The sequence below is a fragment of the Micromys minutus genome (genome assembly GCF_963924665.1).
Source record: "Micromys minutus genome assembly, chromosome: 11".
Classification (NCBI taxonomy): Eukaryota; Metazoa; Chordata; class Mammalia; order Rodentia; family Muridae; genus Micromys; species Micromys minutus.
The window spans coordinates 12,591,600-12,663,688 of record NC_137980.1 but is presented as its reverse complement, the minus strand read 5'-3'; the positions used below and the strand labels follow the sequence as shown (position 1 = coordinate 12,663,688).

The following is a 72,089-nucleotide window of genomic DNA, read 5'->3' as shown; positions in this document are numbered from 1 at the left end:
CATAATATGCAGTCACTGATAGTGGGATGCTAACCCCAGAGGCTCGGACTGCTCCAGAAACAACTCACAAACTGTGTGAAGTTCAAGAAAAAAAAAAACAAAAAAAATTATGCTCAATCCTTACACACCAAGGAAACATTGACTAATTCCGGGTTACATCCTGTTTTACATGTACTTTTTGCTCATTGTAACTAGTAAGACCTTAATGCAGAGTATCAAACCTTTAAAAAAAGAAAGGAAAAAAAAAAAAAAAAAAAACCAAGCACTGACAAAAATGTATTTGTATACATTTATGCAAAAATGTTTAATTTTTTTCTTTTATCTTTGTTTTTTAAAATAAAGTTAAAAAAAAAGTTTTGGGACCAAGCTAGGCATCCAACAATATGGAGATGAATAAAGAAATGTGACTTTTATATACAGCAGAGTTGGTTTCAAACATAAAGAATGACGTTATTCCACTAGTGGGAAAATAAATGCAAAATTGGAAATAAGTATATTCAGGAACCTAAGTCAATCTCAGAAAGACAAATATCACATTTTTCTAATTTGTTGGTTTTACAATTTATAGATATATAAAACAGTATGTGCATACAGATGTTCTAAATGCACAAGTAGATTTATCTAACAGAAGAAAAGGTACCAGTGGGAGCAAAGTAGACAGGGAGGTAGAGTATATAGAAGAATATGTTAAAATTCATTATACACATGTGCAAATGTGCCTCGTGTTACTGTAGAGTATTTTTTTAAATATAAAATAAAATAAAAATAGATTGCTGGGCTCTGGGTTAAAATGGGGGTATTTATGTAATACTACTTGGCAATAAAAATGAATTCATTATTGACATATTCAATGACTCAAACAAACTTCTAGGCAATTATTCTGGGAAACATCATTTTCCCCAAAGCTTGCATAGCATAGATTTCATTTGTGGCTCATTCTAAATATGGCAGGGTAACAGAGCTGAAGAAAAGATTAGTAGTTGACAAGGACTGGAAATTACATCAAGAAATAAGACTGTTGATAAACAGATAGGACAGGGGCTCCTTTGTGATGGAACAGTTTTTAAATGTGGCCATTTCTATACCAGTCTCCTGAATTTAGCATTAGATAATAGATCTGTAATGCATTATCATCAGAACTAACTGGACAAAGCATAAACTAGGTCTCCAGTAAAATTTTATTGCAAATAAATATACTACACACACACACACACACACACACACACACATTTATCTCATAGTCTTTACATTCTAAAGTGATGCTTAAACACTAAACTGCATCCACTATCTCAATAATATGATTAAAGAAATAACAAAACCTTAAAGATTATGAGGATGTTGAGTAGAACTTTGAAAATTCTGTAGATAATATTAAGAAAAAAACACAACCAAAAACTTTTGGAACTGGTAGCAGTTTTACACAGTGTACATGGTTGAGAAATGCATAACTATTTTGCTAGATGTGGTACCTGGCCTGAAAAAGGCCTCCAGCCTGCTTGTGGAAGAGAGCATAGCCAGTGTGGTAGCTTCAGGAGTGACTGCTTAGTAGAAGGTCTGTCTGAAATGGTTTGAAAAGGTTAAAAACTGGATATAGATTCTGTGTCTATTAACACAAGGAGATAGCTGTGGTCTCCGGGGTAGTTTGACAACAGAGATAGTCCCTGTAGTCCTCTTCTGTATGTTCTCCCATCTTATTGTTGGGATATATAGTTTTCTATGTATATATATTCTTTCTCATAAAACAATCACAAACATAAAATGCACATATTCTGAAATTCTTTCCAAGGACATTAATAGCCTTAAAGCTAATTTTGCCTCTCCCAAGACAGGCTGTAAAGCAAAACTGAACGCATGTTCATTATCCACAAATGGCAGAAGTCCGAGACAGTTAGAGAGGAAAAATTCCACTTACTGAGAGGTAACTGGCCATAAATGTTTCAGAGATTTTCAACTTTAGTGATCCTGCACAAATGTCTATATGAAAAACTATGGTAAAACTTTGACAATATTTGTTCTCCCCCTCCCCCAGAGGAAAATTATGTTGGAATTTAAAATAAACAAATATTTCTAGGCTTTGAAAAAATAGTCTGGTGACATAAGACATAGGTTAAAAGAAAATAAATGTATAGAATGATTGCAGTTTTAAGGGAGTAAAGAATGTCTGTATTTATTCTCTTCTGTTTTGTTGGTTCGCTTCCCTACATTTAATTTACATGTATGTTTTGTGTGCATGAGCACACATTTATATGTATGAGTGTAGATACGTGTGTGCCGTGGAGCTCAGAGAACAATCTCAGCTCTTGTTCTTCACCTTCCAATTCTTTGCAGACATGGTCTTGTATCATTGACAGCTGCAGATACATAGCTGGTGCAAGAACTTCTTTCTCCTGTCTCCTTCTTCCCTTTTCTCAAAAAGGCCACAGGGATCATTGATGTATGTGTGGCTGCATCTGGCTTTTATGTGGATTCTGGAGTTCTGAACCTGGGCCATACGTTTTTGTGGCAAATGCTTTAACCACTTAGATGCTTCCATAGCCCAACCTTCTCAGATGTTAATTTAGCAAACAAGGAAGGAATAAAAACTTTTTGGTGGAAAATAAAAATTGCACACACCAGTGCCTTTTCTGTGAGATGAGAGTGAATTGTGCATAGTAGTTTGTTGCTGGATGTATACTATTCCTGTTCTTTGTAAATGGAGATAAACAGATGATTAGAGGCACCATTGATGTCACAGTACATTTGTTCTGTGGCGAACTGATTCCTTAAGATAAAAATGCTGTGGTAATAAAATTAAGGTCCTGGGCTTAATTCCCATGGCCAAGTTCCTGTTCCTGTAGATGGCTTATCTAACCAGACCCCATCTTACAAAGCACAGTTGCCACCAAAGACCCTTATGGAATTCTGTATCATTTCAAATTTGTTGTCACGCAAAAGCTCTACTGATTAGGGATCAATCGTGCAATGGGATTTAATTAGACACTCAGCTGTCAGGCTGTTCAGCAGACCTTGCTCCAATCAGATCGACTTGAGCTCAGGCACTGAACTATCTATCATGTGACACATGCATTACACAGGCAAGAAGCACTAGAGGTTTTTCTTTTGCCCTACTGAAATTTATTCAGAGAATGGGGGGAGGTGTCCTTCTGATAAAAACCTTGGGCTTCATGCTCCAGACCTTAGAAAGGGTGCACTATTTTCTACAAGAGAGAGGATGCCAGTATCCGTAGGAAACAGAGAGGTGATCCAAACTCCAGGAGAAGGATGACACCATGGGTTACACTTACATTCTCCTGAAAAGCCAAGTCCAAATAACAAATCAAAAAAATTTTTTCATTTCCAATACAAGAAGGAAATGACCACAACCTCAAACCACAAATTATAGAGCAAACCTTCCAAAAACTGAAAAATTGGTCCCATTGCAAGTAAAAAAAAAAAAAAAAAAAAAAAAAAAAGCTGAACACTCAGTCTAGCCCATTAGATCCCAAGGAAAATAAAATTTCCTTAAAATCTAGCATTACAATCTTGAAAGGTTTAGCTAAATAATACTTTAATAAAGAGGCACATTCTTTAGGTTGTATACAAACCAAGAATAAGACGTGTAATAAGAGCAGAATGACCCAGGTGCTCATGACTTAGAACCTGGCCTCCTGACCTAGGTAAGGGCAGAAATGATGGACCACAGTAGCCTTTCCAAAGAGATGCCCGGATGGAGGCCAAGCTTAAACAGAAGCATACATTCATTAAATAAGGCGGAAAGGTGGTGAGCTACTCAAGATAGCGAACACAGTGGCAGCATGCTCTGCTTTATTCAAAAAATAAAACAACCTGCGTCCTACCAGACCAGTGTTCTTGAATGATTGATTAGTAGTGAAGAAGGAAAGGGGCTCCATTTCACAAAGCTTGTTTTTATGACACAGATGCATTTGTGTAAATATATGAAGACTCATCTTTATACTGTGAGTGTACATCAGGCAAAAGCATGGATTATACATGTCAACATCAAACCAAATAAAGTGGAAAATGAACTTAAGGAAAGAAAGAACATAATTTTGACTTTTATCAGAGAAATTACAAATATCATACTAATAAAATAAGATGGTACAAATTTTGGAGGAATATAAAAACCTTTTGTGACACTTGAGTTGCCCAAAGATTGTCAGCATCAGAAACACAAAATAAGAGTTTTTAAAATTGTGTGTGTTTGTGTGTGTGTGTGTGTGTGTGTGTGTGTATGTGTGTGTGTGTGTGTGTGTGGTTGTGCATATGTGTGGTTACGCATGCCACAGTGTACATTTGAAAGTCAGAGGATGACTTTTGAGAGCCAGTTCTGGCTCGACTTGATGAATTTTAACATCTACATGCGCTGTAAATCTACACCTTGATCTGGTAAGTAGGAATATGTACTAAGAATAATAGAAGATAAAAAATATATGCTTTTCTAAAAAGAGAGCTAATTTAACTCACGTTATAATGGAGATATAAATTATCCCTGAGAGTCTGTAATTTCAGGCTTACCTTCATATGAACTCAGACCTGTGAGTTTGGATTACCTGTGCAGTTCAAGAACCCGAGACAAAATATTAAATTAAATTAAATTAATGTAGTCCTAAATGGCTAATTCTCCACAGCCCATGAATGAAACAAATGTAAAATTTCCCTGGGGAAATATCTCTTCAGTTAAAGATCGGCATGAGAGCGACAGATTCAGACCCAAGTAGGAGTACCCGGTGAAGCAAGCTTGGGACAGGCATAAAAACAAGAACCTGAAGAATTGAGTTTCTGGGACATCCACACTCTCAATGTCATGCAAAAACTACAAATTGATTGCCTTCAAACGTATAAAATAAAAGTAAGATGAATCTTGGAGAAACTGGGAGAGAACCAGAGAGCGAGTATTAAAATCCACTGTGCACATAGTAAATTCTCAAGGAACAGATAAAAATATGCTGACAAAATGGTACTGAGACTTTAATGATGGAACTGGCAGGTCAGAAAAAGAACTTGTGGAGCTGAAAAAAAATCATAGATGAACTTGCAGATTAATATAATGAAACAAAAATCATATAAACTCATAGTTCTGAGAAAACTATGTGTATCTACAGAGGAAAAGCGAGAGAAAACATTAGCTTAAATGGGGAGAGAATGAGGAAGGATAAATATGCCAAAGGAGTTTCTAAAGAAGAACAAGAAAGAGAAAATACTGGGTGAGAGATAAGAGATTAGCATAGTTTTCCTTCACTACACTTATCTTCAGAGTAAAAACAGTCAACTAGTCCCTACAATGAATGAAACTTTGATAACATTTTTTATTTATTCTTTGATGTCTTCATATACGTATACAGTTCATCCTTGAGCAGTCACTCATGCGAATGCATTTCATGTCTAGCAATAAGACTTTCATTTAATAACCCATCCGCTGTGAGCAGTACTGCCCATCTCAGCAGATACTTTTCTTCAAATGAATTGTGTTAATAGATTATGTTTTTGACTAGCTTAGAAGCTAGTGGATTTCTGTGAGTCAGGAGGAATACATTTAAAAATAGGTACCTGGAGTCCTTGATTAAAATTCAGAACACTTAAGACTAATGAAAGTATTTCAATATTCAGAGAAGGGGCTATAAAGGACAGAAGGTTATAAGACAGTGAACTAAAATCTATAAACTGCTGAGAAAATTTTATTGCTAACATTCAATATTTTCCCTAAGACCAAATAAGACATTTCTAGACAAATAAAACTGCAAGCAAACTACTACTAAACAATATCTGCAGGAATGACTCATATATTAGAAAGAAAGAAAGAAAGAAAGAAAGAAAGAAAGAAAGAAAGAAAAGGAAACAAGGAAGAAATCGAGTCCCAGTTGGAACCAAATTTGTCAATCAAGCATGGGAAAAATTCGTCAATATGTTGCTAATCTTATGATGTGACACACTTAAACAATAAAAAAATATAATAAGGTCCACAAATAAAGACTCAAGTCAAACAAACAAGAGTATGAATGACTGTGGACTCACCAGACACAATAAAATGTATGTTTCAGTCTGATGAAAAAAGAAAAAAGAAAAAAGAAAAGAAAACAGGTGTACTAAGGCCTTTATGCAGAGCATAAAGAATGTGAAAGTAAATAATCTTTTCAGGAAATTCTTGGGCAAATGGATTCAACTAGAAAATATCCTGCTGAGTGAGGTAACCTAGTCACAAAAGAACACACACGGTATGCACGCACTGATAAGTGGATAGTAGCCTCAAACTCAGAATATGCAAAACATAATTTACAGACCATATGAAGCTCAAGAAGAAGGAAGACCAAAATGTGGTTGTTTCAGTCCTTATTAGAAGGGAGAAAAATACTCATGGAAGGAAGATGATGGGAGGGACTTGGGAGGAAGAGAGGAAGGGGAGGGAGAAGGGGGGCAGAGACAGGTATGTAAGGGAATGGGGATAATATACAGAGGGTCAATAATTTGAACAGATGTGAGTAGCAGTGGGGAATGAGAAACTGAGGGTAGCCACCAGCAAGTCCCAGATGCCAGGAGAGCAAGAGGCTTCCAGGACCCAGCAGGGATGAGACTAGCTGACATGTCCAACAAATGGGAGGAAACCTGTAGAGAATATATCCAGAAGTTAGGCAAGACCCCCAGTTGGGGGATGGGACCACCCACTCATCACCAAATTCTTAACTAAGAAGAACTCCTATTTAAAGGCAACATGGGGACAAAGAGTAGAGCAGAGACTAAAGGAAAGGCCATCGAGAGACTGCCCCACTTGTGGATCCATCCCATACACAAACAGCAAACCCAGACACTATTGTGGATGCCAAGAAGTGCTTCCTGAAACGAGTTTGATTTAACTGTCTCCTGAGAGGCTCTACCAGAGCCTGACAAATACTGAGTTGGAGGCTCTCAGCCAACCATTGAGCACTGGGACCCCAATGGAGGAGTTAAAGGACTAAAGGAGCTGAAGGGGTTGCAACCTTACAGGAAGGACAGCAACATCAACCAACCGGACCACCCAAAGCTCCCCAGGGACTAAACCACTAACCAAAGAAGGGACCCATGAAGAAAAGCTTGGTTCTAGCCACATATGTAGCAGAGTATGTCATTGTCTGACAACAATAGTAGAAGTCCTTGGTCATGTGAAGGCTCGATTTCCCCAGTGTAGGAAATGCCAAGGCGGTGACATGGGAGTGGGTGGGTTGGAAATGGAGCACTCTCATAGAAGCAGGGCGAGGAGGAGGGGAAAGGCGGCTTGCAGAGGAGAAACTGGGAAAGGGGATAACATTTGAAATGGAAATAAAATATCCAAAAAGGAAAAAAAAAGTAAGTGTAAAAGTTTTAGGGCATTATCAAATATTGTACATGAAAATAATAGCAATATTGCAAAAATCACAAAAAGTGGAGAGGTTATTGCAGAACAGGACAATTTGAGAGTATTAAACTTGATCATAGAAGTAACAATTAGATGAGTAATAAGATTAAGTTTAAACAGATTGACTGCTTTGGCTACAAGTTTATAGGTCCTATTTAAAACAATAATAATAAAAGTTCATGCTGCTTCACAGATAACACAGAAAGCCCCAAATAATACATGCATTAAGATACGTATCAAATTTGAAGCACACTTCAGTATATAAATAATGGTAGTGTATACTGGTTGGAAATGAAGAAAATTAATAAGAGTTTATAAGAGTTGCCTTGGTCATGGTGTCTCTTTATGACCCAAACTAAGACAGCCAGGTATAGGTAATAAGTCTGGGATATGTATATCCATGATTTTAGCAAAACCTCAAAATGCTATAAGACTTGATATTAGATGAGGGTCCAAAGACCTGAATGGATGCAAACAAAATATGACCTGAAATGACTTTGTCCATATTCCGAGGCATATGTTAGAGGGAGACAGGAGATAAATTAGGAATTACATTGTCTTAGTTAGGGCTTTATTGTTGTGAAGAGACCCCATGACCAAGGCAACTCTGACCAAGGACATAATTTAATTGGGGCTGGCTTACAATTTCAGAGGTTCAGTCCATTATCACCATGGTGGGAAGCATGGCAGCATGTTGGCAGACATGATCTTGGAGAAGCTGAGAGTTCTACATCTTGATCTCAAGGAAGTCAGGAGAAGGCTCTCTTCAAACATGGCCAGATCTTGAGCACAGAACCTCAAAGCTGGCCCCCACTGTGGAACACATTCTTCAACAAGGGTACACCTACTCGAACAAGGCCACATCTCCTAATAGTGTCACTGTCCTTGAGCTAAGCATATTCAAATCACCACATAGGTCAAATACACTTGAGAATACTGAATGCAATACTACAGCTGTGTATAACCCATGTTCTTGTAGGATGTTGGTCAAGAGATAGTGCAAACTGCTCCTGAACTGCCCATGCCTCTCAGGAGTGAGTGTGGGGTTTGTCTTGTTCTTAAGTTGAATATCAGATATTTACTCTATGCTTCAAAACAGTAGCAAAGCTACAGCTACGAAGTATCAACAAAATAACTTTATATTGGGAATGACCGCAACATGAGGAAATGTATTAAAGAGTCACAGCATTAGAGAGATTGATAACCTTTGGTCTATAGCGATACTCATTTCAGGCGTCCTCAGCAGGCTTGCACTTGTGTGGAAGTACATGGAAGAGAAAGGCAAGCAGAAGGTGCCCATAGTGAATATCTTTTACGTCCCTTAGAAGGAAAACAATATGCTAAACATAAGTAAAAGTTGTTTCAGCAACTCTGATTAAAATGTAGTCAGCAGACTGTTGCTCATGGGAACCTAGAACAGAAGAATATCCTGCTTCTATTATAAAGGACAGCTAAAATTATGGAGAAAACAGCATATTTGTGTTCAATATATACATGTGAACAGCCAATATTTTAGATACAGTTGTATATATGTCAATATATACTATGTATGTACAATTATGAAATATATACTATATAATAAAATGTATGCCATGTATGTATTAACATAAAATATACTGAGATTTACATATTTCCAAATACACATACTAACACACATATACATATATATACATATATGCACAAGAAGACTGAACGGCAAAGTGCCCTGCTTTTCTATGTTCATTATCTCTGGTGAGGTGCACGTTCCGTTGTCTCCAATGTGGCTCTCCACTCAAAGTTTTTCTTCCTCCTATTCATGTCCTAAGCTGTAACTATTTGTTGATCTCAGATTTTATTATCTTTCTTTGATGTCTTATATAATTTACTTAGCATTTTCCTTTTCAAAGACCACACATGTTCCAACTTCTGAAGAGAATATAAAAGTTACACAGTGTGTGTGTGTGTGTGTGTGTGTGTGTGTGTGTGTGTGTGTGTTGGCGGAGGGGTTTCTGTCATAAAATAGCTTTTGTCTCTTGTTTTTTGGAGGGGCTTGTGCGTGTGTGAGCCGAGCCGAGTGCCTGTGAATGTGCGTGTGCAGGCGTGTATATAGAATGTGGGAGTAAGTGCTCTGTGTGCTTGATCTTTCTCCCTTTACTGCATCTTTAGATGAAGTGCCAGTTCAGACCTAGCATCTTCGTGTGAACAGTGAGGAGCGTGAGCCTGGAATTCACATGACTCATGTTGTAATTTCCCTCTGTTGCTTTAAGATTATTCTTTAAAAAAAAATGCTACATTCTGTCATGGACTTTATGGTAATCATCAATAAACAAAAAGTCAATACTATTAATCATCAAGAAATGGCATCTGGAAATCTCTATTGAATTTGACTATATCTCCACTTAATTTAAGACATTAAAAAATAATGGACTGTATCAGGAGCAGAAGCCCAGTTGCTGTTAGAGGGTCACATGCTACTGGTGGGAAGTTTAAACTGCTATAAGCATCTAGAAAAGCAAACGTTAAATTAATATTTTACTTCATTCAAATCATGTTTCGGTGGCCAATAGGAGAGATGCTAACTCTAGTGATGTCGTTTGTGGGTGGCAGTTTCATGGGGATGGGGGGGTTCACAATAAATTGTTTGATGCTTGCATATATATGATTATTCAATATCATGTGTATTATAAACATATACAATTTAAAAACTAAATATCTACCCTGCTCGAATACTATCCTCTATAGAATTTGTATTTATCTTCTCTTTTTTTCTTAACATATCAGTGAAGATGACGTCAGAGCAGAACAATAAATAAGTGGCGCAGTTGTAGATTGATTCAGAAGAGTTATCGATCTGCCAAAGCCATTAGTATTTATCCCGGTGAGACAGCTATGGGATGCTGGGAAAAGATTTGGCCCAGCCATCTACCAGTGTCCAATTTGTGTCCTTTGACTTGCCAATTAACTTCCAGTTGATTATACCCTCTTCTAGCATTTTTTCTTTTTCAGAGGTTTGATGCGAATGAGGTCAGCAGACAGCTATGGAGAGATAGGATTATTCCTTTGGCCATAACAGCCCTTGGTCATGAAAATGGTGGGCCACAAAAGATGAAGGCATTGAGCAACATGGCTCTTTTGAATAGTCAGTTCTTAGTGCCTCATTAATGCCGTACAACAAACATTAGAAATGAGTATGTCTACACTCAAAAAAATGATCCACAAGGAATGGCCTGCACGGTAACCAGTCTCCTGTTCAGCTTTACGGGGCTACCTACAAGCCCAGTTGCCATGACAACACTGTTGTGAGAATGGGTACTCCGTGGAGTATTGTGGGATCAGGATAGATATGTGCTACAAGCATAGTTACAGCGAGGCCACAGGAGAAAAGGTTGGGTTTTGCCTGAAGGGTCTCGAAGGGTTTCAAGGAAGATTATCGTAAGTTGAATAAAGAGAGTTGGTATTGGTTTTATAGAAATCATTAAATTTAACCCAGAAATTTATAAGCATTTCAAAAGTATCCTTAGTATTTTTGATTCCTGAAGCAGATTAATAAGATGATGGACACTGTAAAATGAAGCTAGAAGCAAAACAGACATAGGCAATTTGATGAGTTAATCTTCAGTTTTGAACTTGTCTTTTCTGTGGCCTTCCAGGGCTGGGTATACACTGAAACCTGGTAGTGCTGTGGGACCATGCATACCCCGACTCTCCCCCCACTCTCTTTCAAAAGCATAAGCAGGCCCATCGTGCACACCTATGTGATCAAATTTCCAGGCTAAATATCTTATATAAAATCTTCTGAAAGCAATAGGATGCACCCACTTATAAGTTTAGGAATAGAAGCCAATTTTTAATTTGTTCCTTCTGTTTGCTGAAAATATAGTATTTCTCTTTTAAAGACTTTACTAGAAATCTGGTTTTCTTTCAGGAACACAGAGAAACAATTCACAGTGATGCATTAGCGTTGATGGTTGGAGTCAAGAGGTTGCATAGTTATTAGGAGTTGCTGTTTTGGTTTTTTTAAAAAAGATTTTAAAGTTACACAAGGATTTCAGATTTTAAAAGAGCTAATTCCAAAAAGAGAAGGAAAGAAAAAAAGAACTACCTAATAATGAAAACCATGACAGCCAAGATGTGGGTGGCCACTGTGGTACCTGGTGGTGAGCTGTGCCCACACATAGCAGTTTAGTGGCAGGTTTCTCCTTAACGATGAACGTAAGCAGATACCACAGTGTTATTAGAGTTGTGGCAGGAAGTCTATTATCAAGGTCTCAATTGCATTAAAAAAAACTTGCATTTAATTCATTTTTTAACCATAAAAAGCAAATTAAATATCGGCCTGGTGCCCAAGGAGATGGGTGCACTTTCAGAAGACACAAGAGCTCATCTACACAGCTGAGCACACACTGATTCTAAGAGGAGATTGTGAACAATGAACTCAATGGGAAAAAGGAAAGAGTCTTCTCGAAGTTGAGTGGGAAAGGAAGAAAAGGATGAGATGGTGGTAAGGGAAGGACTTGAGGGGAGTGTGAAGATGTTCAAAAGTATACTTTTGAAATTCTCAAAGAATCAATAAAAATATATAGAAAGCTAAAATCATAAAGCCATAATCAAGGGACAGAAATGACAATGACTACAAATGAGGAGAAATAAGCCAAATGCATGTAGGATGTGTCTAACAGAGGTCCCCACAGCTTTCAAGGAATCTACTTTGCAGTCTAAATAGGTTCAACCTCAAGACACACAAAGAACTTTCAAAGGAGGTAGCAGCAAAGAATCCTGGGAAGAGTTCTGACACAAGTTCAGACACAGGAACAGTTTAGTAGCTCTGTGGCTTTGCAAAGCGGCGTTGTAGATTCCATGAATTGAGGTTCTCAGGACAATTGTCTTCTCTTGACATTAAGCCACAGTTTCATTTTCTACCACATTAACATTAGGAAAAAGTGGGAAGTAACTAATAACCAGCGACAATCTGTCCTCTCAAGCCATTAGGGCGGATGTAAGTTGTAACTGTCTCCAGATATGTAAGAAAATACCACTTTCCGTGTATGTGCTTTCAGTATATGAACTTAGATTTGACCCAGATTTAAATTGTGTGTGTGTGTGTGTGTGTGTGTGTGTATGTGTGTGTATGTGTGTGTATGTGTGTGTGTGTGCATGTGTATGTGCCTGTATAGGTACATGTACCTGTATGGTCACACTGACGGAGGCCAGAGGAGTTGGATGTCGGGTTCTTAGTCCTGGTCTACTACTCAGTCTTATTCATTTGATACAGTATCTCTTACTAAATCTGGAGCTAGCTGGCAGCCAGCAAGCCCCAGTGATGTACTATGCTCTCCTCTTCCATGCATTTGGGTGATTAAGATTGGAGTCAGATCTTCACATTTGGGCAGCAAATACTCTTACTACTAAACTATCTCTTTGGTCTCCTTTTTTGTTTGCCACATAAAGTAGCAGATACACAAAGAGACTAATACACTGTAACCTAATGGGCAAAGGCTCTGAATATAAAGCATGCATTGACCAAGGCTTGTGGTTGTGAGTGATGGGTAGATATACTCACACTTTCTGTGCTAGACTCTAAAACCTTGAAAGTTCAAAACTGGGATGTGACAGCTCCAGGTATTTCTCTCTGACAAAAGTACATATGTCTCTCTTCCTGTACTCTGAATCTTATTAACAGCTAATCCTAACAGTTAAAACGGAAATGACTATGAACAGTGGTTTTGAAAGGAAGAGTACCATGTGCTACATGCTTTCTGTGTCTTGGCTCTAGATAAGGAGCATAGGACTTATCATAGCATCCATGCTTACAGCAGGGTTCCCCGAACTTGCTTAGAGTTTAAAGCTTATACCCCCAAACTAGCATCCGCTATCCTACTCTTTTATTGATCATCTACCACCTATTACTGTGAGATTAATATTTTTATGTAACATATATACAGGATATCATACAGTAATGATTTTTCTATGCCCAGATTTCTTGTCTAATTTTCTGCCTCCCGGCTTTATCCTCATAATGGCTGTGTAAGGCACAGCATAGATAAATACAATTTCACTGGGTATATGCAAACCACATTTTCATCTGCTACCCATCTGTTGATGGGCCCTTAGGTTGCTTCTGTTTTAGATGCAGTAAGCAATGCCAAAGGAAATGTAGGGGTGAGAAGGGATTCCACTTGTATCATGTATTTCTCACTAGTAGAGCTGGATCATGCATTGCTTCTACAGTGCATAGTGGTTGCACTGGTCGGCTTCCCTCCTGGCACTGTGCACGTGAACCAATACAAAGCGCAATGACATGAGAAGAGGGCATTATTCTCTTAACATTTGATAAAGGGCAGATATTAATTGTTTCACTTGTCTTGTTATATACACATGTGTATAAACATACAGAACCCATGGGTACTGAGAGAGAGAATGTGTGTGTGTGATTCTTTGACTATATATTTTGAACACATAATTTTACTTATCAATTCGATATTTTAAAAAATAATTTAATCACTTTAAATACTTGATAAATTGGACTTCATCAATACCAAAAATGTACTACAAAGGACAAAAAGGCAAGAGTACTCTGGGGTAAAATATGTATTGATAACCACTCTGTCATAGAAATTCTATTTAGAATATAAAAGGACTCCTAAATGGTTATTATGAAATGACAACCACCAATGTTTAATTGCACAAAGCATATGAGTAGATATTTCTTCCAATAAGATGTAACAGTTAATTAGCACATGAAAAGATGCTCAACAGCATCAGGTATTAGGAAATCACACGACAGCATTTCACACTCAGTTACATGCCTGTAAGTAGAAACAGCCAAGAATATGTGTTAAGGATGCTGAGAAATGAAATTGACATTTACTGCTGTGGAAAAAGTTGGCAGTGACTTACAGTGCTGTATAGAGTGTCCCAGAAACTGCAGTCTGAAACATCTCACCAAGAGAAATGAAGATATGTTATTCTAGCTTAAATAGAAATTGTCTCCCACGAGCTTACACTGTACTCATGGTCGTGCTTGGGAGGCACAGATCCTGGAAGAGTTAGGTGCTGGGTGATAGTGTGAGTCACTCGAGGTAGGTTTTCATTTATTTATTTTTAGTTAGATATTCTCTTTATTTACATTTCTTTGGAGTTTTATCTGTCTTTTGCTAGTGCCCTTTCTGTGCTTTTGGTTGGGCAGAACGTAAATCAGCCACCATGGCCACGAACTCTGTCATTTCTTCCCACCTGTCACTCGCTTCAACCATCTGATTCAGTAAGCCAAGATAAACCTTTTCTCCATTGCATGCTCCATCCTATGCTTCATTTGAGCAAGATGAAAAGCAATACAGCCTTCTATATGACAACCTGTATTTTACATATTTATAGCAGCATTATTTGTAATGGTTAAACAGTGGAACTAACCCAAAAGCCCATTTGGAAAGCGAATCAATAAAATAAATACAATCTCTGGACAATAAAATATGGTGTAGTAATTAAAATAAAATATAAGGCTGAGGATATCATGCAGTGATAGAGCTTTTGTCTAACATAATTCAGACTCCAGGTCCAATCCTCAGCAATACCAAAAGGAATAATCAAACAAACAATTGGATATATGGTAGCAAACATAAGAACTGCAAAACACTGTATATTGTGTAAGAAATCAGTCACATCTTGAACATGGACTGTACAATGTTCTTTCAGACATGTATAACAAAATTAACTATGTAATGTGTTCAGGGAGATGAAGGAAGGGGAGTGTATCTGTGTGTAGGGAAAGGAAAGAGTGACCAAGATTTCCTTTTCTTTCAGGTGATTCAAACATGCTCAAGTCAGATGATGGTGGTTGTTTCCCAATATTCTAGAAGCCATCACTTGTATACCTAAGGAAGGTGAATTGAAAGTCAATAGTGAACCATAAAACAGGTCCAGGACCACATATCAGTGGTAAGGTCCATCAAGTAAACTCTTCATTTGTAGGTGAGACTAGGTACCTCCTAGAGCCAAAAGTATCATAAGGCTGCTGAACTTGCAGTTTCTAGAACTTATTATAGAGTGTCTCATAACTTCCCACAGGCTGGTAGGACTGCTTTGGGAAACACGAGGTGAAATCATGGTGTGTTTGGCAGTTTCATAACTGGGAAAATATGCTGAACTGGTAAGTAAATACTGCTGACAGAGGAATCCTTCACTGTGAGCTAACACAGTAGACGTTAACTCTTGTAGAAACTGGCAGTTCTCAGTGATCTGACACATGACAAATCTGGGAAGATGATCACTTATAGACGACCAGAAACAAACTGTTAAGCATTGCCGACCAAAGTCCCCCAGCGTATTGATTCACTGCTATCCATCTGAATGCATACAATAAAAGAATCAAAATGGAGTAAAAGCCACAAGGTTTTCTTGGGATTAAAAGTTGGTAGCTCATCGGACATTCTTATGTTTCAAATAACTTTGAAAACAGCGAAAACTTAGGAGCGAAATTGACTCTTGAATATCTAGTTCTGCTGTTTCTCTAGAATTTTCCCAAACTGTAGCCCAGAAGTGTGTAACTGAAGCCACTGGAAGACACAGACACACAGAGGAACTTGTTAGTCTTGGCCTAGCACAGGCCCTGTGGTTTAGAGCTGATTATTGTATAGGACTAAATGGGACTTTGTTTCCAGGCAGAATTTACTCCTCAGCAAAGGAAGGCTAAGAATCTATGGAAATGGTCCCATCCTCAAAGAACCTGGCCAATCAGCCTGCTCTTCTTCCAGCCCTTTAAAAGCAGGGTTGGTGTTTCCAAGCTTCATGCACCCCTCTGTATTGTATGAAGGAAAGTATGTCTTGGTAACTTACAACCTAGTCTTTTTAAGAATTCGTTCAGTATTTTATTTATTGACATTTCAAGTGTTGTCCCCCTTCCTGGCCTCCCCTCCACAAATCCACAACCCCATTTCTTCTCCCCTTTGCCTCTAAGAGGGTGCTCCCTCACCCATCCACCCACTTCTGCCTCTGAATGAGCCATTATTTAGATTCTAAATCTTAGAGGTTTCTTCAAACCCTGATGTGCTCCTTCCTTCAGTGTTTACTGGAAAAAATGCCTCCTATTTTCATTTTTTTCTCATTTCTTTATTTGTTGTTGTTGTGTTGTTAGGATATATCATCCCTCAGGGGTCTTTGAATGCAGTTGGAAGCTACTGTCTTGCCAAGACACAGGTTGCAAAACACTTCTGAGTGACCTCAGATACTACACAAACATGAATCATAGCAGCCTGCGCTTTCAACACATTGGCAGACCCTCCCGTGAAATGAATACTCAATGCAATTCTGCAGAGCTTGTTCAGCCACCTATGTTCACAAAGCCACACAAAGCTGTGAAATGTGATGGCAGTCAGCAGGATGAATGTCAAAGTTTTCATTTCAGATCTAAAGAAGATATGTTTTGTACAGGGCTTTAATCAATTAAGTATTTCAGAATATTGAAATTTTCACCCGAAGTTGTCTGATAGCATTTCTGTCTTTAATCATAAAAATGGAATGTTGTCCAAAAACCACACAATTGCCTCACTTTGGGCATGAGATTTCAATGACTCTAGCAATAATAACATATAGCCCGTACTGAGAGGCGTGCCAAGCATTTGTGCCAAGCATACAATGTACAGCATTCCTATGCCTTGGGACATCCCTCTAAGACATGTACTACCATTCCTACGCCTTGGGACATCCCTCTAAGACATGTACTACCATTCCTACGCCTTGGGACATCCCTCTAAGACATGTACTACCATTCCTATGCCTTGGGACATCCCTCTAAGACATGTACTACCATTCCTACGCCTTGGGACATCTCTCTAAGACATGTACTACCATTCCTATGCCTTGGGACATCCCTCTAAGACATGTACTACCAATGCTGTTTTCTGTATGAAGAAAGGAACCGGCCCAACTCAGCCTCACACTTGTCTTATCAACTAGGGCAAGGGGGGAGGGGTGCTCCTCTTTGTACTGTTAAATAAAATCTATTATTATCCCTTTAGGTTTGCAAAGTTCTGCTGTCACATAGGGGCAATGTGTTGGCTTCCTTAACTTATGATGCAACATATTAATAAGGGTAGCAAATGTGAGGTGAGGATAAAACATTTTAACTGGGTGTCTACACAACTTTTATGCCTTTATTTTATAAGGCATGCTTATCTCATCCCCTTTCCATAGCAAAGAGTATTTTCTTAGTTTGAAAACTACACAATTGTTCTACTTAAGTTTCTTAGGCTCTATGTCCTGGTTTTTAAAATTTGATTGATTGAACTCTTCTCTTCCTGTGTACTATGAACACTAGACTGCTTTTTCTCCTTTACCCACTCGTTTATTTTTTCACATTTATTCACATACTGCGTAGTATTGATGACTGAACACATGTACTTTTTGCCAAGGAAACATGAGGCTGGTACCAACTTAAAAATTAAAAAAAAATTCTCACACATTTTCTCTATACTTTGTCTATTGAGTAAGAATAAAAGAACAGCAAGTGTTGTTTTTGGCTTATCCATGTGTACTCTTGAGATGTGACTTATTATGAAGCCTGAGTCATCATGTACCCAATTGATCCCCTTTGTTGGACTCCCTATAAGGCTGAAGTTACTGGTTGTTTGTGTTTTCTTACAGCTCTTAAATAAAAACCACACACACACACACACACACACACACACACACACACACACACACAGTAGGGATGGGAAAGAGAGATTTAGAGAGAGAGTTAAAATTTCATTCTGGGGATATGAAGCAAATCTAAAAGATTTAGGTGTGAGGCAAAGAGATTTGAACTGGTATGAAAGGATAGAAGGGGTAGGTGAAACAGGAGCCTACTACTGTACTTGACAGTTAACTGGATAGAAGTATTAGGAAGATGAAACTCTCTCAAAAGTGATACTCCAAAATAAGAAAACTGATTTGAAGAGCAAGAGGACATTTATAGATTCATTTTCATTTATATCCCCCCTTTCTTCTTTCTTCCTGTCATGCCCTTCCCTCTCCTCTCTCTCCTATACTTATGATGATGGAATCCATGGTCTCACATGAACTAAACACTCACTGTCTTTCAGCTCGTGAGTTCTCAAACAAACCTTCTTGTTGGCTTGTTTACTTATTTATTACTTAATGGTATAAGTGTTGACTTTATGCAATCAACATGAGTAAATTCATTTTTTGTGAATGATTAAAATTGGTGTAGTGTTTTAAGCATAATGGATCACTTAAAGGTATAAAGGAAACTGAAATAAATTATCAGGATGTATTTAAATAGGTTCTCTCTGCTAAACTGGTGTTAATCATAATTTTATTCTGGTTTGCTATGTAAAGATGCATAATATCCCAGAATCTCTGTGCTCTCATCATATTTCTTTGGCTCCTATCTTTTTCCTATTTTATTCAAGTCTGTCTGGATTAAAGAGGTAAGTTTATGATTATGAATAAAAACTGAATACAAGAAAAGAGCCATCTGGCTCTCCATTTTGAAGGGTGACTTACTAAAAATTAAATAACTGAAGAGATTTTTTATTTATATGTAAAACCAAAATTCAACTATCCTATTTGTCTTCACCTGCTTTTATATCTTTGGAAGATTTACAAATGCTAACTCTGAGTACTTATTATACTCAGTGTTTTAGGACAGAAAAACCAATATTATCCCTGCTTAAGATGGGTGTAGGATGATGTCATTAGATATCAAGGCAGGTTCAGCCTGTCATTGAATGAGAAGGAAGAGTAGGCAGGGAAAAGTCAAGGAAGGAGAGGAGAGAAGGAAAAGCAGGAGATTCAAGATGGAAGATGAGGATGACCCATCTCCTCTGCATGGCTCTGAGTATCCATGGGTAGATATATACACTTTCTAGAGATAGATTTCTACAGGTCAAATTATCTTATCTAGGTGGGTGGTTTATATCTATATCAATCAGTTGTAAACTTATTACGTGGAGGAATTGTGGATTGAGAATTTAAGATATAAACCTGTTTGATAAGTTAGTGATTGTTGAGTCATGATTATACCAGGCTGTGTATGAAGCAATGGTTGAGTGGCATCTGGAACCAGCAGTTCCAGCTCTGTTGCCAGCATGAGGGGAGGGTGCATGGAGCCTGTAGAATGAGATGTATGGGTGTCAGACTTGGTAACTAACTACCTTAGGGGATTGCATTCAGTTCCACACTGGAGGAGCTCCCTGGAGTGAGAGCTCCCATGGTGTCTCACTCAGATATACCCATAGCAAGAGGAACCTATTTTATTTATCTCAACAGATGAGGAAGCAGAAGCAGAGGCTTAGATAGGTGAAGAAACATAAAGCTCTGAAGTGGCCAAGTTAGGGTTTATAGAGACTTTAAACTTTTCATCTTCCTACTTCATTAGCATGAAAAAGGAAAAATAATTACACGTTGGATTTCAGAATGCACTATGGGTAATTTTGTTTGCTTTGCATTTTTTAGTGTTTTACTATAATCATTTCCAAGTGTCTAATACTTGTATTTGCCTTTTAATTCAATAAACTGAAATTAAATAACTAGGGATTAGGCGTTTGGGTATGTATTGCTCCTTCTACCATGTACATTTTTATATGAACACCTTCAACTATATTCATTTTTATTTCTTTCCCACCTCATATTAAAGCTAAAGTATAATTGCTTTAGTATTTTCACTTATTTCTTTAGTATATAAGAATCACACACTCAATGACTCACATGAATCCACAGTACATTTTTAAACAAGGACTGGTTGGCTGTGTACATAATATATGTCAAGACTCTACATGCACAGCACTGATATGCTGTGTTGTACTCACACCTACTGTGAGAGGAACTATTATTATGGTGCAGGGTATTCCTGAGCTGGTCCTCACACTGTAGACACTCTGTATCCAAATTTAAGTATCTGCATTGTAGATGATAAAGGAGAAACTGAGTGATCTAGATCATGAAGTTGTTTTGTGTTTGTTTCTTGCAGAAATGCCTTAAATGTGCTTTTGTTAGTCTCTCTTTTGCTGTTGCAGTTCTAATAAGCTCAGTCTTCCCTAGAATCTATGATCCTCCTGGTTTAGCTTTCAAGAGCCGGGATTTGCAAACATTTGCCAATGTGCATAACTATTACTGTTTCATTCCTATTTATTTATTTAACCACTTACCATTCCAATTGTAGCCTTCCTAGTCCCCACTCACATGGACCCTCTACCATTCCTCTCCCCTTCACCTCTGAAAAGGAGGAGGTCCCTCCGGGGGAACCAACCCACTTTGGCACCTCAAGTCACTGTGTGACTAGGTACATCCTCTCCCACTGAGGCCAGACACCACAGCCCAATTTGGGGAGCAGGATCCAGATTCAGAGGAGGCAGGCAACAGGGTCAGGGTAAGGCCCTGCTCTAATTGTTGTGGAACCCAGTGAAGACCACGCTGCACATTTGCTACATATGTGCTAAGGGCCTGGGTCCAGCCTCTGGATGCTTTTGTTGGTTTCTCAGTCTCTCATAACCCCAAGAGTCCAGGTTAGTTGACTATGTTGGTCCTAGTGTGGAGTCCCCTATTCCCTTTGAATCCTTCAATTCTTCCCCCATTTCTTCCAGAAGACTTCCTGAGCTCTGTCTAATGTTTGGCTATAGGTCTAGCATCTGTTTCAGGCAGCTGCTGGGTGGAGCCTCTCAGAGGACAGTTATGCTATGTATTGCTCTTAAACAGAGTAAAATGCACATGGTGGGAAATGCAGAGGTCTTCAGCAAAGCTTCCTAACTTTTGTCCCCACTCTAGCAGTCTAGTGACACCTTGAGATGCCATCTTGGAAGATTGGTTTCATTATATAAAATCAAGTGCATATTCCGAAACAGAAATAGCAATACATATTCTCCATTATTACTGTGTTAAATTAATAGGCAGTATGCTTAACATGTTTTAAACTTTATTTAAACATATTTAATAATAAAGTTAGATTTTTTTTTCATTTTTTTACACTTACTGACTTATGTGTTCATGTGTGCGTGCATGTGCCCGGACTCACTCATGCTACAGCACACATGTGGTCAGAATATAAATTTTGGCATTTGATTCTGTCCTTCCAGCATGGTTATAAATATTAAATACGGAGCAAACTCTGGTCATCAGATCTGTCAGGAAGAGCCTTTACCTGCTCAGCCATCTCACCAGCCTGTTATATTTAATGAAACAGTGTGAAAGCTGGGCTGAGAACATTAGGGAGGAAACTGTTTTTAGCTCACCACTTTTGAAGAACTAAGTCCAACAGTTAAAGACTACGTACCACTGAGATGAAGCATATGTTCCTGAGACCACATGAAGTAACCTCAGCTTCAAGAGGTTAATGAAGCTAGAATGCCCTGAGCGTTTTTACGTGAAAGAACAATTACACAACTTAGCAATCCATTGAAAGATATCATTTATATAAATGTTAACTATATGTACATATAAATGTTATATGTATAAGTATGTAATAAAATGGATAATAGTGCTTGAAATTATGTTTTGCAATTGTAAGACCATTACAATTATCTATAAGTTTCTATGGGTGCTAAGCTCACATATGTCAATATTTTTGTGTATGTTCACAACTGAGGCAATTGATTAGAAAGTATAAAAATAAAATTATTTAACAATTTTTCATGGATCACCCAAGTTAGAATTATAACTCTACTCATAAATATGGCTTTATCCTTATTATAGTCTAGTGTTGTCATTGAAATTTTCTATATAAACTTTAAAAATTTTACTCTGTAAAATAATGGCAGGAATGTGTATTTTATGATTTTGATATCATCACATAAGATTAGGTAAGTCTTTAGGGAGTTTAAATGTTGACTAATTTTATTCCTTCATTATACAAAGGAATCAAGCCATATTGGAATCACATTTATTCACTGGCAAACACATCTCATTTTTTAATTTCCTTGATTCATTTACTTATTTATTTATTTTTTTTTTGTTTTTTTGGGGGGGTCTTTTTTCTTTTTTTGAGACATGATGACAGGGTAGTGGAAGACAGGCAATGAAGAAATCAGGAAGTGACAAAGAACAAAAGAGAAGAGCTAAAGAAAAGCAACCAATGAAAGCTAAAATGTTTTTTTTTCATTGTTTAGTGGAGATAGATAGTATATTAATGTGAAATGAACATATTCAGAGGCATTAACATTGTGTGGACTGATGACATTCTTCTGTTCCCATAGAGCTCAGTACACACCACCTTGACCAAGGTGCAGAACCCAGGAGGTTCTACGATGTTCTATTCCAGCATGTGACTCTTAGCTCCATTAGCAATCACTGTTCTGACCTCGATGTCATGGATACTGTTTGCCCTTTGTTAAAACGGATACATTGTGACAATGTGTGTTTGTTGACTTTTAGTGCTGGCTTTGTCAACCAGCCTGTGCTGTGTTTCCATTTTGCTGGCTGCTCTCAGTGGTCCACTGCTTCAGTTTGTGTGGAGAAAGCCTCACTTTCTTCTCTCTTTGATTTCACGCTGCTCAGAATCCTACTAATCCTACCAATCATTTGTACTGTGAAAGATGCTACAAATGATATGATAGTTGCCCTCTTAAATACAGTTTATGATTTTCAAAGTGCTAATAATAAATACTTTGTATTTCCAATGAAAGAATAATATGCTTTCATTTCTTGTCTGCATTCTTTCTTTCTCTAGATCTGAAACACATGAAAAAGTAAATAATGCATTGAGTGACATGATATAAGGGTTTTTTTTTTTTTTTTTTCATTTCTGCCACCACCACCGAGCAATCTCCCAAAAGGCCAGATCAGTGATGATCATTGTTAGTTAAAGAAAAAACAATCCAGATCTAACCTTGACAGTCAAAGAGGAGAACGTCGTTTGGGAATATCACATGCACCTCTCTGGGAACTCATAAATGCAAGCCTGGTTCCACTGAGTTATAGACTGTTCTGCTTGTAGAAGCACCGAGAGGCTGGGATCTGTTTGCAATTACCAAATCAAAATGCAATTAACTAGTCACTGGGAACAAACAATGATGTCTTTAAATGCCCTTTGGAAATGTCAAGCTGGCAATAGGGATCTGGTTCCCATGGTTCGGATGTTTTCACTTAGGAGCCTCCCTGTGAAATATTACTCTGAGGACCATGCGATGGGAGGAAAGAGGAAGAGAGGGGGCTGTGGCATTGATCTGGGTACCGAGGATTTGTATTTCCTTCTTCGAACACTTCAAAGGAAACTTTCCCTTCTTTCTGTGTTCTTTTGTTCTGACAGCACCTATAACACATAAATGCATTTCAAACTAGGTATTAAATTTTGCTTCCACATGATCTTTTTTTTCCTTGCAATACTCTTAAAAGAAGAGTTTCCAATGTGGCTGAGATGTGTAATTCTGAGTTTTGTTAAGAAGGAAAGAAACAAAGGAACAAACTTACTTCTTTATGAAAGTAAGTTTCTTTAAAAAAAATAAAAGAAAGAAAGAAAAGCATGCTGGACAAGCTAGGAACGTTGCCTTTTGTTCCCTTTGGTAAAAGATTTTTGTAGCATATGATTTAATAAATATTAATCTAACTTTTATTAGATATTTGCTGTATCTCCTAAATCAATCTTTAATCAACTTTTGTCCAAAGCTTTTAGAAGGACTTCAAGAGTAATGAGTGTTTCTGTAACAGCAGAAACAATAAAACATCCATTTTATTGTCTTTGCACCTGCCCACCACAAAAGGGTTTCATCTGTTAAAATTCTCATTGTGTGCTTTTATATTCTTACAAACTTTGTATTTCTTCTACTGCTCTGCTGGATGTTAAAGTAGCAATGGAATTACAAAAACCAGGGCAGAAAAAACATGTGATGGGGTTCAGGATAATCCACATGATTTCTTGGGCCCATATTCAACTTACTAACAGGAGTATGTGCTTGAGGTCAGAGAGGTGTCTAGAAACTTAAGAAACCTTCTGCACTTGGTTGACATCTCAGACCGGTGCTCACTTTGAAGCAATGAGCTCCAGTGCATGGCATTAAACATTTTAAAGAAACTGAAGCCAGAAAATCATTTCCCCGAAGAATGGTTTCTCCAGCAAAATTGAACTTGCTACAGGCTCTCTCCTAGTTTTTTCAGACAAGAATCCAAGTGAAAACTGTAAATATGTATATGTTATAAATGATGGGAAAATGCCATTAAATAAAATGCAGAGCCTCCTACCTTTATAAATCCTTCTGGATGATAAGATGGAAGGCCAGGCTTGACAGAGAACTCAGTGCCTTCAGAGTTCCCTGCTACAGTGTGACCGCACGGGGTAGCTGATCCAGGCCTGAAGCCCAGAGGCTTTCTCCTTCTACTCCCAGCTCTGTGTTGAGTCTCAAGGAGTCCTAGGGATTTCCACATGAATAACCTGAGCCCTTGGTCCATGGTGTATTCATTTATAATCTGTGAAAACAGAGATCCTCAGGAAACGAGTGCAAACAAAGCCAACTCTGGGGAAACCTCAAACTGGACTTTCAGAAAGGTCAGCATGAGGTCTACTAGAACGCACATGGATATTTTAGCCGTGGTTTCCAGGGTCTATGTATTTATAACATGGCTGAAAAGTAGAAAGCATTCTCTCTGGGGCACGCATGCAGGTGAGCCCTTATTGCTTGGGTAGGCTCATACAGAGAAGCTACTCACCATTACTCAGGAGGGGGGTAAGACATGTCTAAAAGTCTTTCCTTTAATTGTACCAGACGCTGCACCTAAAATCGCAGATTCAGACATGAGTAGGCTACCTCCCTTGAGTAAATTACACCCTTTTGAAAGGGCTACTCAAAAACTCAGCTATTAACACAGACAGTAGGGAGTTCCTTCCTCTCCCAGGACTGCTGGAATGTGGACTTTATCTTCAGATGAGCTAATTGCTCCCATTTAAGGGCAGTCTTAAAGACGGACCCTGGTCATCACGGCCACTGATTCATGTTCTCCGAGGGATGGACTTGATCCAGTAAACAGCTCTCCACCTAGTTCCTTGCTTGAATTTTGGCCCAATGCCTGCTCCCTGCCCCCTTTCCCTCTGAATCCAGTTTCTTAATCACAAACTCCTGGGAGGGGCACCCCCCTCACCAACTGTGGCCCAGATTAACCTGTCAGCAGTTGAGACTCAGCTAAGCTTCACTTGCTGAACTCTAGCTGCTTAGAGGTTAGAGGGGGGACCACTCCCTAGATTAGACTAGGATGGGAGGGAATAGTCAAAGGTGTCTGGGGATTCTCTATGTACATCCACACTAGAGTTCCTAAATATCCAGACACATTTGGAACCAGACACTCTGAAAACCTACTACTCCATTATCTTTCAGCAAATATAGCTCTTTGTTTAAAAACTCTGGAACCCAATCATCAAATGCAATGAACTTTATTTAGGCCCTACTTTAGATATAAATATTTCAGGGTCGAATAGGTACAATCAAATGTCACCTTACTGTTAACTGAAAATTAGTAAAATGGAAAGACAGAGATTGTTACTGAAAAGAAAATACATATGCAGGTCTGGAAAAACATGGTCAGTAGGTTATAATATGATCATATGGTAACAAAACTAAGTTTATTTTTTTATTATTACTTTCATAGAAATTATCACTTAAAAATAATTGGAAAGTATAATGCTATATTTCTGCTTGTTTCCGAGATTACTTGTGTCTCTGAGGTCATATATTTAGTAGGTTCAATTCCCAGGTTTTCTCAGGAAGAATTATGTTAATCTTCTACCTACAATCATCTACCTACATGGGTTTGCTGAGTTAATGTTTAATTTTATTCCTTAATTTTCACAGAAGGATGAGAAGGACACATGCACTTAGAGAGAATGATTTACAAGATTATAAAGAAATTTTTATAAATTCTTGTAATTCATGTGGTGTCTCTTTAGTAATTCATTCATTCTTTCTAGACTTTCATTGACTTAAAAAAGTTTGCTTTTGCATATATGCACATATGTATATATGTACGTGTGTTTGTAATATACATATCTCTCTACACACATAGACACACACATACACACAGATATAGGTTATATATAGACATTGATATAGATGTAAATAGATTGGAACTGTGTATCCATAAAGTTCCCTGCTATTTTAGCTATAGAAAAACTCAGGTGTAAAGTAAGCACATCATTTCATTAGTAGATGTGTAACCTATGTAAAGTAAGAGCATCATTTCATTAATGAATTTATTACCTAGGAGCTTGGAAAAGCAATCTCAATCATTTTTCTGTACACTTCATCACTATTATGCAAAAACAACCTAATTTCAAAGTCTAAGCTCTAGTTACTACATTTATTCACAGGGTGATTTTCCATACCACCTAAAATCACTTGGAAAATGGTGTCATATCAAAAAGTAGCAGCCTCCTCTCTAGATCATATTATGCCTTGGACACAGAGTGAAACACTGTGGGTGGCTTTGTGGGCTCTCCAGGGTCATGCTTCTCAGAGTGATGAGGCTTACAGGGGGATGTCCACGGTGCCTGGCGCCAGCTTTACAGCTGAAGGACACGAGAGAAGTGTGAGCGTCTCTGTTCTGAGCTGGATTTGATAAAGTGGAATTCTCTGGTCTTGACCCTGAGAATTCTATTAAGTAACGTATAATCAGGCCAATATTGTAGGGGTTGGTAGGCTAGTAATGTTTAATTTTTTATTTTTATTTTTGGAAAAAAATTGGTTTTACAATCAATCGTGCTAAATTATAATATTTACCCACCAAATAGCTATTGAGATTACATGAATCTGCTCTGTTATGGAACTAAAAGAAAAAAAATTATATCTCAGTGAGACCATAATTCAGAAAAGTGATGTAGTGAAGGGGTGGGCAGGGATACTGGGACCTTGGAGGAATTTTGATCAAAACACCTTTCTCTTCCACATCCGTCACTTACCTAGAGAGAGGCAGCGTTCAGTAAAGGGTGTTTTCTTGTTTGTTTGACTTATTTTATTGTATTTATCAGTAACCCTCACACCCACCTTGTTTCCTAGGTCCCCAATGAATGCTCACAAAATGCTTGTTTTCTTGTGAACATACTGCTCTTTTCTCTTCGGTTAACATTATTGCACTGATGTGACTGATGCAGAGGCTGCCATATGTCCAAACAAAGGCTACTTTTCCCGTGTCACGGGCATTCTCATCTGGTCCTACTGATGTAGTACCGTGCAGTAACTTCTGCTGTTACTAGTGAACTGTGAGCCCTCGGTGTGCACTTCTTACTATTTGGTTCATTGTGATACTTGGAGCTGTCCCATGATAATTCTGCTCCATAAAATCTGTGTCTTGCCCAATCACTCTGACCTTGAAGGTGTTCTGACATTCAACCTGCCTGCCTGACTTCAAAGCAGAAGAAATGAGGTGACCCTTCAGCAAATCCTCACTAATTTGTAATGAGTCACTGTGAAACCCACATTGGTTTTGGTGCATAAAATAGCAGTAGCTTATTAACCACGGCGGTTGTAAGTGCGGATGAGTTGTAAGTCTCTGGTCGAAGAGGCACAACGTTCTCAAAGATACAGTGCTCTGAATGGAGCGGCGAGCTGGAACTGAGAGTGGCCATCGAAGGCTTTAGCAGATCAAAGATCTGCTGAGAATCTTCTCAGTAGCACCCTCAGCTTCCGCCACACAGTCAGATTTTTCCGGACAGACTTCTGACTCCTTTATGTTTTAATTTTCACTTAACTGTAAAAAGAAAAGTGATGTATTCTTAAAACAGAAACAGGTATGAAATTGAATTATTTATTGAAAGTGGAAAAACATACAAAGATTTTGCAAAGTACTAAGCTCAGATATCGTAAGATCACAAATGGAGTCATGAAGACACAGAAGGAGTGTAAGACAGCAGGGTGGTCTTTGTCTAGATTTTATGTTTTCTATAGTGAAATGCCCATGATGCTCTACTCTCAAGAAAATAAGGTAGTATATACATACATATATTATATTCATATCCATATATACCCATATATATTCATATATATACATATATATACACACACTATGGGATATTTAAATATTTTATAAAACATTTAAGAAAAAATATACATTTATTTCTGCTTTAAAGAATTGGATTTGATAATTCCTACATTTTTATCCCGTTGTGAAAACTCAGAGTCATTTGACCAAATGAACTTTTCCCATCATTAGACCACAGCTAACTACAGAGAACAGCCATCCAGCTTTTTGATTTCTGAATCTACGGTGACTGACTGAGGACCTTGAGTCCAGTGACTGTCCCAATTGCACTATGGAAGCTCAAAGAGTCACAACTGATCTTGATGTGTGTTGGATTTGGGGGTGTTTTCATTGTCTTAAATATTCGTGAATTAGACTCAACAGTGTTTCCATAGTTGCTCTGTGTATAAAACCAAACCTGTAGCCAGTGGTCACTTCAAACATCTTAATGTTCAGATCCTGAGCCTTCCCAAGGTTGACTACTTCAGATTTGCTACACATAACTGTGGATTTCATGTGGATCACAACTTCTACATAAGGTTACATCTATTAGTGTCTATGTAGAAACCAACTCTACTGGATTCCTGTTAGAAAGCCTTCAGGGTTCTGATCAGATCTGAGCTCTGATCCATTGTAAAAGATGAAGAGTTAAGTGACCTTAATAACCCATTCTGTGCCGCATCCTAAGGCATATTCTACAGACTGTGGCTATATTAGCCTTCCTGGAACAAGCCGCTGGCAGAAATGTGTTTGGATCATTTGTATGGGGCTTATGATTTATAATTTCAGTTTTAAGTTGTGCGAGGTAAATGGATTTAATTCAATCAAACTCAGATCCACCAAATGGGAAGTGGGTGGGGGAGTCTTGTTTGTTTGAATGCTTTATCCTTTGGATAGTGATTGTTCAGTTCCGCCTTAAGGCCTTGCTTTGACTTGGAGTAAGTTCTTTGAGGGCATATTGTGTGGTGAAATGTAGAAGCATTGGGCTTGTGAAATGCCCTATGAATTTGCCAATCCTTAGGTGGAATCAGATGGCCTTTGATTCATATAAAGGACAGCGGATCTGCTCCACTCCAGGTGCTGCTCGAGCCTCCTAATCAGGTCTAAATGAAACAGCTGTGGAAGGAGTGTGGCGTCTGCTCAAGAGGAAAGGGTTTCACTGACCTGGCTTTTAACAGTTCAAAGCAACAGGAGCAAGACACCAAGCCTCGAATCTTTCATGGTGTCTGATAAATCCTTGCCTGTGCCCCAGATTTGAAGGCTATGGGCTGTTCTGTAGATCCATTCATTTTTTTAGCAGGCTCTTGTCATTCACCTTGGAAGTATGTTTGTGGTATTCACTTGGAGAGGCAGGGGAATAGCCAGTAGTGTAGCACTTCTTGTGTTAGTAATTACAACTTAACTATCTAGTAGTACTTGACTCTTAGAAGAGGTTACTGCTAAATCTCTTTCCACCTAATGAAATAGTCTGCCAGATATTACTTTCATATCTCTATAAATGGTTCAGTACACATACTCCATATTGGCATAAAACCATGTGATACAGTGGCAGTACCTGGGTTTCTCTGTGTAAATGAATCCCTTTGCCAAACACAGTTCCGACTTGCTCACTACGGACAGGAGTGGAAGAGGTAATGGGGGACGTTTTCCCAGCTTGTGAGCATGTCTTGCACTTTGGTGAATTCGTGCAGCAGTGTAAGAAGCAGGAGGCGTAGGCCAGTGTCTTCTGACCAGACTGCCTGGCACTTCTGGGCAATAATGTTGGCATGACCTGTGCCAGCCAGGAGGAGGTTGGGTGATTAGAAGCTTGAGAGACTTAGTTAAACTGAAGGCTTAATTTGGGCAACAGAAACCTTAACAAGTAATCTCACATCTCGAGTCAAAAACTTCCCCTAAAATATGCTTTACCCCAGCTTTGCACACACACACAAATTCTGTTTGGGGTTATGATTTAAGAAGTGAACAGAGACATATGATGATGAGGTTTGTTTAATGGCATACTGTACTGGAACACTGAAGACTGGCAGCTGATGTAAATTCCAAATCTTGGTATGATTTTTTAAGATTGTGAAACTACCAAAATGCATATAAATCAAGGTTTAATACACCATTTCGGTGGACGAAGGTGTCCGTTGCATTATTTCTTCCTTTGGTGTCTCAGGGATGGTTCTGACAATCTAAGAACTCTGTAACATTTAACATTGAATAAATAGTAAACCTATGGGGGAGAAAAAGAGAAAGTTCAGAACTGAGTTATTTTTCTCATTACATTTTAAGAGAAGCTGCTGTACAGAGGAAAGTAGATGTAACAGCTTTTAAGAGAGAAAGATGTGGGTAGCACATCCTGATGGAGTGAATCCTTTGTGGTGCTGAGTAAATTAGCATTTATATGACACCATTTTTCAGGTGTGACAATTTGGTAATATATTTGCTACAACACATTGCTAGGAAGTCAAATACATACTAAATAAGAATGTTAGAGCTCTTTTATTTTAGGGGGAAAACAGGCACCTGAGTTGATGGATCTTTCTCTACTGTGCACAGAGCTCGATGCATTATTCTGAATAGGACTTGTTGGCATTATTTAAAGCAATGGCAAGCCTTTTGGCTATTACCACCTCTATTCATTAAGTGAAGAATTTGGATGTCCAGGAAAATTGAATTACTTGGTCAAAGTCTTATCTTTACTAAATTGCCAAGCAATGATTGGAACAGTGACTTTTTGATGCTAAAATTATCTTCCTACTATTGCAAATAAATCCAGGGGACAAGTTTCAAATTATTTTAAGAGCTTATACTTCAGTTACAACTTTATACAAGTTAATTTTACACTCTTTGTCTCTTGAGTGAATTAAAAAGATGTCCAGGACATCCGTGTTAGTGCTAAGGGCTGTTGAGATACCTTGAGGGACATGCCACAGGAGGCATGGTCTGGGGCAGAAGAGCACCTGGGCAGCAGACATGGGATGGTGTCTGACACATTCTACAAACAGAAGTGCCTAGTTTGCAAAAACCAAAACCAAGAAAACAAACCCAAACTATCTGGGTTTAGCTGGGTGACCTTCCAGTACATCTTGAGGACCACATGGACTCTGTGGAGGACGTTCCAGAAGGAGCCTAAGATGAACGTCAATTGAGTTAGGAATCTAGGAAATGAAGCATCAATCGATCATCTCCCCCGACCATAGGAGATCTAATGAAAGCTGTTTGTGTAGGTGATTCCCCAGTAAAACTGGATTCAAACACACACATTCTCTTGGCTTTATTGCGTTTTACTACTATCTATTTATCTCACACGACTCTTGTACCATTTTAAAAATTTTTGAACCCATAAATTTGAACATTTCAGACAGAATAAGTGTTTAAATAATTTAAAAAAAACAAAAATAGAACAGGGCTTTAAGAGAACACAGTTACATCTTACAGATTCACCACAATCAAGATCCATGAGATTGTTTTCCAGGAATAACAGAGAGATCCAGATAAACTGACACGTTTAGCATTAGACTGAATAATTATTTCTACTGCTATCTTCTCAATATATTCCAGCACAAGCTATGGAGCCCACTGCTAGAGTATCAGTTGTTCTTAAAATAAATACTCAAAGATTTCCAAACCTATTAATTACAGAGAAATGTTGACATGCAAATGGATGGACACACACACACACACACACACACACACACACACACACTTTCGTATGTAACTTTGGCTATGCCCTGAGAGATTCTGCACATCTTTACCAAAATTCCTACCACACAGTTCAGTTCTGTCCATGTTTGTTTATCAATTGCACCTTTATTTTTTCATAAGTTTTTAACCACATACCACATCACGATCCCAAGAATTAGTACTGTTTATCCCAATATTTTGAGTATCAAACGCTATATTAAAAGAAAATAAAATGTACATGTTACTGTCATTTTGCCTTTACTAGTACAAAGAGAAACAGGGTTACCCTTCAAATCTTGGTAACAGTACCTGCCCTATAGCTTAAGTATTATTCATTGCTATTCCTGTTTCACAGATATTTAAAAAATGGAAAAAACAATATCTATCAATTAGAAAAATTAAGTGTGAATTTAGAAAATGCAAAATTTCTCTTGCAAGATATTTTGCATTCCAGTATTTAGTCTGGGGAAGACTGGTGGTCAAAAGAATTATAACCTGTATCTACATCCATTCTTAAGTCGGGTTGCTTAACACACAATTGCAACAATAGTGTTTGCTCCTTGTTCAGGCTATAGTGAGGAAAAGCATAGTGCTTCCTTAATATCAATAACTAAATCCATCCTGACTTTTGTGTATTGATTCTTTAATACCCATCCTTTCAATTTTTCCAAATAGTAAATGAGGTAGAGTGAAATTGTATCATTTGTAAAACATTCACAGTTGACAATATACCATTCTGAGATGAAGGACAGGGCCACATTTTGGGACACAGCTTTCCCCACACAAGACCCACAGGACATAAATGAGTCAGTCATAAACAAGAGCTGTGTGATAGAATGACCATTCTACAGATATTAGTACTCAGGAAAGGTCACGGAAACACAGTACCACTCCTTTGAATGTCTATTTTCATGTGCCTTTAAGAGGAAATGGAAAACATGAACACATTTACTTTAAGGAAAAGTTGAGTAGAAAGATAAACAGCATCCAATTTGAAGATGTTTCCCTGCCTTCTTTTTAAAGCTTTTCTTTTCTAATTATGTGAGTTTCCAGTTAATTTCCTTATTGGATATAATACATTAATTTTCTTATTAAATATAATAATAAAAGCAAGGTATAGCAAACCAACAGTCAACATCAAATAAAATGGAAAATAAAAGCAATCCCGCTAAAATCTAGGACAAGACAATGTTTCCCACACTCTATTTGATATTGTACTCGAAATTCTAGAAATTCTAGCTAGAGCAATCAGCCAACAAAAGAAGATCAAAGAGATATGAATTGGAAAGAAAATAGTCAAAGTCTCACTATTTAGAGATGATATGGTAGGACACATAAATGACCAGCAGTGAACAACTATAACTGATAAACAACTTAAGCAAAGTGGCAGGATATAAAATTAATTCAAACAAGTCAGTAGCCTCCCTTTATACAAATAATAAATAGGTTGGTAAAGAAATAAGGGAAATAACACCCTTCACAATAGCCACAAATCTTAGAAAATATCTTGGTGCGACTCTTACCAAGCAAGTGAAAGATCTATATGACAAGAACTTCAAATCTCTGAAAAAAGAAATCGATGAAGACCGCAGAAGATGGAAAGGTTTCCTATGCTTATGGACTAGTAGGATTAACACAGTAAAAGTGGATATTGTATAGAAAGCTACTGTATAGACTCAATGCAATCCCCATCAAAATTCCAACATAATTCTTCACAGATATGAAAAGAGCAATTCTCAACTTCATATAGAAAAACAAAAAACCTTATATAGCCAAAACCATTCTCAACAATAAAAGAACTTTCGTGGAAATCAACATCCCTGACCTTAAGCTGTGTTATAAAGCAATAGTGATTATAACTGCATGGTATTGTATAGAGAAGAACAGGTCAATCAATGGAATAGAATGAAAGACCCAGAAATAAACCCATATACCTATGGACTCTTGATCTTTGACAAAGAAGCCAAATCCATACAGTGGCAAAAAGAAAGCATCTTCAATAAATGGTGCTAGTCTAACTGGTGGTCTTTATGCAGGAGAAAAAAATAGATCCTTATTTATCACCTTGCATAAAGTTCAGGTCCAAGTGGATCAAGGGCCAGATACTCTGAAGTGAATTTAAGAGAAAGAGGGAAAGAGGCTTGAACTCATTAGCACCCTGGGACATTTCCTGAACAGATCACCAATAGCTCAGGCTCTAATACCAACAACTGACAAATGAGACCTCATGAAACTGAAAATCTTCTATAAGGTAAAAGACATCATCAATAGGACAAATTGGCAACATATAGAATGAGAAAAGAAGAAGAAAAAAAAAACTTCACTAGCCCTACATTTGACAGAGGGCTAATATCCAAAATATATAAAGGACTCATGATGTTAAGCTCCAAAAAACAAATAACCCAATTTAAAAAATGGGCTACAGAGCTAAACAGAGAATTCACAACAGAAGAATCCTGAATGACCGAGAAGCACTTGAAGAAATGTTCAAAGTCCTTAGTCATCAGAGAAAAGCAAATCAAAATGATCCTGAGATTCCAATCAGAATGTTTAAGATCAAAGACTCAAGTGACAGAAAATGCTAGCAAGGATGTGGAGAAAGGAACAGTCCTCCGTTGCTGGTGGGATTCCAAACTGGTACAAACAGTCTGTAAAACAATCTGGTGGTTCCTGAGAAAGTTGAAAATACTTCTACCTGAAGATCCAGCTATACCACACTTGGACATACAATCAAAAGACACCCCACTACACCACAAGGACATGTCCTCCAGCATGTTTATAGAATCCTTATTTGTTATAGCCAGAGGCCAGAAACAACCTAGATGTCCATCATCCGAAGAATGGATAAAGAAAATGTCGTTCATTTATACAATGGAGTAGTTACTACTCAGGCATTAAAAACGAGGACATCGGGGCAGACGCGCGAAGCTAGCGGGAAGCAGGCCGGTGACGTGGCGGTGCTGCGAGCTTCTCCCATTTCCACCCGCACCCACCACCATAGAACCACGATGTTCCGGAGCAGCAGCTTTGAACACGACCCCTTCTTCGCTGATTCTTCTCTTGCACACCAAGAAAGTATGAGCAACAGGATGAGAAGTTTCTCTGAACCTCTTGGAAGAGACTTGCTCAGCATCTCTGATGGTAGAGGAAGAACCTATAATTATAGAGAACTTGATGATGGTGAAGATTCCTTAACTCATGCAGATGTCAGCCCTTTTCAGGCGACGGATCGGGTGGTGGTAAACATGCGAAACAGTATACAGGAGTTACAAAGAAACTTTGACCAACTTTCAATGGATCCAAATGGCCACTCGTTTTGTTCTTCCTCTGTTAAGACCTATTCCAAAGAAGGAGATGAGCCGCCGAAGGTTTTCCAGGCCACAACTCAAACCCCTAGGGCTCCAGGACGAATAAAAGGAACCAGAAAGGCAATGAGAGGTTCTGACAGCTGCCTAGAACGAATGGTTATTATTGGTCATCATATCCACGACCGGGCTCATGTCATTAGGAAGTCAAAGAACAAAGCTAAAGACGAAGAGGTCAACCAAGAGTTCATCAATATGAATGAAAGTGATGCTCATTGCTTTTGATGATGAGTGAGTGGCAAGATGAAGTTCTGAAGAACAAGCCTATTGGACAATCAGAAAACACTGGAATGCGAAGCGTGGGTTATGAGCTTCCAGGGTCTCGGGAACTCAAAAGGAGGGAGAAAATTCATCAAAATTCTGCCATTGGGAGTGGAGGAAGATCAAACTTTTTTTGTGGATAAACTCAATGAAAGGATCCCCTGTGAAAATCACCAAAAAAAAAAAAAAAAAAAAAAAAAAATAGCCGTGCATTTCATTTTGGTTAGTTGGTTATTTTAACAAAGCCGTGGCATGCATGGTGCTAGATACTACACAAAAGACCAATCTACTGTTGTTAAATTAGTGGTGTACTTCGCAACTTTCTTCTGAATCTGAAGGTTCTTGTAAGTTTTGCTTTACATTGTTCATACTTTAGGAATAAAATTTTGATGTTCAAAAAAAAAAAAAAAAAAAAAAAAAACCCAAAGACATCATGATTTTTGCAGGCAAACAGATGGGACAAGAAAATATCATTGTGAGTGATGTGACCCAGACACAGAGGGACACACATAGGTACAGAATATCCATCAACTGTAAGAAGTGCAACAAGCAGAAAGGCCCAAATAAGAAGGCTTCAATCCCACTTAAAAGGGGGAAGGATAAACATGGGAGGAAAAGGAGGGAGGAGACTGTGTGGGAGTGGGGAGGGGGTAAGAGAAAAGGGGAGTTATGTTCTATGGTAAATGCACAGAATGCATTTTGGCAAATGCAAAGATAATATCAATTTTTGGAAATTTGTATACAATTATTTTGATCATATTCACTTCCTACCCCAGACTTCTCCACCCTCTCTACCCTCATCTTTTATTCGAGTTTGAAGTTGATCAGAGTTGTCCAAAGGCCTTGCCAGATCACACTCTATTACTGTTGCTCTTGGTTGCACCTCAGAGGTGGAGATAAGTTTCTATTGCTGAACACAGCATGTACTTTGGACAGAGGACTCAGAGGATCTGAACTGGATCTGATCTGAAGGCCTACTCCTTGAAGGCTAGTTTCATGGTACCAGAAAGCACGATGTAATCTTTCAAAGAAGGTCAGCAACCATCCTTCCTATCCAGCTACAACACCTATGAAACACAACAGTGAAGCAGAAATTTCTGGTTTCTTTAGAGACTTCTTTATGTCATGTGATGTTCTGGTAAAGCAGACAGATGAGAGGATTCAATTTCCTGAATCAGAAACAGGTTAGAAGATGCTTAGCTTTTAGTGGACATGTGATAGGACACACAATGTTTAGAGAGAATGTAAATATGAGCCCACAGGAAGTGGGAGGAGGCTTTTGCATTGCATTGGTTTGCCTTGCACTGCACTGCTGGTTTCACTTGCTGTGGCTTCACAGAGAGTAACGCACCAATGAACTTCTCATGATATTCTGCCTTTTTCTTGACACTTCTGTGGACTATTGCTGATTCGGAGATTTGTGGGGTTTTTTTTTTTTTTTTTTTTTTTTTTTTTTTTTTTTGGATTGAGCCATCAATACTGATTTATATTTGGTATTTGTTGATTAGACTGGACTGCCGCAACTGATTCATGTTTGATACTTTGGATAAGATATTTTGGATATCTTGACAACAAGATTTGATCTTCAAAAAAAAACTACTTCTAAACAGATCCACAATCCTCATTTCCTGTTAACCTTTCTTTTCCCCTACCTCTGGTAGGTGGGCTAGGAGAAAGATTGAAGCATTAGAAAACTACAATTAAGGTATGTTTTGAAAAGTCTAAGCTTACCAAGCAGTGACCATAATGGCAGAATAAACCCAGGTTTGCAATAGTGATACACAATTTGTTTTTCTATACTGAGTGTTCAGCCCTGGTCTGAAAGACATGAGAAGACCACCATGTTTCACAGATTAAAAACATACTAAGTTTCTTGGCCACTGGAGTCAGGTTCTTCTCCAAACTTGTGTAGGTGAGTATCAGCTGAATGATGCTCCAGAGCCCACCATTCTGCCATGCCCCTGCCTCACTCCTGCACTAGGCCAGCGATTGTGCTTGGAATATCAATAAAGAAGGGTTTTCAGGTTATCTCAAAATGTTACACTTGTTAGAGAGTGCCATATGATTTCATTTTGTTCTCCAGGTCAATGCATTGTGAAAATTGTCTGTTCATTCATGTGATAAATGGTTATTCAGACTTCAAAACCATCACATACTGTTTTAGCACCTTGAACCATATCAGTAAACAAAGCAGATAAAGGTTTTTACATTTTTGAGTTTACGTTCTAGCAGACCAAGAAAATAGATTAAGTACACTAAATCATAAAATACTTTTAAGAGGTCTTAAGAAAGTAGCATTTTCGGGCCTCGCTATAGGATGATTGCAAGTGACCATACAAACAAAGGATGTGACATTTAACAAAAAGTTGATGGCTATGAGATGACTGGTCATACAGAGATAGGAAATAGATAATGGTAAGGCTACAAAGCAGCCAGTGTAAGAGCCCTAAGGCAGAATAGGTTTAATATGTGGGATGAATAGGGAAGAGCATGCTACCAGAGCAGAGGGAATTCTTGTACCATACCCGTAATCTGCTGTAGAGTGTACTTCTCTGGGTGTTACACAAATGTGGCAGCTTGCCAAAGCACTGAATCAGTGAATCACAACAGCATCCCACATTTAATGTGCTCTGCCTATAGGCCAAGAGTAAGACAGGAGGTGTTGTGGTAATTTTTTAATGATAGAATATTTAATTAATAAAATAATTTGTCCTTTCCATTGATATATACAGTTATTCCTTCAATCACTGGATCCTGAAAACCTCACTGTTGACATATTCCTGAATCTCTGTAGAGTTTATGTCTGGATCATGTTCATCTTATAATGGCTAATAAACTTTCTACAACATGCAAATGTGGTCTAATACAAAGATGTCATCAATATAGTAAGTGAGTTCCATTTTTACAGGATGTCCACGAAGGCTCCCTCAGACTACGCCAAAGAATGGATAAGTTAAAACCCTGAATAAAATCATGAAGAAAAGAATGTTTTATGGACTAACAATCACTTATCTTAGCACATATAACCAAGTCAAGTACTTTCTTATCATCTGTCCCCCCACTCCTATCAAAAAGATTGCTTCCTGTTTCTCTTTCTTAGGAGAACAGGACTGAATGGATACCTTGTTTCAAGTAGAGTTAGCATTCTATTTTGAGTTGCTACCTTGCTTTGTATGACAATTCTTATTCACTGGACAATACTTCAAACTCAGATAAGACCTATGTAGGACTGTCCCATCTCCTTTGTATGCCAACCTTAACTAGACTCCTGAGCGTTCTCGAAGCAACTACTGAGTAGGTCCATGATCCCAAAGGGCCTATTGAAAGTCTAACTTCTGCCTAGACCTGTCTACTACTTGATTCCTGTATGTTCTTTCTTCAAAAGGTAGAATGTGATTTAAGTTCTAAGTAAAAATGCTAATCTGATTCTGTGTCTATAGTAATTTAAATATTTTCTGTTTCTATGGGTTACCAGGTAAGTAGCATTTGCCACCCGAGGAATAATAATATAGGGGTATTGTGCATATATGTTTTGTGGTGTTATTCAAATTCTTTCTGCTTTAAATCAAGCTTTTTCCATACCAGGACTAGATCAGAAACTGGACAGTGTTCTGAAACTGTGAAAAAGATTTAAAAACTTTAATTAAATGTTTTATGTTCATTTGTTGAGCTTTGATTATACAGACTGAGTGATGTGTTCTTTCACTGCCTATCTATCTTGCAAACTTATCATCTGTTCAATGCATCTATGTGTTTGTGGTCAGGACACGCTGTCTGACACTGACCATGCTGCTCAGAGTAATGGTGCTAGTCACACTTCAGATGGCTCAATGTGCCTCTTGCTCCATCATGCTACGATGCTGTCCATTCTGTTCCCGACAAACGCTTGATTTCATAGTGTGATTTGTACTTCTGCCCCACCACCAGTTACGAAGGAAAGATAATATGAAACTTATTAACATATAGTTTGTACCTCTTTGTAAATGAAATTTACAGTATACCCTCTCCTGAGCATAGACACCCTATATCATAACCTAGCTTTGTGCAGTACATTCTCACTGTCTATGAGTTGGAATCAACTTTGCAACGTTCTTTGACTTTTCTCATTAGCCACGATATTTCTTATACGAATCTCTTTCACTTGTTATAGGCCATCATTTACAAGTTTCCAAAAGCTAATCTAACCAAGTATTAATGTTTTCTGCCACTCTTGACATGATTTTATATACCATATCATAGAAGTACATCTTCATCTCAACACATTAATTCTTGTTTAACTTTATATTTCATATACTATTAACCAGAATCTTTGGGAACTAGTCCATACAAATCCTCCATCTATTACAGGGTAATACAGTTATTATATTGGTTAGGTCCTATGACCTCTACAGGCCTTATTTAAACACCCAGAAATTTCATGGCTGAGTGATGCTGTTTGATTTATTGGTCCTATGACTAAGAAAAGAAAGAACAGGTCTGAAGGGTGAAGAATTTCCAAGGTGTTGTTCTCTATAGCACCAAAAGAAGGAAAAAGCCTTGGCCTCCATTGCACAAAGAAGATCCACTTCTGCATGTGAAATGGGTTCAGGAGAAACAAGAATTCAAGATTTTTGAGTGTGTCACTATCTATTCTCTAAATCTCAGAGTCTCACCTGTTCCCAATATAACTTGTCACTAAAAATCCAATGTTCTCTACAGGTGCAGAACATTCATATGTTCTGCCTCTAGTGGAACTGGTAAGGGTTGCTTTATATGTAGCCCTTTTATTTTCACAGTTTTGGTGTAAGCAGCTGGGTTTTAACATTTTAGAAATTTTTAATACAGTGATAGTCCCTATCAGAAACTATCTGATTCGGAATTCCTAGTCTTCCCTCCCTCTTGTCCAGTCTTGTCCCCCAAATCTTCCTGAGATATGTTATCTGCCAATATATTTCCTTTCACAAGTTTACTGCTGAGGAAACTCACAGATCAACATCTGCTTGTGGGGGCCTTTCGGAACACACAGTTGTTTCTAGCCAATTATTGGGGATATTCAATACCAAAATAATAATCCCGATTGTTCTACATCTTGCTCTCAGAAGAACAGAACTTGAGATGGGAATCTGGCATGAAGGAGTTACATCATGGGATGAGACCAGGAACAACACTTTTATGGAGGTTAGCTGTATGGATGAAGAAGTTAAGCGGCTAAGTCATTTCTACTGAAGCCTCAGTCTCCTGGAAACTTGAGATGGCCCAGATGGAGGAAGCAGACAGGTTCCTTATGTTCTACACCCATCAGTCATTTGAAATGAGTCTTAATAGAGACATAACCATGGGAACAAAAAGCTGCATCGTTTGCTTTCTGGTTTCTATCATAAGGATAAGCTACGGGCCTTAAGTAGGACACATGATTTGTAGCTAGGCAAATTAATGCCCTGTCCTATAGGAGAGACTCAGTAGAGAAAAACAGTGCCAAGTCAACTAGATACCACAACCCAGCTAACTAGAAATGAAAAAAAAATGTGGAAACAGAATCTATTTCAGATCTTTAGTGATACAAACAGATGTCATGTTTTTACAAATGATCATAACTTTTGAACAAGAAAAAAAGGATCTATTAGATGAATACTTATCCTGGGGTTCATATCTATGTGTCTGTATGTGTGTGTGTGTGTGTGTGTGTGTGTGTGTGTGTGTGTGTGTGTGTATGTGTGTGTGTGTGTGTGTGTGTGTGTGCATGTACATGTGTGTGCATCTGCCACAGGTCAAATTGAGGCCAGATGTCAATGTATCTCATATTTTTCAATCACTTTCCCACCTTATATTTGTTAGGCAAGCTGGCCTTCCTTCCTTGGCAGGAGGGCTCAGGGCATGTGTGACTGTTCCGAATTTTAAGTGGGTGCGAGTTATCCAAATGCAGACTCTCAGGCTTATGCCATAGGCGATTTACCAGCCAAGCTATCACCGTTATCCTTGCTGAATTTATGTGGGCTTAAATAAATTAACTCCATGCCCCAAACTAAAATATACTTTTGTTTTTGTTGAGAGACCTCCTACAACATGCAAGTAAGCCAGAGGAAAATACTGAACAGGTAGAAAGAATCATAGGAGGCTAAGGCTGTGTGGAACCACCCACCAAGGCCACATGTTATTTAGTCTCTGGTAAGAAGGAATGTGAATATGTCAGTGGTGAGTAAAGCCAGTACCTGTGGTAGAAAAACGAGAATCCTCATGGACATCTCTTTTCAGTGTGGTTCATTGTAGCTGCTTCTAAACATTAAAAAAAATGCTTCTTCTTGGATTTTTAGTTGTTAAAAAATTATTTTTGTTTTTAAGGCGTGTTTGAGAAGATACATCCAAACCTAATATCAATCTAGTTAAATCTTTAGCAAAAATGATATAAATTCGATAAAACTAAAATTATAAATTCCTCAGTTACTAACTTTCATCACATAAATTATAAAAAGCAAAATACATTCATGAGGAGTCACTAACGCCTACAGGAAGAGATGTAAACAAGCCAGGCATTATGTCAATGAGACCTGCAGTCTCGGTGGGATCGTGGGATAAAGGATGCCCTGGGCAACATGCTCCACCCTTGAAATAGAACAGGATAGACTAAGTGTGTCGTGAAGATGGTCTGCTTCTCTCTGCAAACACTTCCACGTCTCCTGAATACAGACAGTCACATTCCTATGCTGCCCTAACAAACTCCTTAGTAGTATTGTAGTTAGATTTTCCTTTTTCCGTAACCTCTATCTGTTCCATAACCATATATTCTCTCTGAATCATCTTAACTCTCCGGATTCCAGCTTCTCTTTAGAACTTTGACTTGGAGATGTGACTACTTACCCGACTTTACCCCTTGAATGTTACAAATACACACCAGAATCAACATGCCCATGCACTTCTCTTGGAGAAGGAACAAAATAAGCTGTTCTTGTCTATAGAATAGCAGTCAGCCTGGAGTTTTCCCCCAATCAATCCACTTTCCTTTGCAAATGTGCCCACTGATTGGTGTATATGAATGACTCCTGTCTCCAAAGACACTATCAGCTTGTTTAATAGCAAGGATGTGTTCAATCTATTAGTATATAACATCCAGACATTAATGACAAGCTACTGATTGACTCGTTCAACTGGCATTTCCCACCCAGTTCCTGTGCATGAGCTGACTAAATGCTGTGTAACTGATGGCTGATGACAGATTCTCTCTAGGCCACATCTCTTGTCATGTTTGTAGGAGGGAGGAGACAGTCCCGAGCATACAGCATGCTTTCTCAACTCACTTTGGGCATGCTTGCATGAATGCGTATTCACAAGACCTAAGATTGGACTGTTTTCAGTGATGAGTATGAAAAGAGGAAGAGACAGTGTTTGTGGGGCTCCTTCTTGTTAGTGGCACTGTGAATAGAAACTGCGTAACACAACAGAGGAGTGGGGTCTCGGGCAAACTAGTCTCCTGTTCTGTGTGAACATCCTGCTCTGCATGGGCGTCTTCCTAGTAAAGATAGTCCCTGCCTTTCACTGCACAGCAGATTTGGATCTGGGATTTTCGTGAGTGAACTGCTAATATCAAAAGCAGCTCTGTGTGGCTACAGCTCCTATTTCCTACTTCCAGGGAACAGATGGAAACTAAGAAAGTTCAGAAACATGGCCAGATCAAAGGAATAGGAGCTTGACTGTAGAGGCCTTATCTAGCTCCCATCTTTGTCCCCATTAATGGAAAGGTCATGGCCCTGGAGAGTGTCTTCTGGAGTGATAACAAAGAAGATTAACACTTCGACTCATAAGCCCTCAGTCTCTCCAGTAAAGGTCATTTATTAGTTCTTAGACACGTAGCCCATCACATTTGGCAATTTGGTGTCAATCAATAAGGTCAATATTTAACTCAGAGTCATTAGGAAAACAACAAAAGTCCTTAAAAACTCTGCTAGAGGCTTTCCACCCTAACCTTCTGGAGCTGCTTGAATTTCCTCAGAAGTATTTTCTAATGCTATTTTGCCTCTAATTGTAATGGATTCTTAACCTCTGGCCCTGGGAGAAGAGAGGTTACAAGTTGTCTGACGGAATCCCTGGAGCCAGTTAAATGAATCCTCACATGACAAATTTCTCTGTTCAATGCTTTCTTTTCGCTATGCAGAGTGCGTGATATTGTGTTTATTGGTTGTCTAGGACATTCTAGGCCTGCCTTCTGCTATAGCTATGATCCACTGGTACTTCCCAGGGTTCCTGTTGTTTATTGAGTAACTTCTCTCAGCTCTTTTTCCTTCTAATATCCATTGCCAACCTGAAACAGCAAACAGAATTGGCTGTGCCTTTTTATATAACAGGATGTGGAGTACGAAGGACATTGTTCATGTTTCTGGGGGTCAGACATTCACCTACTCCATGTAGTCTTCTCATCTCTTTTCGTCTCATGGTCCTGCATCAGACCCCAAGGCTGGAAATCAAAAACCCTGCCTACCTCTCTTTTGCCCAGTTATAGGTTGTTGGTATCATTATTCAATCAATAGTTTTAAATTAAAGAACCAGGTACTTGCTAATTACCCCAGGTTGTCTCTGAGGGCAACCAGACCTTTGGGGGGGCAGTATTTAGCACTATAATACATAACAACAAAACAAACCTCATTATGTGTGTGTGTGTGTGTGTGTGTGTGTAGACGTAACTGCATCTTCATATGTATGCAGGTGCACATATGCAGGTAGAGATCAGAGAATAACCTCAGGAATTATCCCTCATGTTCTGTCACCCTTCCTTTGAGGCAAAGCATGCTGGCTAATTTTCATCAACTTTAAACCAACTAGAGACACTTAGGAGAAGTGAACCTCATTTGAGGCGTTATCTCTATCAGATTAGCTTGTGGCTATGTCAGTGTGACATATTTTTGATTGCTGGTTGATGCTCAAGTGTCTAGCCCACTGTTGCCAGTCACACCCATAGGTAATTAGTACTAGGTTAAATAAGAAATCACCCTTAGGTAATTAGTACTAGGTTAAATAAGAAATCACCCTTAGGTAATTAGTACTAGGTTAAATAAGAAATCACCCTTAGGTAATTAGTACTAGGTTAAATAAGAAATCACCCATAGGTAATTAGTACTAGGTTAAATAAGAAATCACCCTTAGGTAATTAGTACTAGGTTAAATAAGAAATCACCCTTAGGTAATTAGTACTAGGTTAAATAAGAAATCACCCATAGGTAATTAGTACTAGGTTAAATAAGAAATCACCCATAGGTAATTAGTACTAGGTTAAATAAGAAATCACCCATAGGTAATTAGTACTAGGTTAAATAAGAAATCACCCATAGGTAATTAGTACTAGGTTAAATAAGAAATCACCCTTAGGTAATTAGTACTAGGTTAAATAAGAAATCACCCATAGGTAATTAGTACTAGGTTAAATAAGAAATCACCCATAGGTAATTAGTACTAGGTTAAATAAGAAATCACCCATAGGTAATTAGTACTAGGTTAAATAAGAAATCACCCATAGGTAATTAGTACTAGGTTAAATAAGAAATCACCCTTAGGTAATTAGTACTAGGTTAAATAAGAAATCACCCTTAGGTAATTAGTACTAGGTTAAATAAGAAATCAAGCTGAATAAGCCATTGCAAACAAGTCCATAATACTGTTCCTCTCAGGTCTTTGCTTTATTTCCTGCCTCTGGGTTCCTGTTTTTAGTTCCTGCGCTGAATTCCCTCCATCATGAGTTGATGAACTGTAACCTATCCCACAGATAAACAATTTTCCTCCCCAAAGTTGTTTTTTCCACTGCTTTATCACAGCCACAGAGAAGTAGACCAGAATACAAAGACTCCCCCTGACCTGGAATTAGCCTAATACCCACAGTGTCTGACCAGGAAAGGTAGCAATCAGTCTCTGCTTGTTTCTCAAGCTCTGTGTTTAAATACATAGTCAACTCTACCCAGCTTTCTCAGCTGGTTTTGGGGAACAAACCTACACTCTCATTCATGTAAAGCAAGCATTTTACTGACTGAATCATCTGTCTACTCTTTAATCAAAGTCGTAAGGAATTCAAGACATAATTATAAAAATTGCTAGTGTTTTGTTAGAGGAGATTTTTATATTTGATCCAAGGCACTTTCTCACTCACATTTGAGAAGATAGAGCACCAGTGAGTAGGAGCCAAGAGTATGCTTTAATATTTCAGAATATGTGACTTCTCAAATAAATGCCAATAGAATGATCCTAAGCTTTGTGTATCTAAATCAAAAGAACAAGTAATGAAAATTCTGAGTTTACCATTATCTTCCAAAGTCTTTTCTTTGCTAACATAATACATAACACTTAAAAATTTCAGAAGACTCTTATTAGCTCTAAGTAAAGCTAAAATCCACTGCTGATAATACAGTCTGACATTAGAAAATTATTTCATCAAAGCTTATCTAATCTTCTAAACTTGAACAAAGAATACATTGGAAAAATCCTTTGTAACTTAATGAATTCATTTGACACTCAAAATCCAAAATGACCATTATGCCAATAAAGTGCATAATTTGAAGTGAAAAAAATTATTAGGCTATTAAGATTTCTTTGGACTGATTAGAATTTTATATATACATGGTTTAGAGGAAGGGAAGTAGTATGACGTGGAAAATAAAACATGTGAAAAAGATCTTCATAAATATTATTTGTATCATTTTGTTAATAATCAGAAGAAGAATTCAACCAGAAATGTAAAAATCTTGAGCTTGAGCAACAAAATAGGAGTCAAATAGAACCAACAAAAGAGACTAAAACATTTAAAATATAATTTATGACTAAAATCATAAATAAAAATATTAATATAGGAGTCAGTGGAACAGTTCATCAGATAAATCATGCAAACCTTGAGCCATGAGTTCCATCCCTAGAAGCCATATAAGAAAGGAAATTCATGAAATTGTCCCATGGCTTTTACTCATAGTGTATACACACGTCCTACATATATACATGATAAATAATAAATAATAATAATAATAATAATAATAATAATAATAATAATAATAATAATAATGTAAAATTTTCTTAAAATCTTATGTGTGGATAGGTTTAAGTTTATGTTAATTCAAGTAAAATGCATTCAGTATTAACTTTACAGGCTTTACAGGGTTCTGTTCTAAGTGTTTTTATACTAAATTAGCACATTTATTAACCTTTTCTTGCTGGTTCCAATGTTCTCATTTTCATTAGGAGGAAAGAGGCTCAAATAAACTTGTATACGTTTGTTGAAAAATTATTAAATGGGGCAGAGGTAAAAATGCATGTGTACCCTGACCTGAATTGGGCTGGCCCTTCCATCTCGAGGAGTCTTGCTGGAATCTAAGAGCATCCTGCTAACATATGGGGGTCTGTGTAGGACCCCAGACTAATCAGTTTGCAACCCTGTCCCACCAATCCCTTCTAAGTCAGGCCCCACTGGGTCACAGGTGGCAGAAGTGAGTTTCTGGCAGTCCCCTGAACTCCATTTATTGCCTCTAGGCTTGCTCTTTTGTTTCAAGGAGTTTAGTGGGACCCCAAAACCATTCTGTTTAGGGACCTCAAGAACAATTATTTTGAAATATTACCCATCAATCCCTTGCCAGTGGGGTCTGTGAGGCATAGCCAATAAAGCTGGGTACCCTGACCTTCATTGTCTGGACCACAGTTCCCCTTGATTTCCCAAGAAGACCTGCTGCCATCAGGATCATTGAGCCAACACCAGGGAAAAACAGATGCCTATTATACAGTCTAATAACACAATCAATAAGCCCCAGTGCAATATACCATCCATCACCAGAGCCCAGTTATCTTGCTAGGCAATCCCTGGATATCCTAATGAAACTGAAGTACATAAAGATAATCTTCAATTCAATCTTATAAAAATGATAGAGGCCTTTAAACAGGAAATAACTAAATCTATAAAGATATACTGAAAATATATATTCAAGCAGGTAGAAACATTTAAAAAGAAAGCACATAAATATAGAGAAATACAATTGGATGGGTGAAAATATGAATAAGACTGTCCAAGATGTTAAAATGAACTAGAAACTATAAAAGAAGAACATAAACTGAGGCAACTGTGAAGATTGAAAACTTAGGATATAGAAAAGGATCTACAGGCTTAAGCATTACCAACAGAATATAAAAGATGGAAGAGAGAATTTCAGGCATAGAAAGTACAAGAAAAGAAATGAATACATTGGTCAAAGAAAATTCAAAATCTAAAAAGTTTCTGACACAAAACATCCAGGAATTTTGGGATACTATGAAAAGACCAATAGGAATAGAAGGATAAGATCATCCTCTCAAAAGCCCAGAAAGCATTTTCAACAAAATCATAGAAGAAAAGTTTCTTAGCCTAAAGAAGAGATGTTTATAAATGCATAAGAAGCTTACAGAACACTAAACAAGTTGGACCAGAAAAAAAGAATTCTCCACCACATAAATAATCAAAACACTAAGTGTACAGGACAAAGAAGCAATATTAAAAGTTACAAGTAAAAAAAGCCCAGAACATATAAAGACAGACCTATCAGAATTATACTCAATTTTCTCAACTGAGACTCTAAAAGCTAAAAGGGCCTGGGCATAGGTTGTGAAGACCCTAAGAGACACAGCAAAGCTTTCAATCTATATACATGGAGAAACCAATATATTCCTTGATAGAATTTAACAATATTTGTTCACTAACCCAGACCTACAAAAGATACTAGAAGGAAAACTTCAAAGGATTTCGGATCACTACACTCTGAAAACAAACAAAACAAAAACAAAACAAAGCAAGCAAAACAAGACAAAAACAACAAAACAAACAAAACCTAACCAAAAAAAAAAGACACAAGGAAAAAGTGATTTCAAACCAAAAAACCAATAGAAGGGAAACACACATTCATGCACAGGCACACACATATACACACGCACAAACACACACACACACACACAGACACACACACACACACACACACACACACACTATCTCCATCAACACCAAAATAACAAGAAATAACAATCATTGGCCATTAATATTTCTCAACTCAATGGACTCAAATCCCTATTAAAAAGACACCGGCTAACAGAATGAATGGGTAAACAAAATCCACCATTCTGCTGTATATAAGAAACTCAGCAACAAAGATAAGCATTATCTCAGAATAAAGGGTTGAAAAAAGGTTTTCCAAGCAAACAGACATCCAAAACAAGCTGGAATAGTCATTTGAGAACGTAATAAAATAGACTTTCAACCAAAAGTAATCAAAGGAGATGGGGAAACACACTTCATAAATATCAAATAAAAATTATACCAATAGGATATCTCAATTCTAAACATCTATGCCCCAAATGTAAGTATACACACATTCCTAAAAGGAACATTACTAAAGTTTCAATGATTCATTAAACCCAACACGTTAATAGTGGGAGACTTCAACACCCCTCTCTGACCAATGGACAGGTCATTGAGACATAAACTAAACAGAAAAATAATGAAACCAAAAGAGGTTATGATTCCAATGGACCTAACAGAAATGCATAGAATATTTCATGTAAACACAACAGAAAATACCTTCTTCTCACCACCTCACAAATCATTGTTTAAAATTGACCATATACTCAGTCACAAAGCAAACTCAACATATACAAGATTGAAATAACCTCTTACATCTTATCAGATCACCGTGGCTTAAAGATGAACTTCAACAAAAGAAACATCAGAAAGCTTGTATACCCATGGAAGCTGAATAACTCTGGTCTCAATGATAATTAGATCAGGAAAGAAATAGAAAATAAAATTAAAAGACTTTATATAAATTAATGAAAATGAGGGTACAACATACCTGAAGTTATAGTACAAAATGAAAGCTGTACTGAGAGGAAATTTCATAGCATTAAGTGCCTCCATAGAGAAATTGAAGAGTTTTCATACTAATGAATTAAAATTATACCTGAAAGCTCTATAACAAAAAGAAGCAAACACCCAAGAGGAGTAGACAGCAGGAAATAATCAATTTCAGTCATGAAATCAACCAATAAGAAACAAAGAGGACAATAAAGAATCAAGGAAACTAGGAACTAGTACTTTGAGAAAATCAACAAGATAAACAGACTCTTAGCCAAACTAACTAAAAGGCAGAGAGACAATACCCAAATTAATGAAATCAGAAATGAAAACAAAGACTGAACAACAGACACTGAGGACATTCATAGAATCTCTAGGTTTTACTTCAAAAGCCAGTACTCCACCAAATTGGAAAATCTAAAAGAAGTGGATGGTTTTCTAGATAGATATCAATTACCAAAGCTAAATCAAGATCAGATAAGCTATCTGAATAGTCATATAACCCCACGGGAAATAAAAACAGTAGTTAAAAGTTTGCCAACAACACAAAGAAAAACAAACAAACAAATAGCCCACCTAAACTAGATGGTTTTAACACAGATTTCTACCATATTTTCAAAGAAGGGATAATGCCAATACTCCTCAAACTAGTCCACAAAATAGAAACAGAAGGAACATTGCTAAACACATTCTATGAGGCCACCATCACCCTGATACCTAAACAAAGAAAGGGAATTTCAGACCAATTTTCCTCATGAACATTGATGCAAAAATTCTCAATAAAATATTTGCAAACCACATCCAAGAACAGGTCAAAGATATCATCTACCATGATTAAGTAGGCTTTATCCCAGGTATGCAGGAGTGGTTCAATATGAAAATCCACCAATGTAACCCACTATATAAACAAACTTAAAGAAGAAAACTGCATGATCATCCTTATTAGATGCACAAAAAAGCCTTTGACAAAATCCAACACCCTCTCATATTAAAAATGTTAGAGAAATCAGTGAGACAACATTCATATCTAAACACAATAAAGGCAATATACAGCAAGGTAATAACCAAAAGCAAATTAAATATAGAGAAAAGTTAAGCATTTTCACAAAATTGAATACAAGATAGGGCTGTCTGTTTTCCCCTTATATCTTCAATATAGTATTTGAAGTTCTAGTAAAAGCAATAAGATGACTAAAGGAGATCAGGAGGATACAAATTGGAAAGGAAGAAGTCAAAGTATCTATATTTTCACATGATATGATAGTGTATATAATTGATCCTAAAAATTCTTCCAGAGAACTCTTACAGCTGATAAACACTTTTAGCAAAGTGGCTGAATAAAAATTTAACTCAATGAAACCAGTAGCCCTCCTTAGTACAAGTGATAAACAGTCTGAGAAAGAAGTTATAGAGACAGAACACTTTACAGTAACCAAAAATAATATAAAACATCTTGGCATAACTCTAACTAAGCAGGTGAACGGACTATATGACAAGAACCTCAAGTCTCTCAAGAAAGAAATCAAAGAAGACTTCAGAAAATGAAGAGATCTCCCAACTTATGAATTGGTAGGATTAACATAATAAACAGGGCCATCTTACCAAAAACAATATATGGATTCAATGAAATTTCCATCAAAATTTCAACACAATTATTTGTAGATCTTGAAAGAACAGTTCTCAAATTCATATGAAAAAAAAAAAAAAACAAGATAACTAAAATAAACCAGAATGTCAGGAGGTGTTTTATCCCTAACTTCAAGCTGTATAAAAGAACAACAATAATAAAAGCTGTATGATATTGGTATAGACACAGACAGGTTGTTCAAGGAAATCTAACTGAAGACCATGAAATAAACTCACATATATACAGACAAATCAATCTTTAACAGATTGGGAAAACTCTTCTTTGCTCTTTCCCGAGAAAGACTACCTTCCTGCTCCTACATTTCCTTCGTTGCCTACTGTTCTTTGTGTAAGGGTGTAGCCATTTTTTATAGCATCTTTTTTCTAATGCACTAGATTGTATCCTCCTAAAATGAATATCGTCAAGGGAAAAGTGGAAAGAAAGAGAATGGTGAAGCTTTCTGGGTCCAATGGCCAGCTAAAAGAGTGAAGAGCTCTAGTTTCTAAGATCCACCCAGGAGAGGAGCAGCTCTGATTTCTATGAGTCATTCTGGAGAAGGATGACTGGGGACCGGAGGCAGGGGGCAGAAGGTCACACAAATCTTGCTTTTGAAGCCTCTCCAGTCTTCAGTTCAAAGGGCTTAGCACACCAAGACCTCATACTTTGAGGTATCATGTTCTGAGTCCTAAAACCACGCAGGGAGGACAGGCCTTGCATTGTCCAGGACTTCCTGGGTTGTGTATGACAGAAGATAACTCACATTCACCTAGGCAATAAAAACCATTTATTGGCTTACAAAAGAAGAGAGGCAAGGAGGCAGCTTGTTTCACTCACCATTATTCTCAGCTGAGCAGATGATGTTGTCTGGCCCTCCTGTGTCCACTCCTTCCCCCTACTGGTTTTTCCCACAAAGGCTGCACTGCTGCTTTCCTGCTGAGGTCTTGAAATCTTGTCCTTGGATCCCAGCCCCTCACCCAGACGGTTGACATCATCTATCTACACAGGAGCCTTTGCACCTTCTGTAGATGAAATTCTTACTTCAGATGAGAAGAACGAAAGTGAGAAGATCAGAGCTTCTGAACTAAAGAAGCGATCACACTGGGGATGTAGCAAAGTGCCTTCTTATCACACCAAAGTTGTTTATTTCAGTCTAGATAGAGGGAAATCAAATGGTACTAAATACATCACCCACCAATCAAGTGAAATAACTTCTGGATATATGATTCAAAAATCTCCTTGGCTTTAAGACAGTTATATAACAAAAGAAAAGTCATGAGGGCCTAAGCAGTGAGTAGAAGCACTGCCAGCTCACAGGGGAAGCTAGTAACATGAGCGCAAGGAGCACCTGGGGCCTGTGAAGAGTAAACATGACTCATAGACACCAAGGACCATCCCTAAGTCAGTCTCGTTCAACAGCTAAGAGTGTTTGGTAATAGATGCAAGTGACAAACTGCTATGAAACCAGGACTGAAATCTGCAGTGAGATCTCTTATTCTCCAAGTGCCATAGACCCAAGAGTTGGGCTCTCTAAACATCCCCTCTTCACTCCTGTCCCAGGGATGGGGCAGTGACCACAGGAACTCAGAGCTTCTAAACTGTCTTCAAGCCACCTGGTCTGTGTTTGCCAGGCTTCCTGGATTGCCACTCTTGAGACTAGAAGAGGCCAGGCCCTAACAACAGCTATTGGGGCATCCATTTATACCTTGGGCTTAAGTCTGTAAGTCCCTTTCTTAGAGGATCTAAAACGATATTGTTCAATTAGAAACACGTTACCCAGACTTCCATCTATCTGAAGCTTTCTCTGTTTCCCAAGTCTTTCAGATCCCATCTATTCAAAGAAAGGATGTTATGTGTTATCACCTAAATAGCAACCATTATATAATAGTAATAATAAAACAATAATGATTTTATGATATTGGTATGCTATAGCACAGTTTGTGAAATCAATGACCCTGTCCTGTACAGCTGTTTATTTCAGCAGCAACTGAGTGATTGACTTCATACGAATACTGTTTGGAGTGCTATTGCCAGAAAAGAATCTAATTGATGTCAAATAGGTTTTCTTTCCTAGAAAGCAAAGAGTGGAGAGTCATTTATTTAGCGTTAGATCCACATTCCAAAATGCACGTCCAGGCTTGTGTGGAATCACAGAGCAGCTCCTGCAGCTGTTTTCTTGGCTAATATTTGCTCTGCTGATACTTGTTTTATGTCTTTACTTTTCTGAATAAGTAATTTGTAAAGCCACCCTGTCAGAAAAATTCCTAAAATTTTTTTTCTTGTATTTTATTCTACATGCCAGTTTCAACATGTGAATAACAAATATGTTCATATATACATATAAACATGCACACAAACATACAAACATATGATCTGCAGTGATAGTTCGGTGGATAAAGTACTTGCCACACAAGAGTATGAGGACCAGAATCCAGATCTTCAGAAGACACATAAAATTCAGGTATGCTCGGTAACAACTTGTAATCACAGAATTTAGAAGGCAGAGACAGGGTATTCTCCTAGGCAAGTTATCTTATGAACTAGCTAGACTTGGTGAGTTTCTGGTTCAGCAAATGAGCTAATCTCAGTAAATAAAGTAGGTAAAGTTAAAGAAGCCAACTTTGGATTTCTATCCATGTGAACATGTGCACACACACACTACAGGCACACAGACACACACATGCATGCACCTACACACACACACACACACACACGTGCACACACTACAGACAGCCATGCAACACAAGAACACACTATATACCATTCTCCTCTGCTTCTTTATATTGTTCAGCCAGATTCCATGATCCCTTTACTCTTGTAGGTTTCAAGGCTCTGAAGCCAGCAGCACTTGGGCAACACAGCAACATTTAGCTATTTACTTGGAGCAAACTCTGGCCCTCTTGAAACACACTTGGAGCAACTTCGGTTTTTCATAACAATGACCTAAACCATTTCTCCATTTCTGGGATTTAGGCTCTGGAATGGAAACTATGAGATGTGTTGTGATCATAGATTACTCTATTATTATCTAGAGCTGTCCAAGTAGGAAGCTAATACCACTCTAGCCAGAAGGCAAAGACACATGCAAATAGACATCGGTCTTCTGAGATGGAGTAGCTTATCTCCAGCTTTCTTGTCTGGAGAGCACCTCTGTTTTCCTTTAATTCTCATAAAACTAATAACACACATATGGACACACATATACACATATATGTACATGTACACACATACATGTAAACATATATGCATATATATGTTGAAAACACACATATGCACATGCATACACATATATGTATATATTCATACAAACATACACTGAGCACACACATAGATATACACATATTACATATGTACACACACCTGAAACATAGTCTTAGCATTTTCTTTTCTCTCATGCTAATGTTAAAAAGCATGTTTGAAAACCATACAAAGGACAGACGGGACAAAGATTACCCCCTTTACGGTCAATGTGAAAGAAGACATTTGGGGAAAATGTTGGTCCATTCTCCACTGGCTTTTTTAAATAAGGGATCTCCCAACACAGCCACAATCATGCTCACTTCCTCCACGAGTGTCTGAGTGTAAGCAGAGACAGAGCCTCCTTTGTTTAAAGGAGACTTTGTGAACTCAGCCACAGGTCCCCAGACGTCTCTAAGTCCTCTGTTCTGAACATGTAATTAATTCATAAGAAGCCAGGTACCATAGAAGCTGGAGTCTGACAGTAGATTCATTCAGTACCAGCCAGATGTGAAAAGCTTTCAAAGGGACAGAAAGGCCCAGGGAAGCAGGGAGCTGGAAGGTCTGCTTTGCAGACTTACCATCACCTGGTAATGCCATTTCTAATGGGTTTGAGTCTACCCTAAGTCACAAATGTTTTTTTCTTTTCTTTTCTAAAACACCAAAGGTTATTGATTAACCCAGAGGAAGGAGGAAGTCTCTACTTGAAATTTTAAGTTTTTCAGCCCCAAATAACATAAAAACCACATGGAAGGAAATGTTTCTGTTGATTATTTATTGCTATTTAATGTCTCTTTTAAAATAGTCTGATAAGGCTTTTTTTTATTCAGGAAATACAGGAAAACACTTTGTTTTAATGTCTGGATTGATTTTTAGAATATGTGCTATTCGGGCTAAGCTGACATAGCATGTCTCCTAAGAAGACTTCTCACCAGGGTTAGCTCCATCCGGCCACCATCAGCAATGTGGTGTGAAAATCTTTCTAGTATTTAAAATATGAAAAAGCTGGGATGCATACTTCTTGAAAGAAACTCATCCAAAATGAAAAGCCACCTAGACACTAGAATGAGCAATACTGAAATCATGTGATTAACATGAAGATTCTCATTAAGGATCTAAAATCAGCTGAGCAAGAACCAGAGAAGTAAGCCTACAAATTTTTTTAAACTCATGTGAAACATAATTTAAGTAGTTTTATACCACTGGGAACACACTAAAAACTTCACATTTAGTATGACTGTTTAATAATCTAGTGTAATATTTGACCCAATAAATAAAGGGTCATTTGTGCGTTATTTTGTATTTGGCCACAGTCAGACAAGTCTAGGTTAATGCACTGAACTCTGTTGGTAAGTTTTAGAGTAGTCTGTTGTGTGCATAGGTTTTAATGTAAGTAACTTGGAAATCTTTTCAGACAATTAAAGATGAAGGAGGTAAGCATTTAATTGCCTATCCATCAGCATTGAGAATATCTGTCTTAGTATACATCTAAAGGCCATTCACCTTTGCCTGGTATGGGCAGGTAACTGCTCTGCATCGATAAGCAGTCCTCATATCTCATGTGCCTTTCAACACCTCCCTGACACTCTTTAGCTTTCAGGCATTAGGGGGTTGTCTATGCACTTTCCTGTGATAAGAGATAGAGTTCAAAGTCTATTATGACATCTTCAGAGAATGCAGAGGGACTATTTCTTCCCTTCAAACAAATCAGCTTGGGGGAATGCCAGGCTGTTGTAACTATAACGACACTGTCCACAGATTGAAAGCCCCATGGGAAACAGATTGAGGTTGTCAAAGGTTTTATCAGCTTTGAGAAATTTTTCAAAACAGCAGACTTTTTAAAAACTATTGTTCAGTTATTTGAAATCCTGAACTGATCATTAAACACTATTAGAAACTTTATACTATGCTTTTTTAAAAGATAAACTTTAACAAGCAATAATTCAATAAAGTGGTTTGAGAGCACTGGCTGCTCTTCCAGAAGACCTGTGTTCGAATCCCAGCAACCACATGTTAAAAAAAAAGACCAATTCTGAAAGTTGAAACTACTGGGGAACCTTTAGTTAATTAAGGCTATTCCTAATAATAATAAGGCTATTCTCCTCTTGAATTTAATATCTCATAGAACCAGAAGCTAGTGGTGTAGAGATATTTTACAAAAACTCACATCCTTGCTGGTGAAATTAATCATTTGTTTCAACTGTGCTTAACTACAGTCTCCCATATTCTTAACTGTGTACAAGAGAGAGGAGAACATTAGGAAAGGAGGGAGGGAAGGAAGAAAGGAGGAGGGGGCTAGAAACAAGACAAACTTACTCAGACAATAAGAGCAAGACATGCCATTGAACTGAGTCAGTCTGAAGAATTAAAAACAAAACAAAAACAAAAATTGGCAGGTCAAGGGGTTTAGATTTTGGGCTAGCACTAAGAGCTCTAATGAGGAACACCAAACTGGCTAACAGAATCTCACACACTAGCCCTCATCTGTTAAGTTTTACAGTCCCCAGCAACCACAATGAAGCCCAGAGTCCTTGAACTGATCCCTCAGAGGTCATTTGTCTCCTAATCTCTCTGACATTTTTCCAGTTTCTGGTTGTCCTGAACAAGACTCCCTTTTGTTTGCCTGACTCTCTCTCTCTCTCTCTCTCTCTCTCTCTCTCTCTCTCTCTTAGCTGAAAATAATTTCCTGCCTTCTAAAATAAAAAAAAGACTTATAAATAGGATCCCAGCCCTATTGTCTTGTGCCACATGTGAGGATGCTCTTAGAACTGACCTCTGTGCCTGTGTACCTGCATTCCTTGGAGACCACTGTGAACTGAACTTTCATGAATGTGCCAGTCAGCCGTGTCTCCATGGAGGTCTAGGTGTGGATGGAAGAAACTACTTGTGTCTGCATGGGAAGTGGATTCACAGGGACACACTGTGAGACCTTTATCCCTCTTTGTTGGTAAGTGTGCCTTGTCACAATGATACAATATATGCAAAGACACTATTGATGCTATATTTGTCAGTGCAGGCCTGGATACACAAGAACCCTGTGTGAAACAAACATAAATCAATCCAGTAGCAAACCCTGCCAGTTTGGTTGGGAATATACCTGCAGAGTTGTCCTCAAAGGATCACTTTGCAGGCCTGGCTTCTACCTTCAACTACCTTGGAGCCTCAGGCTGCTTAATATCTGTCAGCCTGGATTCACAGAGAGGAGCCCAACTGTCCTCTGAGAGGCTCCACCCAACAGCTAACTGAAATAAAGGACGGAATTCAGAAGTCTTATGGAGTTGGGGTAAGGATTTGAGGAAGCACAGGGACTCCACAAGAAGACCATCAGTCAGTTAACGTGGACTTTTAGGGGGTCTCAGAAGCTAAACCACCAATCAAAGAACATATATGGCTGGACCTGCCCCCCTACACACACACACATGCTACACACATATTTAGCAGGTAGGCAGAACGTGCTCTGCTGCCTGCCTGTGGGTCTTGCTCTTCCTCATTGGTCTGCCCTGTCTGGCCTCAGTGGGAGAGGATGCGCCTAATGCTGCAGTAACTTGAGGTGCCAGGGTAACTTGGTATCCAGGGGCACTTCCCCCTTCTCTGAGGTGAAGGGGAGGGTGTGGGGAGAAGATGTGGGGGTGGGACTGGGAGGAGAATGGCTGTGATTGGGATTTAAATTGAATAATGAATGAATGAATGAATGAATGAATGAATAAAATAAATAGGAAAAAAATCTATTTTCTTTATTATTTACTAAATTACAATAGCTCCAGGCATACTTTAAGGACTCTTGAGATGTGTTTAACCGCTCAAGATGTCTCTATGTGAGATGTATCTGTGCGTGAAAAAGGCTCTTGGGCTACAAAGAAAAAAAAGGCAAGGAACTATGTGGAGTCTGGAAGTCTCATGCCACAGTAGCTAAGGCGGAGGCTGTAATTAGTGCCTGTTAACAGGTCTTCTGGAAATCCACCATCTGAAAAGATTCCTACTGCAAGATGAAGGAGCTAAGATAAAGTAAACAGGTGACATACACCAACAGTAAAAAGTCAACTTCCTAATGAAAAGCATAGAAGCCAGGCCTCAGTAACGAGACTTGGAAACACAAAGCCGTGAGGTGGGCTAGCCATATTTCAGAACATCCAGCATAGTAACTCTTCTTTTCGGGGGGGGGGGGGTAAGGAAAATGCACAGGATGAAGTCTCACTGATGATCAGCAAAACTGTATTTTAAAGCACTGTAAAAATTTAATACCCTTTCCACTTACTACACTAGAGTTAATTGCTCTTTTCCTACTCGGATAATCAAAAAATGAAAGAACAAAGCAATCGGGCAGATGCCAGAGAATTCAGGACTGAGGACAAAGACAAGAACCAAGGACAGTTAGAGCAGCCACTCAGCAACAGTATCTGGAGCATAATTCTGAGATGCTTATTTAGAATTAATTTTGCGTAAGACTGCCCTAAGAACAGAATTTTTTTAAAAAAAAATCACCCCAAAATAAGTGTCAGTTTTCCTGAAATGTGATCCCTGGCAGGTCGACCACACTCTAGATCAAGCTTCACACTTGACTATATTTGATAACACAAACACTTAATATGAATGTCGGGGTTGGGGGATGTATGACTGGCTAGGGAGGTGGGGTGTAGGAGTGGATCTGGGCAAAGTACAAGGGGTTGAACATACCCAAAATAAATTGAATGACATTCTTAAATTTATAGAAATACTAATTTACAAACATTTTAAATATACATCTAGATATATAGAGAAGACCAACAGGCAAAAAGCTAAGGAGCAAAATGAATCCATTAGTCTCCAATAAATGTGCAATTATATAAATCATTTTATAGTTAGATTAAATATAAACACAAACTAATCTAGAAATCACATGACCTTGTAAGGCATTAAATTGCATTAGAGAAAATAGGAGGGCGGAACTCATTCAGAAATTAAAGAGACTCTTCTACATTCTCTTCATCCCCAGAACAAGGGGACCTTTGTTATGCATCACAGAAGACTTACCATCCATGGAGACTTCAGATAAACAGCTTCCCGTACTCACACTCCACTTCAGTATAAAAATGGCACTAGGAAAGCCAAGTCAGCCTTTAACCTGGCCTTGGGAGTCAATTGGCTGGGAACACTGTTATGACACAGTTTGAAGTGTGTATGACTGTTAAATAACTGTAATTTAACAACCTTAACTAAAGGCTCCCGCCACACTTACCACACAAACTAAGTCAAAAGACTTTCCTTCTCCACCGCATGGTGTCGGGAACAGCAGAGTTACAGGGAAATGAATTATGAAGATAATTTATGAACTCTTTCAGAACATGTTAGCCATGATCATAAAAGCACTTAATTTTTCAATTTAAATGACCACACTCCAGGATCTTGGTGGCACATACTGTAAAGGGGTCTGCTTTACCTCCAAAAATGATTATACCTTATTGTATATCCTCGAGTTATTTCTCTTACTCTGTTTTTCTTTTCTATTGCAAAAGCACACCAGACCTGTCACAGAAATTAACTTCTATAATGAATAAATCTGCTTGTTCGAGAGAAGTTAAAATTCTCTAAAAGAGAGAAAAGCAAAACAAAACAAAAACTCGAAGCCCCAAAGAAGTGTAATACTCAGTAAAGGATACATTAATAGTCAGAGAAGAACTTTGAAATATTGAGAGACAGAGAATTTGCATTTAACTGGGGACCTTTGTTTCATTTAGGACATGTCATGTATGGAAAGGTGTCTACTTCAATGTCATTTTTCTTAAACTTTGCTTATCTTTGAGCATCTTTTGAAAGGGAGCCAAAAGAATGCTCTCTGATTCATTTCCAGAGGAAGACATCTGAAGCAATCATAAGGTCTAGGTAGTACAGACATTATCTGAAAGAACTCATTTCCTTTTGCTATAGGTCATGCACTTTTTAAGCCCATTTTAACATAGAGTACCCAGTCCCTTAAATATCCCGCTCTGTAACATGCTTTAGTCTGATCAAGTGTTAAGGGGCCTCGGCAGGCCCAAGAATGGGCCAGCATTCCATATTCTACCTTCTCGCTAACACTTGGTCTTAGCTGCTTTGATCCCTAACGCCTTAGAAAACTGCAGAAGACCTTCCCACTATCTGCCATATTATTCATCATGGAAAAATAGTCTGCTAAGAATTCCACTGGAAGAAGTTTTCAACATGAACCCATCTCCTTCCTCACTGGGCAGCAGAGAATCCACCTTCTATGAGAGCATTTGCTGCATCAAATTTTAGCTTCACCTCGTGGAAAATGCTCACTAGACTTTGCTCGGGCCTATGATTTTGACCTACTAAGGTCCTTCATTTACCTGTCCTTTCAGAGATAAGACTATGTGCCTATATATGGGGATGGTGTGTGTGCATCATATAAGGTCCCAGTGTATTAGTGTCCTACTGTTATTGGAGTGTTAATCTTTCTCTGATAAACTTTCCTCACAGCTAGATGCTTACCAAATTATAAAGCCCTAAAGATTTCAAATGTTTCCTTCTATTCCATCATAATGGATGCTGGTCACCAAATTCATAAAATTGTCGTTGTGATTACCCAATTATAGGACACATAGTGTTTTATTATTTAATTAATACATACTTGTCTAGTACTTGGCTAGAACATAAGGCATTGTGTACGGCAATGGAGTTAAATCCTGTACAAATATGAATGGCTGCACTGGACTACATACAACTCAAATATATACAGCACCCAAGTGAAAACCAGTAGGATCCACAGAAAAACAGGAGCCTAAATAAAACAAATTCCCACATCACACTCTATTTCTCCTGTTCTTGGGTGAGTGTAACCCCCTTTCTAGGAAGAGCTTTTTAAAAAGCTGGTTCTTGTAAGATACACAATTAAGACACACAATGCCCACAGGCTACTCCCACATTTCTGTTGTCTCTCTGTAATAAACTATAGAAATATCCCCTGAATACAGTCCTGTTATCTGCCTTTTGAAGGAACTTCCACAGAATGTGAGATATATACATAAAATGTAGCAATGTAGAAAAGGCATTAGTGATTAGCCAACAGACTCCATAACCATAAAATCACCCAAACCTGGTAACTCAGGTTCTAAACTGAATGTCATAATAGCCACTAATTAAGTAATTATCAAACCAAAGATGAAGTGGGACGGAAGAAGAGCTAGTGTTTTCTCATGGTTGGTTATGAGCTGTGCATTTAACTGTCTCTTCTGCATCGATGCAAGCACATTCACATCCATATTTTTCTGCAGAACAGAACCTCGAAAGACAAAGAAATGAATACCAGCCTGAGGTCAAACAAGTAATCATAGAGCTGGAATTTAAGTTTTGGGATCATTTTAGAACCTAAAAACCTTCCTCACTGTGTAAATTGCGTTGCTGCCCCACAAATGAATAATGGCAAATAAAAACCTCAAGGAAAGGCAGGGGGTATTGTTCCTGTATGGTCCCCATTTATTTCCTTCCTCGCTAGCGTCTCAAATAACCATGGCATCCCTGGTGTTCCTAAGCATTTGAAGAAGAACATGAAAAGCACTTGTGCAGAAGAACCAACTGATTGACTAACCATTCCAACATGTGCAGCAGTGAAGCTCAGCCTGGGAAAACGACATGCAAAAGAAACGCACCCACTTCCTCTTATTGGAGCAGAAACATAAAAGGGGATGCTAAGCAACAACACATATGAAACTTCATTTGCAATTGCTTCTCTTCTGACTCAGTGGAGGGCCACAGGTCATGTGATCAACCAGCAGTTTGCTCCTTCCAAGGCATAACAACTTCCTCCCTTAGATCAGTCACAGAACAACTCCCCCAAGTTGTAAATTCTTAGATGTCTCTACAATTAGCCTTTGGGGAATAGCTGGTTTGTTGGTATTTTTTCCTGTGTGTCCCTTTACCCCTACCCCTACCCCCACCAACATTTTAAGTGTTCTTCACTTTTCTTCGAACGCTTTTGCCCAGAGCTTGCTAATTTTTCTCTATATATTTTCTATAGGAATCTTTCTGTTCCTAAGAACACTTTTGCTCTTTCTTGCATTTTTCTTTTCTAGTGATAGGACAAAATCATCACAGCTTTAGATAGATAGTGGTGCCCACCTTATTTATAATTCCACTGGCCCAGTATGATGGTTTTTCCTTGTTCCCTTTATCCCAGTTCAGTTTTCTTCATAGAACCTACCACCCACTAACATACTCTACTCACCAAGTTGTGCTGCTGCCCTGATGAGAATTTGAAGTCTATGAGAAAGGCCACTTTGTTTTTTATCTGTATCATCAATATTTAAAATATTTGACAAATGCAGATCCAAAATGGACACTTGTGAATGAATAGATGAAGAAGTGAATTAATGAATGAATGAATGAATGAATGAATGAGGGCTTTCTAAACCTCTTCTACTGCTGGTCTTGCTTTCTTCTAGTATATTCTTTGGAAGGCAATGTTATTTGAAGTGTTATCTTTGGACCACCAGAATTGGTCTCAGGAATGTATTAGAAATGTCAGTTTTCAGAGCCCACTTCAGGCTCACTTTTGGTTTGGAAGAGTGACAGAAAAACTTGTCTATTTCAAAGCCCCCGAGCTTGAGAATTATAACCCAAGAGGTGGGTAGTAGGATCAAGTTGTTGCTTTTCTTTTCTGCCATGGGACAGAATTGCCTTCTTTTTACCTGGATCCAAGTTCACTAAGTAATCTGAGTTCTCTTTCAGTTCATCTCTCCTGCACGGTGGCTCTGCCGGTGGCACGTTCTCTCTGTGGTTGCCGGTGCCTGGCTTACCTCACTATGCACACTCTGTAGAGCATCATTGCCTCATACTTCCCAGATCATGATGTGCGAGTAGGGTGCCCTTAATTGACATTTTGCACCACTTGACTAAATGATCTAAGATTTTATAGATTCTCCTTACCATTTCAGCCACACCATCCGACTCTGAGTAGGTATTCACTGATGTTTCTTAAATAAATTAATAAATATAGAACTGAGAGCCTTTGGATCTGACTAAAAATGATGTTGTTGATGATGGCTATATGGTGTGAGATGGTATCTCAGCTCCAAGGCTGAGAGAGATTATTAAATGGGCCTTTTAGACTCATTTGAATGAAGATGTGCTTTGTCAGTTCACTTTAGTGCAACATACAGGCTGCCTTTGTAAAGAGTAAAGGTCTGAGTACCGAACAGAACTGAGCTCCAATGTCTTCAAGGCACACACTTTGTAGGCACAGAATCAGTGTCTTCAAAGCTTTCATCTAAAAGCAGGTTTGGGGTGTTCTGAGTATAGCAAGAACAAATAGCAAAAATGCAGAGAGAGAAGGCTATACCACAAAATTAACCAGATGCAGGAAGGATACCATAGTAGAGATTCTGGATTTTGCTTCAGTGCATTTCAATATAATGGAAATGATATATGTGAGACAATTTCTGCTTTGATGGCTGAGTTGGAAGCAGAATTCTAAGACAGGAGAAGCTAAGGCAAGACCTACAAGCATATTGTGATGCTCCATCCATTACCACACCAATCACGGCCGTGAGCTGTATCTGCTCCATGTGCAGGTGAGGGCAGGAAGGCAGATGAATTAGCAGTTTACAAGATCAGTCACAGAACTTTAAAATGAGAAGTCACAGCAAGACGGAACAAGCCAATTTCATCATGAAATAGGACTTGGTATATGAGCTTTCTCTATTAGAGACACTCTCCTAAGTGACTGTTTTGTTTAATAACTGCAGCCTTCTCATTCACTAAACACTATACTGAGCCCTTAAGGGTTTTCCTAAGCAGAAAATCATCCAAAAGTAACTTATTTTTGGCCACCACTAGAAATATATTCTTGTTGACATTTGCATGTGGGGTCTCGATACTAAGCCCACCAATGAAGCAAAATGATGAAAGTCTCCCTTTTGGGTTGAACCACATAGAAGGTGAAAAAGAATGCAATGCCTTTATTCCACCCTGTGCCTTGGATAATCCTTCAGTCATTCTCTGTGTTGAAAATCTAATTGCAAATACTCCCAAAAGGAGGTCACTAGGCTTTCTAGTAAATATCAAAAAAGAAAGAAGTTATTTGGTTTGCTGTAGAAAAGAGCAGTATCCATTCCGTAAGAGCCGGGATAAGCAATGTCTCTGGCCTCACAGTACTGAGGAACCTCTGTTGAGAAGCAAGGACTGGCTCAGACTTGGACATTGACATAATGCTCCGGAACCACACAGTTACTGGTATTTGTTTTTTTCTTAAAGCTTGAGCAAGCAACCATTACTTCTCCAGAATAAAGGTAGAAGTCTCCAGAGTATAGCAGCATCACACTTAATAGGCTTCAAGTTCAAGCTAACAGAGTGTCTAACCCATTGGAAGTGTATTTTCACGATTTTCAATCATTTCTCTTGTTTTGAGGAATGAAGACATTGGTATAAAAATTTGAAGGGAAAATTTGTGAGTCTATGGGGACTGTAATCATCAGCAGTAAATAAGGACATGTACAAATATTAAAATATTGAAAAACTCAACAACTTATTTGACATTTTAAGAATTTTGAGGGGTTGCAAACTAATACAACCACTCTGGAAATCAGTCTGGCGATACATCAGAAAATTGGATATAGTACTACCTGAAGACCCAGCTATTCCACTTCTGGGCATATACCCCAGAGACACTTTAATACACAACAAAGATATATGCACCACAATGTTCATAGCAGCTCTATTTATAATAGCCAGAAGCTGGAAAGAATCCAGATGTCCTTCAGAAGATGAATGGATACAAAAATTGTGGTACATTTACACAATGGAATACTACTCAGCCACCAGAAACAATGACTTAACCAAATTCTTAAGAAAATTGCTGCATCTAGAGAATATCATCCTGAGTGAGATAACCCAATCACAAAAGAACAGACATAATATGCAGTCACTGATATTGGGATGCTAACCCTAGAGGCTTGCACTCCCCCAGAAACAACTCACAGACTGTATGAAGTCCAAGAAATAAAGAAAACAAAACAAAAAAAATATTTGCAAAACAGGAGGACTTTGACTATTTCCATGTTGCGTTTTGTTTTGCATGTACTTTACGCTCATTGTAACTATTGGGTTTTCAGTGCATACTGTCAGGCCTTTGAAGAAATCAAGTACTGACTAAAAAAATATATTCACATAGTTTTATGTAAAAATTATTTTAATATCTGAAAAAACAGTACTGACAAAAATGTATAATTTTAAGCAAAAAATGTTTAAAATCTCTACATTTATCTTTGTTTTGTAAAATAAAGTCATTAAAAAAAGAATTTTGAGTAATATAAAATAAAATATAGTATATTTAGTAATATAAAATAATTAGTTGAGTGAACAATAGGAATTTTATATAATTTTAAGTAAAATTTAAATAAGAAAATATATGTTTAAGGAATATTTATGTTAGAAACTTTGAATACCTTTATGGTAAATATAATAAAAAGAAGTCACTTGTGGGTCTAACATCTGGAAGAAGTGATTAAAATTTAGAGATGTATAGATGACGCTTCTTAGAAAATAATTATCACTCATTAATAATACAGCTTAAAACTAGAGCATATTCTTAGATTATAAATATAAAAATAATCATTTGTGATAATGAGAAATTTGGTATTATATCTACCCTTTTTTAATGATATCTCATCAACTACCAGCTTATCTTGTATTATTATGTTAGAACATATCATATATGTTAGAACAGCCTAACTTACAACTATGTTATTAAAAGTGAAACTGAAAAAAATTTTTTTAGATAATCCTGTATATAAAAATAGAACATGGGTCCCTAAATTATGCTGCCAATAGTAACAAAAGATGGCTCACTATTATAGCAAATAAGCTGGAGGCCCAGGAGGGACTCAGCCCTGCGGAGTTCAGTGGACAGTTCCTAGGACAGTAGGAAATGCTTTTAGATAATGGTCAGTGTGATAACAATATAAAGAGAATCCTAGAATGATATAAATCTGGAGAAAACTCTTACCTATTAGAGACAACTAGGTACAAGGACACTCATAAAAGGCAAGTTTGGAAGGGTCATGGGCAGACTTAATAGAATGCGACATCTGTATCATCAAGATGAATGGGCATACAACAGGAGATGTATCTTCATAATAAAAATGAAATGAAGGGTTGCTGACAGAATTAGATGATTCCAAGGCAGCTATCCAATAAGGTTGGGGTCCTTTTCCTAGTTTTAGGAAGTATAGCCATTTTTTTAAGCTCAGAACTCAATGGCTACAAACAAACAAACAAACAACTCCCAACCAAAACACTAACTAAACAGTCTTTCAAAGTCAAGGTTTCTAAAATATTGTAAATACCCAATATAACAACTTCCCAGCCATTTCCAAAAGAGGCTTTCTGTCATGCAATTGTACTGTGGAAAAAGAAAAAGTCTTAGACATTGTAATGTTTATGGAATATGAGGTCCAAGTTAATATTCATTTCATTTCAAGAGACATAAGCGTCAAGATGGCACATGTCTACATTCATTGAACCTCTTTCCTGCTGCAAAGGGCATTGATTCCTCTTGGCTGAGGTTAGCACAAATCTTAAGTCAGGGTTCATCTTTCTTCCTTACATGGCCTCATGCACCAGTATTATCTAAGGGTTTACCAAGTCCTTGATCTACTGACATGAATAACATTGCCTAACATGACATCACATCAAAGACTCTTCTTTAAAGAAAAAAAACTGAAATGTCAACAAACCTTCTCTGGGGTACACAGTAGCTCCTCCTGAGCACACACTGTAGTTGCAGAAGGTTGCCAGATTCATAAAAAAACACAATGTCCTTAAGCTGCATCTAAAGTACTAGTCTGAAGATGACAACCCACAGGATAAGGTTCCATTTTGGTGAGAGAGACATTATAGACTAATAACAAGTCTACACAAATTTTATATAAATTTTATATAAATGCTGCAACCTCATTCAACTCACACATGGTTCCAACAAGCAGCAGCAAGCCTGGCCTTTCTTATCATTAGTGTGAGAAACACACTTCCTATGCCTATCTTTATATTTCAGGATCCATGTTCATGAAGAATCTAGTTTGAATACATTATACCATATAATGTACAAACTCTAGAGATCCAATTCAACAAAAGCCAACGGGATTACAGTCTGTGACACTTTCTAGTGCTAAGTGTCATTTACCTTGTGCTACTTATTGGAACCCATGTTTCAAACAGGTGCATGGCGGTGGGTCCAGACACTTATCAGACCGAAACCCATATCTGTTCCCTTCCAGGAGAGAAGTTAATTAATACTAACATTCTTGGTCATTTCCTATGTGGTCCTATATTTTGCTTTTGGGATTTTATTTCTATTTTTGTCAAAAACATATTGCCTGGTTTCTGAGATGATGTCAAAATAGTAATATCTACTTTCTCATACTTCTTTCTCTCCTATTATTATTAACATCTTATAGGCAGGTAGGGAGAGGTGGCCCAGGAGCAAAGAGTTTGCTCTTTCATTATTACAAGGGGGTTGTCCCCTTCACTCATTTCTCAGGGAGTTCTGCAGAAGAGGAAGTGAAACAATATTTTAAGAGCCAGATGGGATGATGACGCCAAGGGAACAGGACTTCCGGACACAACAGAACTTGTCCATATGAACTTACAGAAACGGTGATGGCAGCAGGGCCTGTAAGATTCATGCCAGATGGGGACCCAGCACTCAGAGGGGAAATGAACATGAACTCCCATCCCTAATCATGAGGTTATCTCCAGTTGTCATGTGTTTGCAAAGGAGAATGTCACTTTCTCCAATGGAGTCTCACTGGGTATATTGACCCAACGTAAGGGTCCATGTCATTGGTAGATGGCTAAGAAAAAACCATCTCAGTGGTTTTTTTTTTTTTTTTTTTTTTTTTTTTTTTTTTTTTTTTGTAGACTTTTTGTCTACAAAATGCACTGTTTGAGCATTTTGTTTTGTTTGTTTTCGTGGTCTTTTATGTGCTTGCATATTATAGTTTTTGGTTTTGTGGTGTTATGAGTTTTGAGTTTGTGTGTGTGTGTATGTGTGTGTGCTTTTTTCTTTTTAATTCCAGTTTGTTTATTTGGGTTTTTTTGTCAGCTTGTTTTTTTGTTTGTTTGTTTTTTGTTTTTTTTGTTTTTGTTTTTGTTTTTGTTTCTTTGAGAAGAGAAAGTGGTCCTGTAGTAGGGTAGGCAGGCAAGTAGGCAGGTGGGGAGAACTGGGGAGGGGTTGCAGGAGGGTGAACCGTGGTCAGATTATATTATACGTTTTTGTTTTAAACTAAAAATAGTACAGGCTTGTCTCAACACTTCAAGACTAATGTTTGTGAGAACTGGAGAAGAGAAGAGAGGGAACAGATCCAGAGACCCTCCCTGCGCTCTCGGCTCTCTGCTGAGTTGGCACAGAGGTGGGAAGCCTGAGGATCCTCACCATTGCTCTGTTAGAGGAGGGCATGGGACAGAATGCTTTCTTGGCTTACATTTATCTTAATCTCTTGATAAATTCTAGTTTATGGTTCATAAAGTTCAAATTCTTACACGCAAAATATTTTGCAGATTGGAGCTCAGTAACCAGCCTGAGATATTGCTGCTTTGCTGTTGAAGCTTTTCTTTGTCTCTATACACTGGGGAAGCCAGGGTAAGAAGAATGATTCTCAAAACTCGTGAAGGTAGGAAAATTAGGTTAGAAAACAATATGAAGCTTGGCACGAAGGGAAGGTACTTCCAGCCCTTTCCCTTAGCTTTCTAAGACCATTTTCTTGGTTTCTGAACAGTTCGTTGCTTCTCTGATTTAAATGACTATCTTTTACAAAGTGGCCTAAAAGAAAGCAATTGTCTGTGCAAATTAGCATTTAGTGAACCCAGAGTCCCTGGTTTTTCCACATACCATCAAAATCAGGCTAAAATGCGGGAGGTCTGGATGTCAGTGATCCTCTCAGACTCTCAGCAAGGGACTCCTGATGGGGAAAATTACCACTCTAAATGGAACCCCAAATAAGAAAGGGCAGGGGATATGAACAAAAAAAATATAAAAATTCCTTAACTCAATACTAACAGAAACAGAGAGTAAAGCTACAAGATTGCCAAATATTAGATAGATTAAAAACCTTAAATATTCTTATTAAAGAATATTTTTAAATCGAAGGGAATTACAAGTATTTGTACATATTATTCAGGTTTTTATTAGATGACATCTAATGTGTGAGGTAAGTAGATGCATAAAGGAAAAGCCTTTCTCTAGCGTAAGATGTCTGACACTCTAGACCATGACTGAGACGACACACCCGTGTCTAGGTTCTGGTGTGGGGTGTAACGCATCATAACTGGGACATGTGGTGGGGAAAACCACTGACTTCACAGCTTTCTGAAAAAGATGCTGTGGTTCATTACCCATTTCGGAGCACTTTCCAGGGGCTGGAAACATTCATCTCTTAAAGGTCCCATGACCTTTCGATAGCACCATGGGGTTTGCTTTGGAGACAGTGCAGGTCCCCACTGTGGCAGTAGTATTATAGATGTGGATATGAACTCCCTGGTACTTTCACACCCAACTACTGCGATAGTTAAAGTCTATAGAGCTTTTACAGTTTTACATCTCAACTAGGAAGACTGCTTCTATAGTCTATTTTATACATTTATCCTCCAGGCAAGATTTCCATAAATATATACTTGTTATCTTGGCAATATAGATTATATGGATTAGCTTTTTGAAAAAAAAATCTTTAAAATCAATTCAAAGCCATTTTTAAATGCTCGTGTTCTACATGATATTTTCCTACTCTGCCTTTCCAACAATTTTTTTACTTTCTTTTTTTTTTTTCTTATCTATTTCCATCCCCAATTTGGCCTTTCCAAAATTATATATAAATTGATCACTACATCTAGTCTTTTAAAAATGATCAGATATCTTAGAAAATCATATTGATTCATTATTATTAGCCCGGGAATTAGGTAAATATTTTGCATAACTTGCCAATACTTTCAATGTAAAACACTTTCAATTCACATTAACATCTATATTTCTGACCATTTCTTTTTAAGATTTATTTTGTATGTGAGAGTCTTGTTTACATGCATGTGTGTATAACATGAATGCCCAGTGCCCACACTGTTCAGAAGAGAAAATGGGATCCTCTGAAACTGGTGTTTAGATAGTTGTGAGCCACCATGATGGTGCTAGAAACTGAAACCAGGTACTCTGTAAGAACCAGTCCGCTTAACCTACCAAGTAGTTGCTCTAGCCCATACGGCAATTCTTAAACTCTGACAGCTGTGTCTCTGTTCTTTCATGGTGTCTATATATGGGAGTAGAGGAGGAGTCACTGGAGAGATAGTCACGTGCAAAGAAACTTAAAACATGAACTCTGGATGCATAGATAGCCATGTGTTCAGAAGTAATTGCTCTGCCTTTAGGCAGGAAGGGGAGAATAGTCTTCCCATAGCATTAAATATTTGTTTAAGACCAGGACAACAACACACAATTATACTCATTACTGCTTAAAAGTGAGTTTCTGCTCATTAGAAGAAGTTGTGTTTACTTATTTATTCTCTCCTCTCTCTCTCTCTCTCTCTCTCTCTCTCTCTCTCTCTCTCTCTCTCTCTCTCTCTCTCTCTCTCTCTCTCTCTCTCTCTCTCTCTCTCTCTCTCTCTCTCTCTCTTTGTGTGTGTGTGTGTGTGTGTGTGTGTGTGTGAATGGATGAGCATGTATATGGGGAGGTGGGGGTGATTGATTTGTACTTGTTTACCATCAGAGTCTAAATAGGCCATAGAATCTCCTGATACTAAAGTTCCAGGTGCTGTGAGTCATCTGACATGGGTGCTGGGAACTAAGTTTGGGTCCTCAGCAAGTGCTCAGAGCCTACTATGCCTTGACTCCAGTTCATAAAAGAGGTCTTCCTAATTATGATGGCTGAATGTTTTGTGTAGAAATATGATGACTAGAAATCGTTTTCTGCAGTAAAAATACTCAACAGCAGTTAGGCATAGTGCCGATAGTTTCCAACTGCTTATAAAACAGACAGGAAAATCACTTGATCCCACTCATTTAAAACTAGCACGGGTGATGGAGCACAACCTTGTAGAGAACTATGCAAATGTGTAGGGTGTTCCTGTCTTCCAGGAGGCTGGTGTTCCTTAGTGACCTTTTTGTTGTTGTTGCCTACTCAGGTTTCCCAGCTTTGGCACTGTGAACATTGAAGGTCTTTACTGTGAAGCAGTCCTGAGCATCTTGGGGCATTCTTTGGCATTCGTGACCTCTACACAACAGACAAGCAATCTTTACCCTTACAGTGACAAATACAAGGTCAGTAGACACACTAGTTATGAAACTGACACCAAATGGGAACCATTGTCCTAACAGTAAGTCAAAATTACCAAAAATATGGCTATTTTGATAAGATGTGATTTTCAACCAAGCGCTTTTCGTAGATGTGTGGTTGACCTTCTGTTTCCACAATAAAGCAGCATCAACACAGCAGCGACCTACAAGTGATTGCTGTCTCGCCTTATTTGAGATTATATGGCTGCTTTCAATCACAGCCAATGAATCACGCTTGGCAGGAGGTTTAGAAGATGAAACTAAGTTAAAAAAAGCAATTTAAAATGGTTCATCAGTGACAGAAACATAAGATGCTTTATACAGGAATGTAAATTATGCAGGATCTTAAGGTTGTGAAACCTCAGGTACCCCCTGTTTTTTTTTAAAGAGTCTGAATGCTTAGCAATTGAGCTTTTGTTCAATATTAACACCTCAAGTGCAGAATTTGTCTAATCTTGTTCAAGCCATTATTCATCGCTGACAAGATCAGAAATTCACTGAAGAATGATGATTTTGAATAGGTCTGCCTAATCTCCTTGCCGGTGGGTTTAAACATG

At 38.0% G+C, this 72,089-nt stretch overlaps 1 pseudogene across 1 annotated transcript; it reads left to right on the top strand.

Annotated features, from left to right (window-relative positions):
* The first annotated feature begins 34,953 nt into the window (after positions 1 to 34,953).
* Positions 34,954 to 35,776, top strand: LOC308427089 (myeloid leukemia factor 1-like; annotated as a pseudogene). Its single transcript has one exon. The product of its transcript is annotated as a myeloid leukemia factor 1-like (transcript).
* Positions 35,777 to 72,089: the final 36,313 nt, after the last annotated feature.